Here is a 72,089-nt window from a genome sequence, read left to right on the forward strand (position 1 = left end):
ACCCGACTGTGTACTCCACTATCTCATTGAGGAATTAGACGCACAGTTAGGACAGCTATTTCTTTGTAGCCTCACCTCAGGTAACGTACCCAGGTTGTGTCGCATGGCAACTGTAGTCCCACGTCACAGGGCCAATGCCTCCACTGAGCCTGGTTATTACTGTCCCATTACCATGAGGAGACCTATCTGCAAAGACATGGGGAGGGATCATACTCCGGCTCGTACATGAATGCATAGGCGACATACATACTTTGCATCCAACACGGTTTGTCTTGTTCAGGGCGGTTCATGCCTTTAAAGCATGGTTGACATTTTCGGGACAGTCACCAAGGCCATTGATGGGGGTGTTGCAGTCCATACAGCCTACCTCGACCTGGCAAAGGCCTTCATCACATTACCCCCCTCAGGTATCGTTGATAAACCCATTGGCTGGGATGTGAACACGTACATCACAGAATGTGTTGTAAACTGTCTATGTGACACAACCCACACGGTCATAGTTGCTGGCAGCATGTCAGACCTACTGCCTGTCACAAGTGGTGTCCCATGGGGCCCTTCCCTGGCTCCACTCCTGTCATACATCTACATTTCCATGGTACAGGCACACACAGGGGTGTTATGGGCAACATTGTTTGTAGATGATTGCAAAACAGGTGCCATAGTGGGACGGACATCTGACACAGATATCCTTCGAGGGGCCTCCCAGATATGCATATCTGCTGTCAGGGACATGTCCCACAGCTAAATGCTAAGTAATGCAACACCATACCTGTCGAGAAGTACTAGGTCACCCCTGTCCAGCATATAGGTGGCTGTCCACTGAGCACAGGGTGATTACCAGGATCAGGGGACAGAGTTTGTCGGTCACCATTCGTTCAACACACACGTTGCTATCGTGGTTCTGTGGGACTTCTACATTGCCCACCTGTTTGTGCAGGGATTCACATCTACATCAGGCTAGGTCATTGTCTCCTTGTACCCATTACGTGTTACACCTATGATTTACTACATTGCCCCATTCAGACTGTATCTGACCATACACCTACAGCAGCTGGGAAGGCCTCATAGGTTAATTGTCATACAGATGCGGGATGACATCGATTTGTGTAATGCTGCCCCACTTGTAGGACCCCTGCCCCATTAAGTCACATACCTGTTGATTAGTGTTGACCTGTGCCTGACATACGAGGCCATGTCAACCCATATGTCATGTGTATGCTTCACCTACTGTATCTGCATCCCTCAGAACCACAAGGGCAGGTGACATGAACCTTGTCACGGTCATTAATGGGATGTGTTTGAGTGACACATATATCACCCAGACACTCACAATGCTGTGGATCTACATCACAGTACATGTGAGACAGAGATCCTTCCTAGCCTTGTTCGCGGGTATGTTGTCCATTGGATGGTGAATTGCAGGTATAGGCCAGGGATTACATCATTATCACTGCTTGACTGAGGTACAGCAATATCATGAGTATTTCATCTGAAGCACAGAAGGTTGGCAAAGTCATCCTAACTATGGTGTAGGGTTATGGCTGAACCTGGGACGATGGCCTACCCTGTACCTATGGACGTATGAACCTATATTCATAGTTTGTCACATTTACACTTGTCTATCCCCTATCCTCTTTCTCCAGTGTATATTTCTGTGGCACATGATTGTCCTCTGTATTACTTGCAGGTATGCTGTCTACAGTGCACATACGTCACAGTTGATGACAGTGTATCTGTGTCCCTAACACTGTGATACTGAGGACTACCACACATCCTTCACAACATTACATGCATATGTCCATTCTATTCTTCTTTGGCCTATGGGGGTGTGTTAAGGCAAACATTACACAAGTCTCTGTTTGTGCATGCTTCATGTTGGTGTCTGACCATGCTCCGTTGCAGTCGTGTGTTGGACGGTAGTGTTTCTGTGTGTTTGGCATGTGTTTTTACTGCCGGTACATCTGTGGGAGGTGTGGTTGGCACATGTTCCTCTTTGCAGGGACACCCATCCTGGGGTTTGTGTCATGCATCTGCACTTGGCATGTGCCATATGTCCTGTACTATTCCCACAGTCATGTATGCCTTCATGCACTACTGCTGCGTGTTACTGGCTGTTTGTATGTGGTACACATGGACATTGTGATGGTTGGCTTGACCTATTCCCATGCTAGAACATACACATCTGTCAATTACGTTGTTTAAATCAAACTGTAACACTCATTCGTCTTTTCAAAATGACAGTCAATAACACTGGAAGCTGAGATTAACAACGTTTTACTACTGTGCAGCAGGAGGCAAATAACTATGCAGTACAAGTTTAGAGTTTTGTTATACTCTATACATGTTACAGCTGTATGAGTATTGTGTTTACAATCATCTTTTGCACACATTAATGATGTGGTCAGTCACAGGGCATTTACATCACTATAGTCCACAATATTGTATTCCTACAACAGTGCTAAGGTAATGCTTATTAAATGTTTTCCCATGAGGATAGCACAGCCTTGCGAGCCACATAGTCAATTAGAATGTACTTCGGTAAATTCTGCTCTGTCACGGTTCCAACACTGTTCAGATCCGGTCATCACTTCATTTCCTACTAGGTTCCTTTGTCTCTCTGGTGAGCAGCTGTACTCTGTGTTAGATAGAGCTCACAAGCCCATCCTCCTCAGTGGAAGGATGACAGATATACCTGCACATACATTTATTATTCTCTAACCAAGCAGATGACTGATGCTGAATGACATACACCTGCTGCACTGGTTACTGCCAGGGTCAGGGTTCAATCACACTGCAGCTACACTACAGGCAATTACATGCATGATAGGCTCTACTGCCATATTGTAAGATAGAATAATATGCATTTTACACTATTTGCTTCTAAAGTAGCACGTCATATATATGTTTAAATATGTATTTTGATAACATTCTCCCTCCTTTGATTGCTTCTATTCTATCCAGAAACATATACAACATTATTTCATTCCCTAGCCTCTTCCTCTCTGGAACGTTTAACTAGGCAAGTAATTTGTTGTACATTTCAAGAAGGATTGCATTTTGTATTGACAAATACCACTACAGGTCTTGATACATAGTCTCGGGTACAGATACGCCGACAGAGTCCCTGACTAATACTTACATGCAAAGTATCCCGCAACAGACACATGCTCCCAATATGAGCAGAACAACACAAATGGCAATCATGATATTCAGTATGACTGCACCCCATCCACCAAATGGTTTGTGGAAATGGTTCGTCAGTGGGTTTGGGCCTGGTTCCGCCATGGATGACACCTGCTGTATTACCTCTAGGTGGGCGTTGATTTCGGTCTTTTTATGTGGTACTTGGACACAGCGGTCTTCTTTAATAAGCGCGCACGTACCAATTTTCGCCGCCAGGGTGCAGTCATGCGCTATTACATTTTGTGACACAACAGTTCTCATTGCATCCAGTTCATCAGTCACAAGTTCAAGAGCGGAAAGTCACATTGATCAGTCCTCCGACAGGTTTTGACAACTTCCTCTGTTCCCTGATTGATTTCACTACTCCACAAGCTGGGAGTGTTCCAGCCCAGGTTATGACGCTGTCACTCATGTCCATATGAATCGATATACCTTTATCTCTTGCAGAAGACTGGAGTTTCAGAACAGCTTCCATTTCACCCACTGGATTAGTAGGTTTCTCGACTGTGTTCCCGGTTCTTCTAGCTATATGTGTTATAGTTCGTTTGTACCCAGAGGCAATTGTGCAGTATGTCATGTGACTGGAGCCAGATAACCCAAATAACAACTGCCGGACCAATTCTCAGGTAACCATTGATATGCTTTTATCCCACAAACAACATAACAATATTCTACTTTACTACTGATGCGGGTTACCTCTGCATGTAACATTTTCCTGTCTATAACAGAGGACTGTTTAAACAATTCAGGATGTTTCTGCACATCCTTCCACGTTATTCTCATGAAGCTTCAATACAGATAATGAATGGTGCTACAAGTAGTACTGTGATCTTTGGCTGTTATATGACATTTGTAAGACACAGTTATGTTACAAATACTCCCACCAACTTGAACTGTATCATGTTTATCACAACATACAATTACTTTTTGTGTAACAGGTAGGTACAGTGCAACATTGTCCTGTGATCTCACAGAACCTGTATCAAAGTGTACATATTCACAAGTCTCAATCTATCCCCAAGGGGACAACATACATCGGAAGTCCTCCATATGATGTAGGTATGGCAGTACAAACACAGCAATTTAAAATGTTCATAGTCTGTACATGCACACGCGTCATGCCTAGGTATGTGTTGAAGTGTGGAAGCCACTCTGTGGCCAGTTCATCACGTATCACTATTTGTATCCATGTAGTTATATGCAGGTAAGGTCCCAGCAAATGTAAAGTAAACACAAACATGGTTAATAGGTGTATAATCATTAGGACAGTAAACAAAATGTCTTTGGGGTTGCTTTGTATTGTTATACAGTCTGGCCCGGGTGATTCAGGCTCTATGGTATATCAGCTACAAGATGTAAATCAGACTTGATATCCTTTACCGGTTTGAAAACTGTGAGGTGAACCCAGGACGACCTCTCTGCAAACTTTACTGCAGTAGGCGTTGCCAACAGTAGCTGGTACAGACCTTCACACATTCCACTTGGCAATTATGTTCTTTGGATAACAGTGACATACACACAGGATACTGGTCTCAGCTATGCGTCCGGCTTCGCTTGCTCTTTATCTGTAAAAGACTTTAACTGCAAAACAGTGTTATTGGTTAACAATCCTCTCATGTCACCTGCTAATGAGCCATCGACCTCCGGCTCTGCAGGCATGACAGCTTTCCACTCTGGCACATAATATGCCATTCCACATACTACTTCGAAGTGGGTGCAACACTTTACATTTGGAACTGTTGTCATGCTCAGCAATGATAGAGGTAGACAGCAAATGTAACTCGTCTGGGTTTCACCCACCAACCTCCTCTACTTATTTCTCGGGATCCCATTGTACCGCGTCAGCAGTCATGCTGACTGTGGGTTGTACATGCAATTTACATTCATGGAAATACAAGTTAATCCCCCAGGTTGCGTGATTGTCTGGTTCACTAAATGTATTCTATTGTCACTGTAGCTTCTTTACAATATGCCAGATCTAGGGATACTTTATTTTACTGGCACCTTTGCCACTGCTGCTGCATCCGGATTCATGGTTGGGAATGCTTCTACCCATTTTGATTATATATATGTGTGATCACTAAACAGTATTTCTTCCCTTCACATTTATTCAGATGTATGAACTCCATACAAATAGTACAGAACGGTTATGGTGGTGTAGGTAAACTCACTCCCTTCGGTTTAAATGCTCCCTGTGCATGATGTCTACTGCAAATGTGACACGCTGCTCATGATGTTTGTATGCGGTTCCTAATTCCGTATGTTAGGGGTATTCTGTTAACCAACTGTACCATCCCCCCTGTTGAGACATGGCTCTACCCATGGCTCCACAAAGCCACATATCTGAATACATTAGACGTTAATATTGGCTTTCTCACTGTGGATATGTGCAGTCCGTCTTCAAGGATTGCTCCTCGTCATACCCACGTCGGCTTTTCTGCTTTCGTAGTTGATGTTTGCATTGTTTGTAACATTTCTACATCTAGAATGTCTGAGGATTGTCATTCCTCATTCAAACAGACACTTTCCAACTGTGAGGCTGCTTGTTTTGCAGCTGCATCAGCTCGTGCCTTACCTTTCCTACTGTTATCCTGTTGCTTTCTATAACCTGCACATTTACAATTAGCTACTTTAGTGGGTAACTGAATGGAATCTAATGCATTCAAGATCAATTGTGCATGATTAATCGGTTTACCGGTGGATGTTATCATTCCCCTATTCTTCCACTGCTGCTCATAAACATGCACTGTACAGACAACATACTGACTATCGGTATAAATGTCCACACATCAGTTTTTCACTAGAGTACAAGCACGTGTTAAAGCTATCTATTCTGCTGCTTGAGCAGACACGTTATGCTGCAGGGGTTGGGCGTCTACAATTCCATTATCAATAACTACTGCATAACCTACTTGATTCGTTCCTGTAGGACTCTGTCTACATGATCCGAACACATAAACTGTCACCTCTGCATCATCTAAGGGTATATCAGTGATATCATGTCTGTGTGGAGTTATTTCATCCATTTCATATAGGCAACTGTGTGGTGTGCCATACACAGGTGTCGGACGTGACGTTGATAGGTTTAATGTTGTACAACGTTCAATCACCATATGAGGTTAACTCAGTGGTATGGTCAAACAAGACAAATGTCTAGCACGGGTCAGGAATGCTATCTTCTCTTGCAGCAGAATGATCGCAACTGCATGAGACATTCTCACAGTGAGAGGGTGGAATAATAACATTAAGGCCGGGGCCTGTACTGCCATGGGTGCTACAACAACTGCCTGTACACAATGTGGCACTGACCATGCCACAGTGTCCAACTGCAATGAGTAGTAAGCTATGGAGCGTTGCTTACTTCCATGCTGTTGCATCAAGACTGACGTCATATATCTCCACTTACAATCTACAGTCTGACAACATGTGTTATGACTATTCGGGAGACCTAATACAGATGTTGAAGCTATCAATCGTTTTAGTCTGCAGAAAGCTGTTTCTGCTACTGGAATCCAGTGTAGTATATGTTGTGCTGCCATAGGTGTATTAAAGATTAAGGCAGACAATAGAGCAGATTCCAAAGCATTGTTTGGTAACCAGCTTTGACAAATGTTAGTCGGCCCAGAAAGGACTTCATTCCCTTCTTGGTAGTTGGCTTGGGTGCTTGTGAAATTGCTACCTTCCTATCGTCATGTAATGTTCTACCCTCCTTGGATACCACATGTCACAGGTACTTGACCTGTATTCTCTGTAGTTGCAATTGATGCTTTCTTAATTTATGTCCCTGTTCTGCTGAATATCTCAATAATGCTATTGTATCTTCCATACATTGCTGCTGGGTAGGGGCCGCAAGCAGAATATCATCCACATAAAGTAGAACTTGACTGGCCCCGGGTGGAGTAAACACCGGAATGTAGCTAGCCATCTCCTGTGGGAATGCCGTTGTACTTTCACAGTATCCCTGCGATAGCCGGGTATGGCTGTATCTGTTACCCTGAATGTAAATGCAAAGCAATACGGACTATCTGGATGTATAGGTATTGCAAAGGAAGCATAGCTTATATGTACCACGGTTCGATACTTCTGTGGCGTGTTCATAGCATTCAATATTGTGTGTGGGTCTGGCACCATCAGTACCCTAGGTATTATTACATGATTTACAGCTTGTAAATCCTGTACCATCCGCCATTCCCCCTTTGTTTTCCGATCAGAAGATACAGGGGTATTGCATGGTGAATAGCGATTACTTTGTAGATGGGGAATTCCCTCTGTGACTTTACAGATATCTTCTGGTGTCCACGGTCTATACACTAAGGGAGTTGGGTCCTGGCCTTCCTGTCCTGCATGAGGGTTCGGTACTTCAATTAATTGACATCTATCCTCACTCTGTTCTAGTGACTGTCTTCTTACTCGAGTGTCCCTAGGTATGTTACGAGTTCGGGATGTGGTTTCAATAGCTTCTGTTTCATTTGGTCGTTGTGATACCTCTGTTGCCACAGGGTAACATGGGGGGACTAGCCTGCCCTCCCGCTTCATATCCTGGATGTGGTATCGGAGGTGGTAGGGGGGTGGGGGGGCTGTCGCTACTACTGTATTATGATCTTCTCTGTGTACGTATGATGCTTTCGCATTTTTAGTGTTCTGTTCCCTTCGGTTCACTACCTCAATCCACCTATGTGCTTGACGGATACCCAATTGTCGCTGTTTTGTCGCCTGCACATCTTAGGGCTGCCACCTTTTCAAATGCACAATGTGGGACATTGGTGCTTGGAACGTGTAATTTGCCAGGGAAAAACATACCCACGGCCAGTACATAGGACAGGAATTCACTTTTTGCCAGGAGAGCTACCAATTCTTGTAGCATTTCAGTTACTTATTCTGTTTATTATGATATTGTGTGGTTCCAGATACAAAATTACTGTTTTATGCTACCATTTGAAAAGATATCTGAGAAATGTTTGTCCTGAGATATCAGGACATTTGCCATTTGTTCGGTTTGTTTGCAGGACACGACTGGCCATAGAGGGACTGTCCCTCACAGGGTGGGACAGGTGGTTACCCTAGAACATCTGCATCACATTTTCAGAGATTCCAATGTTTCAGTAACGATATTTTGTGTAATATACCATCAATGACATATTTATTACCCCATTTTGCAGAATATCTCACATTATGTGCTCTCTGCGATTGCATATACTTCACGTCACCCGTCAAACGCGGATCACATGATCTGTTTGTGCACTAATCTCGCATATCCTCTACACGACTGTTACGTACCCTTCTCTCGTACCACGTGATATCTCCTTCCCTGTATCCACTGTAGTGTCTACAATGACTATTTACTCTACTCTGTGTTCCCCTGATCTATGTCCAGATTTAACACTATTTGGATTGGTCTTCGACCTGCTATCACAACTGTTAACAGAAATACAATGTAGTCTGGTCCCTGATCTACAATAGACACAAAGAGACAAACCCTCCTTACCTGAGCCTCCTGTTTATGACCACATGTTTTCTTCTTGGGATCCAGTTTTCCGCTTTTCAGCCACAGATCAGACAGTGGACAGCCTCTTTACACACACAATTCAGTCGGAGGTCTTTTCATTCAAGAAGAACCATTTAGGCAAATTCTCCTGCGCAGATGTCTAACCACCCATGCACTCTGACCTGTAGCTTACCAAGGGAATTCCGGCTAAGAAGGACCACAATGTCAAATAAGTTGTTAAAACCAGACTGTAGTGATCAGTAGGCTTTTCTAAGTGACAGTCAATAACACAGGAAGCTCGGGTTCACAACGTTTTAGTAGTGTACACAGGCAGGCAATATAATATACAGTCCAAGTATGAGAGTTTTGTCTGACTCTATACAGTAAGCAATTTCTTTATATAGTGTTTACAATCAGCTTTTGCCCACCTTACTGACGTGGTCGGTCACAGGGCATTTCCATCACTATGGTCCGCAATAGTCTATACATACGTGGGTGCTGAGGTCGTGCTTTTAAAATGTTTTCCCATGAGAATAACACAGCCTTGCAAGGCACCTGGTCAATTACAGTGTCCTTCTGTGATTGTAGCTGTTTCAAGGACCCTGGACTGTTCCGATACAATAGTCAGTTCATTTCTTACTATGTTCCTTTGTCTCTCTGGTAAGGAGTTGTACTCTTATCTTCGATAGTGCTCACAAGGCCATCATCCTCAGGGGAAGGGGTGATGTTATGCATGTACATACATTCATTTTTCTGTAACCCAGCAGATAATTAATGCTGAGAGACATAAGCCTGCTGTACTGGTTACTGCCAGGGTCAGAATTCGATCACACTACAGCTTAGCTTCACCAATTACATGCATGATCATTTCTACTGCCATATTATGCGGTACAATTCAATGCATTATATAGTATTTTGATTCTAAACTGGCACTTCCTGTGTGTTTCTATATATATTTGTCTAACAACATCCATCCAGCCATATGCATGTTGTTCCGTCCTTTACCTTGACCGTGTGTATTTGGCCGTCCGGCAACGCTACTCTCCACATGTGATGTCCCACCTTTCCCTTCTTTGCCTGTAGCACCCTGTTAGGACGTCCTGTTTGGTAGGCACATGTTCCGCTATATGTGTTTGACTTCTCTGCATAGCTAATCATCGATGCGGTAGTTCAACAACACGACTTGTCCACATGTGTACAGTTATGTGCACCGTGGCGTGTGCAAACCTATATGGTTTGGACGGGTACATACCACATGCGGGATGTACACATTCTGCACACACATTCACATGCAGCCATTTCCATATCTGTACCTGGGGTGGGTTGGTGACATGTGGGGTACGTATTTGCCCGCGTGGCACTGCCTAACACATACTTCTTACCACATTTCAGGTATGCACATTGTGTGTAGGTGTATAGCTGCACAAGGATGCTAGCTGGTTTGGGTGCACAGGTGTACATGGGTGGGACTTACATGCTACAATGAGCCTATTGTGTATTACATCTGCATGCATGGGTTCTGCTTCTGGATATTACACTTAAACATCGCCATCCTGTGTATGCGACAGACACGTTGCTGGGTGTGGGATATGTTGCTATGCACATGTTTGCCTGTGTTTAGGGTATCTTGGTTCCTTCCTGTTGTTGTGTCGACACACCTACCCGGCTATGTACTCTCACTACTGCTTGTGACCATTATGGTTGACACCTTTTCCAATGCCCATAGTGGGACATGTTTTGTGGAAACATCTGATTTTGCAGGACAACACATACCCACGGCAAGTGGAGTTGACAGAACTTCACTTGTTTGCCATACTATATGCTTATTCTGTTAGCATTTGGGTTCCTTATTCAGTTTCTTATGCCATGTATGTGTTTCATATACAAAATATATGTTTTATGCTACTATTACAGGTATATTGCGGGAATATTTTTGGCAGGGAATCTCAGGTCATTTGCCAGTTTTTCGATTTTTGCCGGGACACAACTGTCCAATGAGGGACTGTCCATGGCAAATTGGGACAGCTGGTAACCCTGGTGACCATGCCCATGTCGCTACTGGGGTTGCCACCTTTTCCAGTTGCCAAGGTGGGATATTTTCGGGACTCACATCTGATTTTACAGGCCAACACATACACACGGTCACTATATAGCATAGAACTTCACTTGTTTGCCTAAATAAAAGCTTATTGCTGTGGCAGTTTGGTTGCTTATTCTGTTTCTTGTGACATTAAGGTATTTCAGTTACAGAAATAACCAATTCATGCAACCATTACATTAAATACGGGATATCATTATGTCCTACAATCTTAGCACATTTGCCATTTTTAATATTTTTTATCGGGACACAACTGCCCATAGAGGGACTGCCCCTCGCAAAGTGGGACAGGTGGTAACCTTAGTCGCTACTCCTATGTTGGTGCGGCGCGCTGACATGCTGCGGTACACCTTCTCTGGGTATGACCACTGATGGTGCATTCCGGGACAAACGCGGTCTTAAGCGTATCCTTTGCTCCTTGGACGGGTACACTTAGGGCTTCATGGGTTGTATTTGCTTCTCCGTTTAGTTGGGACGGGTACTATGTTGCATACTCTACGTGCGTTTCATTCTGCACGGGCCCTGGCTGCTGCCATTACTATTATGGGCGGACCGTGGCAGTCAGCACATTAGGTTGCTCACCGCCTGCCGGCTTGGCCACGCCTCCGGACGCATCCTACTTGGGCTCGCTCACGTACACTACGCACGTGTCTGTGGTTGCGGCGCACTCTCATTACTATGCATATGGCGCTACTACGCCAGCTATTCACTGCACCGCCGGTGCAGCCCTTACGCCGGCCTTGCGCCGAGCTTCATGAATCCCGGGGAAAGTTTTTCCTTCAAAGATATTATCCCTCTTCCATAAAACTCTATTAGAAATTCAGTCACAAGCTTTAATACCACCCTATTGGAGATATTCCTTAATCATATCAATCCTAAAAGAAAAGAAATCCCCAAACCTCTGTACCTCATATAGACCTATATCATTATTAAATAATGACTACAAGATATTTATGACAATATTAACTAACAGAATGAAAATACTACTATCCAAAACAATAAATAATGATCAAACTGGATTTTTATATCATAGACATGCACACATGACAATATTAAAAGGATACTTTCTCTTATAGATTATGTTAATAAAAAAATAAAGAAAATACACACTCATAATTGGCTTAGAGAAAGCCTTTGATTCCCTAAATTGGGACTATTTATTCAAAATCCTAATGCTACTTGCATTTCCTGCATCCTTTGTTCATCTCCTAAAGAATATATATATATATATATATATATATATATATATATATATATATATATATATATATATATATATACACACATATATATACAAATAATTTAGCGTATGTCAAGTTAGGTCCTTTTACCTCTGAATCTATACATATAACAAAAGGCACTGAACAAGGATGTCCCATGTCACCGATTCTATTTGCTCTGGCTATTGATATATTGACAGATTCTATTCGTAACAATATAAAAATCAAAGGAATAGATGTTTACGAGCAATACATTTCTAATGTAATGCTATTTGCTGATGACATATTGCTAACATTATCTAATACAAAAGAGACATTAGAAGAATTAGATATGTTAATTGACACATTTCACATGACTTCAGGACTCCTTTCAATAAATCAAAATCAACATTTTTATTTTTAAATAAAAAAAAAAAGAACTGAAGACTAAGAGGGATCACATAATAGGGAAACAAGAACCTACCTTAAAATATCTATGAATTGAGTTATGCAAGGATAATAATGAACTAGTCTCAAAAAACTACAATAATACCATCAAAACAATTAAACTCTGTGTAAAAATGGAACAAAATAATATTAACATTTAAAGATAGACTACAGTTAATAAAATGGTTTTACTGCCCAAAATCCTATATATAGCCTTGGCAATAAAACATTTACCAGAAAGGAATATACTTAAAGAAATAAATTCATGCCTAATAACATTTTTATTGTTTCCCAAAAGAAACAGAATAGCTTTAATACATCATATCTGACCATGGAAACAGGGAGGATTAAACTGTCCTGATAAAGAAACATATATAAAAGCATTAATATCTAAAACAATCTCAGATTGGATAAGACCAAATTACTCTGCAAACTGGAAAGAATTACTAACTGTAATATCAATAGATGAATATGATTTACAAAAAAAAAATTCAAATAGATAAAAATTTGCCATGGCACATATTATATATTAGTATGCAATATAACATAACTAAATACACTAAAACTCGTATGATTAATTATTACATTGACTCATTTAGGAAAATTATTAAAGCAAATATAGATTTAAAATCTGGTTTGATTTTTTTTACACAATTTATAGTCACAAAGATCTTTCCACATAAAATATATAGAGAAATTATTAATTCTTGGGAACAGAAAGGAGTTGTTTGTTGGTTTCAATGTCTCAAAGAACTAAAAGTTTTAGATACGCAAGCAATAAAAACAACATACAAAATTCCACAACAGGACTGGCTACCTTTACAGAGTATTCTGTCATATTTGCAAGATTTAAGTAGAATAATTAACAATTCTTCATTTAAAGAAATACCTACATTTACGAAATACATATATGAAATCATATGTAATGACTTTGATATGGGAAACAGTATTTCAAAATTTTGCAAAATATTGATAAATTATAAAACAACATCCAAAACTTCATATTGGAGATATATTACAAAAGGACACTCAATACAGTTAACTGAATATATTAAAACAAATATCTTATTGTTGATACAATATGCATCCTTTACACAATACTGGAAAGTTTTTAATTGGAAATGCTTGCACAGAGCATTCTTAACCCCAGATAGAATAAGTAAAAGTAGTTCTTCCATAAAAGGAATATGTTAGAGATGTGAGCAAGTACACAATGCAGATTGGAACTAGATTTTCTTTGATCGTGTTAAAATTAAGCCATTTTGGAATGGTATTAATAACTTTCTACAAGCTTTATTTAATGAATCATTTTATTTAACTAAAGCTCTTGTATTATTAAATGTGAATGAAGTTCCTCATTTGAATAAGTCAAACATGTATCTACTATGGACTATATCTGTAATTTCAAGGAAGTGTATAACAAGAAGATGGAATAGAAACACAATACCAGCGTTGGAAGAATTATACAGCCTACTGAAGACCACAGCATTATTGGAAATTAAAATTAAAGAGCTAAGAATTTATCCAAAGCCATTTATCAACAACCCTTAGGGAAAAGTCTTATCGTTGATTGACACTATACAATAATTGATCAGACACTCTGATAATGGATTGGACATATTTATAAAGTAACTGTATACATTAAGATCTGTTATAGTGACATGCTAATGTAAATAGTGTACATAGTTATTTAAGATGTTATGTATAAATACTATGGAATTAATTCAAATGTATTTGAAAAATAAAAATTTTTGAGAAAAAAAGTATACTTCAAGGCTGGTCAAGCAGTATGATGTGCTTCAGCTTCACTATGTCCAAATTACTATAGGCAAAGTCCAATACCATATCCTTTCAAGTTATACGCCCCCCTCTATGACCCAAGAGACCCATAATGCATACTTAAACTTACTAGAGACATGCACCATTCAACAAAATGCCATAGTTATGGGTGACTTTTAACTACCTCTCTATAAATGAATAATACATGACACCAAACTTGCAGCCTCAGACTTTCCTCAACATCATAAACACAAACACCCTGAACCAGGCAGTCCACACACCAATAAGGGACACAAACACACTGGATCTAGTCCTCGCTAACTTGGGAGAGTGCTGCACCCCCCACCCAATAGTACAATGTCTTCTGTGGTATGGTCAGATCATAAAAGGAAAATAAAAATCAGTCAAAAAATGGACTTCTCCTTTTATTATAAAACCACATTAAAACAGAACACATCAAGGATTAAGTGCTTTTGTCCTGTAGAGTAGGACTTCTTCAGAATCAAATCACATCAATCAAAAACACCTTTTATATCATCGATAATTGAGGCATTAAAGTGAATAACATTTCTTAAAGGACCATCATACAATATCACTAGAAGTAAATTGACTTTACATTTATTAAACCAATTGCAAAGCAAAAAACACCACAAAACAAAAAAAAAACTAAAACATTTATAACCTACAATAGTCATACTAATCCACATATTACTATTTAAGAGAGGCTCTAAATTTTAAAATGGGCTGTATGGAAATGTGTTCATTTAAACCTGGAAACTTTAAAGCATGCAACCAAAGTTGCCATTTCATTTCTTTCTCCTCTAGTTTCAGATTAATGGACCCTCCTCTAGAAATAGTAACTACTTGTTCCAAAATACCAAACTTATATTTAGTGAAAGCTGTACAAACAGTGGAATGTTTGTATAGGGCATTATTATAATTCTCCTTTAACATCTGATACTAATGCTCATACATTCTTTTTATAAGACCCCTTTCAGTTTTACCTATATAGTAAGCCGGACAGCCCATGCATTTAGCAAGATAAATAACTGCTTTAGAGTTGCAGGTGCCCCTAATGAACCTTGTATTTGATTTAAATTCATTATCTAGGGTCAATACATCTCCTTCAAATATGTAGGAACATTGGTTGCAAGAAGCAGACTTAAACATACCATACCTACGATTCCCCTTGGAAGGCCCATTATGAGTAGCATTCTCAAATTCAGCCTTAAAATTCTTGGCTGTCTTAAAAATAAATAATGGTTTGGACCCTATAACACTAAACATTTCTGGAGAGCTTTTGAGTATGCGCAAATTGTAATAAAAAATATTCTTAACTTCTCTGACATTTCCATTGAACTTAAGCACTAAAGCCTTCTCATAATTATCTACCTGACTACCCTTATCAGTTTTAACAAATCCAACACCAGGAAGAGGTTTATACTTTCTACCCCACTCAGACTTAACATAGTTCCTTATGTCATCAAGTAAATACTGGCGATACCCTCAAGTTAAAAATATATTGACTGCTGTATCTAATTTTCTAGTCAAATCTTCTTGATGTGATGTCATATGAGCTATTCTAATGCATTGTGCTTTAACTATACTATTTTTCTGACTTAAGGGATGATTACTAGAAAAATCCAAATAGGAATTACTAAAAGTGGATTTTCTGAAACACTGGACTTAAAACCATTACTGTTATGACTAACAAAAGTATCTAGAAAATTAATACCATCTCTGTCATAGTGATGAGTGAACTTCAAAAATTGAGAAGACTTATTAAGATATTCAAGAACTTAATAATCTCTTCTTCTAGTCCCTTCCATAGAATAAAAATGTAATATTGGTACCTGACATATAGGTTGACATATTGATAAAACCTAGAATTAAAAACATGATTACATTCCCAGTTGTACAATTCCAAATTGGCATAAATGAGGGCACATGAGGCACTCATAGTTACCCCTTTAATCAGCTTGTAATAATCCCCCTCAAAAAATATGTAATTGTAGTCTTACATTAATGACATTAGTTCTAAAATCAAACTGACTTTGTCATGTGTAAAGCAGGAGTATCTAACTAAACTATCATGAAAATGTTCCATGCCATGGTCCCTGGGTATAGAGATCTACTACATCTATGGTCAAAAATATGTACTCTTTGTTCCAAATGTAATTTTTTAGCCTTCCAAGAAAATCCCATGAGTCAATAATCAAATGATTAACCAACTGATAAACAAATTTCAGCCATCTGTCAATACTTAGACCTATGGGATAAGTTTTAGAACCTCTCTCTGAAAAAATGGGCCTAAATGGGGGGTTTGCCAAATCTTCATGTATTTTAAGTATACCAAAGATACTGCAATTATTGGGTTTTCTACTTTGAGAAAATTGTACATGTCAGGTGTAATTCTTTGTTCAAGTAAATATTCATCCAAAAACAAATCAGTCTTATTGTGCCCTATATTGACTTCATTTAAGGGAATGCTGACATAATTATTGGTGTCATTCAATAAATTAAACATGGCATTTAAATAATGCATAGAATCATATAACATGATCCTTCCACCCTTATCTGTTTTCATTACCCTAAGGGAGCTGTCATTTTTCAAAGAATTAAATAGTTTCTATTCATTTTTGTTCAAAGTTGAGTTTGTTGAAGGAACTTTTTTAGTTGTTGCTTCATAAGCATAGAGATCTTCAATAATGGCTTTTTCTAAAACTTTTAACAACAAATGAAATGGAGGATTGAAAATACTTCTTTTCTTAACCTCTTTTTGACACACAAACTTATTCCTTTTATCTTGCTCTTCAAACATAATAGCTAAATTCAGTTTCCTAACAAAAAGTTTGGTCTCAATGATTGTGTCCACTATATCAAATTTCCTAGTGGGCACGAACTTTAACACTTTACCAAAAAGTGAAGGATGTTCCTTCTTGATGTTAGTATTTGTAAAGCTGTAAACATGAAAACCCTTACAAGAAAACTCAATATTATTGGTACACACAATTGAAGAATTTAATTTTCCTTTGGCTTTCAATTGTGTATAACTAACTGTGGCCTTTTCTGCTGTCTTGGAGCAAAGTCTTTTTGTTTTGTCATGAACCCCTGTGATGGTTCCAGGGAGTAAAAAAGACTTAGAATTCTCTATACTCTGTTTTTTCAACAACAGATGTGTAATTATTAGATTTATTGCTAATTTGGGTGGTCATAATGGGAAAGGCTTGATTATCAGAATATTGTTTCGAATCTCTAAGTAACTTGTTATTTTTTCTTTTAAGAATCTTCTCACACTTCCTGTCAACAATAGTGAACTGTTTTACAGACAACTTTTCCCATTGTGACAACAATAAATCATTCTTAATATCAAAATTTAACTTTTCAACATCTTTAATTAACTGGCAAATCTTTAAAACATTGAATTTAATGATTTTTTCCACCAATTCAAAACCATGCTTGTTAAACATATCATAAAACTCAGTGTACATTTCTTCATTATAGTTCAAACCAAATGGAAAGTTTACCAAACGGAGTCCTTGTGGTACAATCTTTAAATGCAAACATCTCTGTAAATGAGCATTATCAAGTTGCAAAGACTTGAGTTTGAACAGTTTCTTTTTAAAAAGAATAATCAAGTCTTTGAGCAAACCACATTTCTGGCAGTCAGCTAACAAATCTTGTGTTTTTTTTAAATTGCTAGCATCAACAAAACAATAAGGCTTGCTAATGAATTGCTCAACATTAACGTCTTCATTCTGTTCACATATAGGTTTGAACACTATTTTGTGGTCCACAGAGGCAGTGGCCTTCTGATTAATGGAAGCCTCTGAAGTAAAACAAAAATAAGTTTTTAATGGCACAGTACTTTTCGGGTGACCTCCCAGTACTTCTGCACTAAATAGGTAAGTAGAAGACTCATCTTTGTCGATGGAAATATGAGAAGTATTTGTTTCATCAATTGCTCATAAACCAACTCCAGGTAAAACAAAGTCTTCCTCACAGTATTTTCCATTTGGATCTAACACCGGAGGCTTGAATAGATTCTGGCCACTGCTTGAAGTGCTTTCTGGTTGACTGAACAAGTCAATCAAACGAGTAAGCTCTCCTTTCATGATGATGAGATCTGAATGAATCCTGTTAATTTCATCTCTTTGAATGGGTGAGAAAACTGAAGGAAAATCATTGAAGTCCATTATGACTGCAGCACAAAATGACAGCAAAAATTAGCACAAAAGGTACAAAAAACAACTTGTAAAAAACAAAATAGAAATCAGTAAACAAAATGGAATTCTCCTTTTATTATAAAACCACATTAAAAAGGAACACATCAAGGATTAAGTGCTTTTGTCCTGTAGAGTAGGACTTCTTCAGAATCAAATCACATCAATCAAAAACACCTTTTATATCATCGATAATTGAACCATTAAAGTGGATAACATTTCTTAAAGGAGCATCGTACAATATCACTATAAGTGAATTGACTTTACATAGATTAAACCAACTGCAAAGCAAAAAAACCCACAAAACAACAAAACTAAGACATTTACAACCTACAATAGTCATACTAATCTACCTATTACTATTTAAGAGAAGCTCTAAATTTTAAAATGGGCTGTATGGAAATGTGTTCATTTAAACTTTAAAGCATGCGATTGAAGTTGCCATTTCATTTCTTTCTCCTCTAGTTTCAGATTAATAGACCCTCCTCTAGAATTAGTTACCACTTGTTCCAAAATACCAGACTTATATTTAGTGAAAGCTGGACAAGCAGTGGAATGTTTGTATAGGGCAATATTACATTTCTCCTTCGATATCTGATATTGATGCTCATACCTTCTTTTTCTAAGAGCCCTTTCAGTTTTACCTATATAATAACCCGGAGTGCCCATGCACTTAGCAAGATAAATAACTGCGTTAGAGTGGCAGGTGCCCCAAATTAATCTTATAGTTGATTTAAATTCATTATCTAGGTTCAATACATCTCCTTCAAATATGTAGGAACAGTGGTTGCAAGAAACAGACTTAAACATACCATATTTACGATTCCCCTTGGAAGGCCCATTATGAGTAGCATTCTTGAATTCAGCCTTAAAATTCTGAGCTGTCTTAAAAATAAATAATGTCATGGACCCTATAACATTAAACATTTCTGGAGAGCTTTTGAGTATGCTCCGGTTGTTATAAAAAATATTCTTAACTTCTCTGACATTTCCATTTAACTTAAGCACTAAAGCCCTCTCATAATTATCTACCTGACTACCCTTATCAATTTTAACAAATCCAACACCAGGAAGAGGTTTATACTTTCTACCCCATTCGGACTCGACATAGTTCCTTATGTCATCAAGTGAATACTGGGGATGCCCTCTAGCTAAAAACATATTGACTGATGTATCTAATTCTCTAATCAAATCTTCTTGATGTCTTGCTATACAAGCTATTCTAATGCATTGTGCTTTAACTATACTATTTTTCTGTCTTAAGGGATGATTATTAGAAAAATCCAAATATTAATTACTAAAAGTGGACTTTCTGAAAACAGTGGATTTAAAACCATTACTGGTATGACTAACAAAAGCATCTAGAAAATGAATACCATCTCTGTCACAGTGACAAGTGAACTTCAAAAATTGAGAATACTTATTAAGATATTCTTCTTCTGGTCCCCTCCACAGAATAAAAGTGTCATCTTGGTATCTGACATATAGGTTGACATATTGATAAATCCTAGAATTAAAAACATGATTACATTACCAATCATACAATAATAAACTGACATAATTGGCAGCACAAGGCACCCATAGCTACCCCTTTAATATACTTGTAACACCCCACCTCAAAAAATATGTAATTGTAGTCTAACACAAATGACATTAGTTCTAAAATCTAACTGACTTTGTCATGTGTAAAATGGGAAAATCTAACTAAACTATCATGAAAATGTTCCGTGACCTTTTCCCTGGGTATAGAGATCTACTACATCTCTGGTTAAAAATATGCACTCTTTGTTCCAAATGTAATTTTTAAGCCTTCCAAGAAAATCCCATGAGTCAATAATCAAATGACTGACTGATAAACAAATTTCAGCCATCTATCAATACATAGACCTATGGGATATGTTTTGGAACCTTGCCCTGAAACAATGGGCCTAAAGCAGGGTTTGCCAACTTTTTATGTATTTTAGGTATAACAAAGATAGTGGCTATGATTGCATTTTCTACGTTCAGAAAATTGTACATGTCAGGTGTAATTCTTTGTTCAAGTAAATATTCTTCCAAAAATGAATTAATCTTATTGTGCTCTATACTCACTTAATTTAAAGACACGGTGACATAATTATTGGTATCATTCAATAAATCAAACATGGCTTTTAAATAATTCATAGAATCATATAACATGATCCTCCTGCCCTTATGTGGCTTCATTACCCTAAGGGATCTGTCATTTTTTCAAAGAATTAAATAGTTGCCAGTCTTTTTTGTTCAAATTTGAGTTTGTTAAAGGAACTTTTTAGTTGGCAGTGGATCAGTTCACATACCTGGTTAACAAACAACGATGAATTAATGAATGAAATAATGAAAAAGTAAAATATAGCAGTGCTAAAGGAAATACTTTAGAATATTTGGAAGTAAGTGGGTTACTGGAGCTATGGCAGTACAAATTCACATGTAGTAGGTCTTGTCAAATAAATCTTGCAAAAACACCACTTGGGAAGTACAGAACACCAACAGCACCATTCCAAAAGATTTACACTGAGATCAGGTCTTTTGGAATCTGAACCCCAGAGGAAACGTGTTGAAAGATTCGCCTTACAATGAAATAAATAACATATACTGAGCACAAGCCTTTCCAAATCAGAATAACTTTCATTGAGAACAACTCTTGGAATCTAGCCCTAAAAAAATGGAAATCAGCTAAACATGTTGTTTCATCAGTCTGTATATTTCTTTCCTCAACTGGTCCCTTGGCATAAACCTTTTCAGTTTATTGCCTCACATGAAAAAAAACAAAACAGTTTATACAAAATCCTGAAATCAAACATTTTCCACTAACCTCTGCAGAGAATCAATTGACATCAGAATCATTTGTTGTTGCAGATAAACTCCACTCATTGTAAGAAGACAACACAGTCATTTGACACATTAGGTTTACCTTATGAAATAATATTTATGAAAACTTAATGCAGTTAATTTGCTCTTTCTAAGACAATTCATTATTAAGCACATTGGATACAATGTTTCATACTTTAGATATAAATAGTGTATCTATTTCTGGCCATTTTTTCTTTTCTTTTCATTACTGGTTGCAAACTGCTTTCCATTACGACTTTGTTCATGACAGCCATTATATGTTGTTTATAGTCAATGTTATGACACTGTAAAATTGCTTTGCCTCAGGATTTTGATTTTTAAATTGCTTATTCTAATGTCTCAGAAGTGGTCAAGTACCATTACATTCTAATAGGCAGGAGTGCAGAAGACTCCTGAACAAATCATTGACTTTGTTGACTGTCAAGAGTAGTAAACCTGTTGTCTAAACTTTTTTAATAATTTCCCACTCAAAACCACAAATATTAAACTCATACATAAAATAGCTCTGGCTTTTAATGCTTTTTTTCCTGCTCCCAATTCCTGCTGAATAGTTAGAAAGATTAACATTATATTTCTATGAAGTTTATAGCTGAATACTATGTTAGCTGCTCTGAGGGGGCATTTTAAGGCTAGCCAATAAGATGGAGTCAGAATCAAACCCTGTACTTTGTGACTATGAAGTGAAGAGCTGAATCATTATGCCAAAACCATCTCCCTTATGCCGAATCCACCCCCTCCCCCCACCAAACCCATCCTGGATAACTTGTACAAGAAGTTTATCCTGCTTAACAGAAGTCAGAATTTCTGAACAATATAAACAATCTGTCTAATATATAGGTCATATGCAATAACAAAATATACACTATTTTCAATTTTTTTTTTACTATTCTTCCCCATTTTCTACTTAGGCCTTATGCTCCAGCTACTCTTTGATATAGCTTACCAGTAGTTTCAGAAGAATTCCACAAACGTTTTGTTGTCGTTCACTGAATCTGGGCCAGTATAAAGTCACAATAATAATAATAATAATAATAATAATAATAATAATAATAATAATAATAACAATAATATATTTTATTTATTGATTTCCATTTGTTTACTGGGGAGGTCTGACTGAGCAAACATGCCTATCTTCAGTGAAGGGCCTGGAAGAAAAGTTACACAAGAAATAGTAACAGTACTACATGTACAATATAAAGAATACTTGGGCAACATTTAGCAGCATTACACACAAAGTTCCATTAAAATTATTTACAGTAGTATTATAACAATGTTAAGAATGGTCGGGTAACCATTAGCAGCATTACATATAATGTGATGATAATAAAGCAGATACTTGTAAAATAAGCAAGAATTTTTTTGCAGTAATGTAGTCAGTCAATTAGGTTAGATATATGCATTTTGCCATAAAAAGAAGACAGAAAATAAGAGAGAATAGATAGTCATTAATTTTTATGTGTACACAGGAGAGGTAGTTTAGAAATGATTTATATTGGAGAATAGCAGAGGCATAGCCGGAAGTCAAGCATGAACAGTTTTTAATTTATGTTTGAAGGTATGTATGTTGTTGAGTCTGATTGAAAGGATAAGTGAGTTTTAGAATTTTAAGATACAATTGGAGTAAAAAGCATTTCCAGCTTTGCTGTGAGCTTTGTGAATTGTGAGGAGATGTTTATCAATAGAGCAAAGGACCCTATTTATGGAGTAGAGTTGTAGTATACTGCTAAGGGCAGAGCAGTTTTCAGGGCAAAAGACTAATCTGTCTGCAAATTGAAGTTGGGTGTATTTGAGGAGGTGAGGTAGCTCAAGCCATTTCAAGTGCTTGAGGGCAATACAGTAATGTGTAGAGTATTGCTTACTGGAAGCATATTTGACTATTTTATTAGAACATTGCTCTAGTTTAGTGCACTGGAGGTTGGTGAAAATTGAAGAAACACACAGAAGTGTAAGCAGCAGAGATTTAGATGCTGATGTTGTCAGCCTACTTTCAGTCAGATATTGTTTGGATCTATATAACAGGCCTAACTTATGACATGTTTTTGATTGCTTGTTGCATATGGAGATTGAATGTCATGGTGTCATGTGACCCTCCCATTGCTGCTCAGACAACATACCAGTGGAGACTAAGGTATGTGTAGCACTTAGAATTTTGCTAGAGACCAGTAGGGGACATGCTGGGGCTGTCACAAGCATCAGCATCCAGGATCTTCGCCCATACTTTAGCTATGACCAGAGTCAACAGGCTCTGAAGTCATACTATCCACAATACCATGATCAAGTTTGTTACCCTTCACCTGTCCAGTATCTTAGGGCTCACTGGAATGGGTTTGCATAGGCCTACTGGCTGTGTCCGATCGAATTACAGGGAATGGCTGAATGTCAACCTCAGTGTCAGATTCAACTTATGCACCCCCGACTGTGTCTGTATTTGACCACCACCCCCATCATCATCATCAGAGTCTGCTGATACTCTAACATCAGGTGGTAAGAGTCTTACACTAACACTGTCAGGATCACCTGTAATCAAAAAGCAACAATCACAGGAAAAATGTTAATAGCTACACTACTACAGTTTAACATATGCTAACAAAGTAACACTGGTGCTACTATCACAGACAGTACAGCAACACACACACATAGTCCTGAAATCCACATCACACACACACAGATAAGTGCATATTTCTGTCAAATGCAAACCAGCACTGAAATAAAAATGCTTAGCATACCATGTGCAGATAACTCCTCACTTGCTATGGACTATAGTCCTGGAAGAAGTTAAGCAAAATGTAAGTACACCATTATCACAATAACAATAACACAGGGGGAAAAATGTTGTCATTTATATGTCCATTAACAATACATTTATCAGAAACTTGGATGACATGTCTACCCCATGCCCATGTGTAATGAACCATAATGTGTTGCTAACTGTATCAATCTATAAATAGTTACTCCCCCCCAAAAAAATTACTAAATCAACTTAGCTATTGCTTTCAATACTTTATTACACAAGAAATCTTTAAACATTGACATATGTAAGCTTACCTGGTAGCTCCTCCTGGGACATACCTTTCGTCCCTGAAACAGCAGCACCAATATCAATCACATGGTGTTGTATACTTTCCACTAAGCTCTCTGGATCTCTGACAGTGGACAGAAACTCTTTATTTGGTTTCAGATGTGGCTCTGTAGCAGGCCCCCCAGTAGCCAGCTGCTCATGGGCCACTGCAGATGCTCTCCTCCAGGCTGATGAAATCATGTCAGTGGCCCTATGATGCACCTGCTCATATGTTCTGCTGTGTCCCTCAACAGCACTGACATCATTCACTACCTAGTTACTAATTTGAATTCTTCCAGACACATCCCCACGTTCTCTCTCAAGCAGAAACGCACCATGTTGACAAAAGGGTTGAATGATCACTTTATTCTCTGAGTCACTAAAGGGGGGTTTGCAGGGATTGAGATGCTTGGGTGCCATAGTCCTAGGTAACATAAAACACAGAAGAAGGATGCTATACATAAATATCACATAAATAAATGTCCTGCTTATATATAACACATATTATTAGGTTTTAATTATTGCCCACTGGAGAAACAAAAAAACCTCAGTTATTCAAATATAAAAAAGGGTTATGTGGTTGTAACATATGACAGTCACACACAAGCTAGGTTTGATCCAAAACAAGGACTAACAATAGAAAAGCAAACCTCTGTAAAAACTTTTCGGTTGTGCCATCACAGAAATGGAACTTGCGTCCCCAAGCTCCCCCCCCCAACAACAGGCAAATGACATTTTTGCACCAAACAAGAAATAAAACTTCAGTTAATTGTTATAAGTGTTTTCAAACAACCTGGCCCAAAAACGTGTGCACATTTACCATAGAACAGTCATTTTTATGCAATTGCCAGTAACCTCTACCTGTGCCCAGCAGTCCCCTAGAGGTGTCTGTGGTCTAGCCTAGAAGGCTAACACCCCTGTGTAATTGACAATATAGAACATTTACATTTCAGTGAAATAAGATAGAATGTAAAAAGAAACAGTTGTAACAGTAACACTTGTGATGAAAGTTAATAAGACTGTGCAGCCGAGAAAGCAAAATCCCTAACAAAAAGTAAACTTCTAAGAAGTGCATACAGATAAAAGTTTCTTTTGCTTATATATATATTCTTCTTCTTTCGGCTTTTCCTGGTTAGGGGTTGCCACAGTGGATCATCTGTCTGCTCATGATTGGCAGTGGAGTTTTACTGTGTCAAGTTGCCACAGAAGGGACACACACTCACACCTAAGGGCCAATTTGGAGTGTCCAAGCCACCTACTGCATGTCTTTGGGATGTAGGAGGAAACCAGAGGAAACCCACGCGACCACAGGGAGGATGTGCAGATTCCGTACAGAAGGCCACCCCTTTTTTATATATATATATATATATATATATATATATATATATATATATATGGGGGGCTGTGCCCCCCAACCCTCCTAGCTATATATACTAATACTATGATTGCATTATAGTGGGTAAAAGGGCATATACCTTTTACTTACCTTACAGTAGTCTACACGCTGCCACTACTGTGTTGAAATTTAGCATTGTTAAGGTTTCAGTCAAGTGAATTTTCAGTATTTTGAATTTTCAATGTTATGGTCTCAGTCAAATGAATTTCAGTTAAATGAAATTTTGATCATGTGTAGTAGACCCATATATATATATATATATATATATATATATATATATATATATATATATATATATATATATATATATATATATATATATATATATATATATATATATATATATATGTGTGTATATATATATATATATATGTGTGTGTGTGTGTACACACACACACACACACACACATATATATATATATATATATATATATATATATATATATATGTGTGTGTGTGTGTGTGTGTGTGTGTGTAAATAAATATTTTTCTTACTAACATGATCAAATCCAGTATGTCATTTGTCTTGGCTTACAATTGAAGACGAACAGGCGGGGTAGTTCATTTATATGCTTTATTACATAGAAACACATCAGGATGGATAGCAGCAGTACAAAATATAAATGAACTGATTAACTAACAGACTGCATAGATATGCATGCTTACATCTCAACAGCTTACCACAAAATGGCAGTCAGGCTTGCACGTGTTCAGTATTAATGCAGATACGTAAGCCCATGGGAAGCTTCTTAAAGGTATACATACATACTGATCTATATCCGCCCTCTTTAATGAACTGCCCACAATAAAGTGACATTTGGAAAAGACATGCAATTGTACAGATAATAAGAAATAGACAGAATGCTTATGCCCTTATGTCCAAGTCGTGTTTCTGGAACATGGTCTGGAAATGCAACCTGATCTAGAGATACAGCAATCAGAACTGGGCTTAGCAACAGAAACAGTCATCGGTGGAACAGTTTCTGGACTTTCATGATTATTCTCAGGAATAGGGATATTTAAAGGAATGTCCTCTGGAACTGGAATGCTGGATAACTCACTTTGAGATTTAGAGTATGATACTGCAATACAGGCTCGGACACTGGGATCAAATGTTTCTGATTCCACCTAAATTCTACTCCTTGTGATTTCACAATGTATGATCTTGGCTCTGGACATACACTTTTCATAGCTCCAATCTGATCAGAATGTTTGGACATCTGCATCCTCACTGTCTCCCCTCCTCGTAATGGATTGAACTGTTTGCTGGTCTTATCATAACAGGACTTCTGGGATAACCGCTTCTTTAACAGATGGGCTTTCAGTGATCTGTTGTTCTTGACACATGGAACTAATAGATTACTACTGATTGGTAGGGTGGTTCTGGTTTGTCTTGACAGACGTCTCTGTGCAGGTGAACCAAGATGTTTATCACAAGGAATATTTCTGGGATTTAAGAGACTCAAGAAAACATCGCTATTGTCTCATTTTGACTTCTCCAGTAACTGTTTCACACTTTGAACTGCACATTCTGCCAAACCATTTGACTGTGGATATGCAGGCTACTTATAACATGAGTAAAGTCCCACTATTTAGCAAATGTTTTGAACTGCTGGCTTGTAAACTGTGCACCATTATCAGAAATAACTGTGCAGACTACCATGGACTGCAAAATGACACTTCATCTTAGTAATGACAGTACTGAGATTCTAGATTAGGAAGTGGGTCAATCTCAAACCAATCTGAATAGGAGTCTACTAACACCAAGTAATGTTGACCATTCCATTCAAAAATGTCTTTAGCAACTGTCGACCAAGGTAGTTCAGGAATCTGGTTTAGGTGACATGGTTCTTTCTGTTGATGCAGCTTAGTACTATTACATACAGAACAAGATGAAAGTACTCTTTCAATATCCCTTGACATAGTAGGCCAAAATACTAATTCTCTCGCCCTTCTTTTAGTTGAATCTGCTCCTAGGTGGCCATGATGCAAAATAGTAATATACTCTTTTTGCAAGGATTTTGGAATAATCACTTTTGGACCTTTCATGATGATACCATTGTCAACCAAAATCTCACCGCTGTAAGGAAAATAAGGTTGCAGGTCAACTGGTATGCAAGATTGCTCTGACGGCCATCCTCAGCTGATAAAGTGGTCGAGCTTCTGAATTGGATCTGAGGCTGTATGACTTCTAAACTCATCAAGATGTGTAGAAGAAACTTTCTCACTTCCACAACTTCAAAATCAAGTTTCTCATTGTCATGCTGATCAGTGGTATTTCTGGGTGATATGGATAATATATCAGCAAGATAAAGACATTTGCCTTTTCTGTAGACAAGATTGAAATTATACTTTTACAATTTCAACATCATGTGTTGCAATCCAGCAGGAGCTGTATGCATAGGCTTTCTCAAAATAGTGACTAGAGGTTGGTGATCTGTTTTAATCTGGACAGGTCTACCATAAATATAATCGTGAAACTTTGAGCATACAAACAAAATTGCGAAGAGCTCTTTCTTTATCTGTGCATACTGCATCTCAGTCTGGGTTAGAGTTCTGAATGCAGAGGCTACTGGTCTATCCTCTTGAAGAATGACTGCACCAAGACCAAATTTCAAAGCATCACAAGAAAGGGTAACTGGTTTGTGAACATCATAGTATCTGAGAGTTGGACTGGCAATTCTCTGTTTCAGAACATCAAAGGCTCTTTGCTGTTGCTCTAACCATGATCAAGATACAGCATGTCAACTCTCTGAGCATTGCTGAAAGTTGGCAAAGGTCTGGAATGAACTTACTTAGATACTTAACCATGCCAATAAAATGTTGCAGGGCTTGAGCATTGTCTGGAGCTGACATCTCGAGAATAGTAGTTTGCTTGGAAGGATCTGGTCATAAGTCTGAACTGGTAAATAAATGACCAACATAAGTAACTTCTCATAGTCTGAATTTGTACTTCTAAAGATATAGCTTAAGATTCACTTTGCATGCTCTTTCCAGAACTTCCTTGAGGTTTCTGTCATGCTCAGCTTCACCATTAACTCCTACTAGAATATCATCTACTATAGTAGAGCATGGATACGCAGAAAAAAAATGCTCCATTGCACACTGGAAGACTTCACTGGCAGAATTTATCCTGAATGGCATTCTCAAAAATCTGTACCTGACAAAAGGAGTACTAAAAGTGGTTAGCAATGAAGATTTAAGGTCAAGCAAAATTTGCCAAAATTAGCTCTTTGCATCCAAAACAGAAAAAAACAGTGGCATTTGGCATAAGAGCAGTAACGTTTTCAACTGTACACATTGGATGATGAGGTCTTCATAAGTGCTTTGTTTAAATCTTCTGGATCAATACATATTCTGATATAATCTGAGCTTTTCTTATGAACTACGATCATGGAAGATACCCATTCAGTAGGTTCATCAACTGGTCAAATTTCACCTTGCTGCACCATTTTATCTAGCTCAGCTTTGACTTTGTTCTGCATATAGCTACTGGAACATTCCAGTCTGACAATTGGACTGACCTCTGGGTCTAACTTCATGGAGTATACAACTGGTAGTATGCCTAGTTTGTCTTCTAAAAGATCAGCATAGACAGAGAAAATAGACTGGGTGAAATTAGAATAGTGGTATTTTAAGCTTATATGGTGAACTTCATTATTAAATAAAAGTAGCCCCACTTTCAAACTGTCTCTGAGGCCTGATAATGACTGTACATGCCTTTTGACCACATAAAATTGCAAGTCATGGCTGTTTCCAGCAGAGTAACATGAGAGTACTACTGAACCTTCAGTTTGAATTTCTTCACCACCATAAGCAACAAGCTTCACACACTTTGCCAAATGAAGCTTCTCACCAGCACATACTCTAGCAAATGTTTCTGCTGACATAACATTGTACTTTGAACCTGTGTCAACTTTGAGCTCTGTGGGTTTTCCATTTATCTGAACAGTACAAAATACTTCATTTTTTGCCTATAAATCTATTGCATTGACTGCTTCATTAAGTACAATCACACCATCAACTTAAACAGTAGGGTCATAGCTTTCTAATTGATCAACTTGTTTCTTTGACTGTTCTCTTTTAATAAAAGAATGAGCCTCTTTTGATTTACAAAATCATTGGAAATTATTCCACTTTTTACATCTGTGGCATTGCTGACCAAAAGCTAAGCACTTTTCTCTTTTAGGTTCGTGGTTTCTGCCACATTTACAAGAAATGACTATGAGGCTAGGTGAGGTCACATGCTTTGAGTTTGCTTACTCACCCTTGTGCTTCACTGAGACTGTGTGCACTCTGGAATTTGCCAGAAAGCTACGGGGTTTCCCAGTGACTGGTGCAGAGCTCACAGTTGCTGCCATGTGCTTGGGCCTATTTCTTTAAACCACATGCTGCGTATAATCAACATTGACTTTAGAAGCTACTGGAAGCATGCATTTCTCATATTTGTGTGCTTTTCTGTAAGCTCATGTATCTGACACATCTCACTGGCCTTATTCAAACTTAAATCATTATCACAAAGCAAAATCTTTCTCACAGCATCATTTTTAATAGCACACAAAAGTCTGTCATTTATCAACTCATCCCTTAAATCACCAAATCTGCACATTTTAGTCTTATTTCTCAAGTCAGTTATATATACTGCCAAAGTTTCACCAGGCATTTTATCCCTTGTATAAAATAAGTGCCTTTCCATTGTAATATTCATTTGGGGGTTACACACTTCTCTAAATTGTGTAGCCCCCTAGACTAGGGGTCTTCTCTTGATTCAGCCAGTACCACCGTATGACTTGACAGTTTTTCTCCTCTTCTGCAAATACAGCAGGTGCATGCACACATGAATGCTCTCTTTTTATGGCTTCTGAGCCTTCTATGGATTCTGAGCCAACTAAATTAAGCAGAATAAATGCATTTGTGCATACATCTTTATCAGAAAATGCAACTTGTATGAAAATATTGTACTCTTGCTCAAACACTCTTCAATTCTCTGCAATATTATTATCAAAGACAAGAGGACCTGGTTTTTGAAATCCTTCTGCCATGCCAACAATGTATGCCCAAACACACTGAAAATATGGCCCTTGTAGTTATATATGAACACACACACGCACACACACACACACACACACACACACACACACACACACACGCACACGCACATGCACACGCACACGCACACACACACACACTACTTGTAAGAACATTCAAATGAACAAGAAACTTTTTGAAACATTATATTTTGCAAAATATGCTTTGAAATGTCTGTATTTTGTGAAATAAATATACTGTAATACTGCACAAACTTGCGAACATTTCATACAATTTAGATGTCTTGAACAGCTTTAATTAATCCACAAAAGTAGCACATAGTGAAAAAATGTTGTTGTTTTCCTTATTTTATGCATTTTATGAGATTTGGACATTATTTCAAACATTTTCTTAACTATTTTGAATATTTTTATCAACATGTCACAGTTTTGGACATTTAATTTAACTAGAAATTCTTTTTGAGTGTTCAGAGTGCTTTGTTTTATATTCTCTGAGCAAAAAAATCATTTAAGCATGTTTTAATACCTGGAATTCATTTTTGACCAGTTTTGTGAGTTTCCCATACAATAGGGATGATCCATTCCTCTATATACTTCCAAAATTAACTGAGTGTCTCTTGGTCTTGATTCTGGATCCCATTCTGACACCATGTTGCTCATCTTTGTTTACAATTGAAGATTAACAGGTGGGGTAGTTCATTCATATGCTTTATTACATAGAAACACATCAGGATGGATAGCAGCAGTACAAAATATAAACAAACTGATTAACTGACAGACTACACAGACATGCATGCTTACATCTCAAAAGCTTACAACAAAATGGCAGTCAGGCTCATACATGCTCAGTATTTATATACATGTGCAAGTCCATGGAAAGCTTCTTAAAGTTATACATACATACTGATCTACATAGTATATAAATGAGAAATGCAATCATACCTAATCAAGATCAGTAATCTTTTGTGCAGAGAAATCCAAATTAATAGCAATCTTCTTCTGTGTTTTCTACATACACAACTCTCATCACCTTCAGGTTTCCTAGTTACACGGTTCCCTTTTTATAGTGTAGATTCAGGCCTGTGAGCATGATGAAGATGCAAATGAGGAGTAAACTCATTAGAATTGCTGAATCCCAAATTCTTGGCTCCATGTTGCAGATGTAAACATAGTGTAGACATTCCATCAGTGTTTGTTATAATGGTTTGCAACTGTGAATAATTACTGCTAAGGAGAAGGAAAACACAACAGCAATTCAGATTTCCTTCTCTACAGTGGGTGTGCTAGACAGGTTACACTTACAAAGTGTAGAAGTAATTGTGTCAAGCTTTTAAATGTAAGCAGCATACATTTCTCAGTTTCTATTCTGTAGTATCCAAACTCCCCTGCATTTCTTGAAAACTGAATGTTATTGCCATGTAATATTCTTATACATTTTAAGGACAATGATACAAATTGCCTTACAGACTGCATGTGTCAGATTACTGCCATATAAGAGACGGATGAACACCATACAATGATAAGATGGAGCTGCATTGCTGAAAACAATAGTCATAAATGGTTGTGTGATCAGTCATTGCACTACATCTGAAATTAACACATGTGCAAACAATTTAGAAGTGGACAGGTGCTATATGTCTTGTTAATACTGTGGATGATTTGGGACTTGCTTGTATGCACAATGAATTTCAGTCCTGCTGCAAAGCTGTTTCTGTGGCAAAGAGGGATACGATATCCTTTCTGTGTTTTGTAAGTTCATTGCTGTGAGAGTTCAAATCCAGACATATGTAAAAATCTTTCATGCGTACATTCATTTTGTATGTTGCTTATTTGATACTTTTTAATGCCAGCATTTGCATGGTGCTTTGGCTTAACCTAAACACAGGAAACAGATAAACAGAATATATGTCATGTAATGTACTTCTGTGATAACCAATACATAAACTACATCTGTGAACCATGCATTTGTGCAGCATATCTGCTAAACATGGTGATCCATACAGTATATATCATCTGTAGATCATGGTTACAGTCCCACATTTGTCTTTTAAAGGATGAAACTAATGAACACTGCTCACAAGGATAAAACAAGGTGAGCTTTTCTTGTCATGTTTGTGCATTGCTTACCTTTATACAAGCTTAGAATAATGGCCAACACATGAAGGAGACAGAACACTTGCAGACAGGATGCAGACATTCTAGATTTCAAAAAGGATACATTGCTGCATCTTTTGCTTTACATCATGCAGACCTGCTAAGTGCTGTTTCACAACAGTTAACAACCTTCCCCAACACCTGCAGGTCTAGAACACCTGCATAGAGGAAGCAGACATGAAACAGTTTCAAAAGTGGATACATTCTATCAAGTATGTTTGGCACAGCAAAAATGTGTTAGCAGGGCTGTGCTGCAGTTAACACACAGAAGTTAATAAATATGAAAATATCCAACTATTTTTTAACTATTCATAGGTTCATAGATTAGTAATAGGCTAAATGCCCTTGTGGGCCATTTTAAGCCTAGTCCATTACCTCATGTGAGAAACAAACCCTACTCCTTGTGTCTATAAGGTAAACGCCTTAACCATTATGCCAACCACCCACTATTTTTATGGTAGCGGGTGTAAGTATAGGATTACAATGCAGATGATCTTCAGTTCTAATCCAACAAATTCCAAATATTTTTACTGTTATTCTATTTTACTTTATGTTAAAATTTGCATTAAAAAATGATTACACACTCCATATTTTAATTATAAATAGCAACATTGGAGCTCGGAGCTCATATGAATTATTTGTGTGACTGAGGGTTTACCAACTATTATGTTTCTGTAATTATAATGGTGATCTCTGACCTTGGATGCCTTTCAGACTTCAATAATACTCATGCACACATTAATGTATTAACCAGGACTTTGTCAGGTCACACACACATATATGGTTAACCCCTCAGTCTGTCATCTGTATTTATATAAATCACAGGTATGTCCGAGAAACACTTCTTCTGTGGCAAGGATGAAAAATCACGACTGTGGTTGAAAATGTTTTATCTCTTATGCATTCGTTTGAATCCCACATTGTAAAAATTAATTTTATCTGTCTGTAAAGCTGCACAAAAAATGTGCTGCATTATAAAATTTATGCTCCCAGTACATATCTGCAAAGTTAAATCACCTAACAGTTACAGCAGCAAACAACCCTCAAAATAATGCCAAGTGTTAGATTAACCTTCCAGTTTATAAAAAAACTGCTTTAATCTCTGTTTGGCACTGTTTCTCTCCACGTAACAATTTGCAAACTCCATTGGCATTGGTGTTCAGGTTTGTGTACTACCAGTAAATGCAATAACATGCATTGGTGGAAAATCACTCTTAACTATTTCTGTATTCCCTGGTCGAACATGTCTGGTGGTAGAAGGGAATGCACCCAATTTAAGGTACAGAGGTGGGATGTTGAGGAGTCCAGAATCTTCACTGGACCTTGAGTTTGCCTCCAGTGGATTTAGTTATGTCAGAACTTTTGTTGCTTTGACTTTGCCTAAAAAAGCACTAAGGGGGAGTCAAGTGCATTTGCCAGTATCCAATAGCCTAGAGGACACAAGAGCAGACCATTTCTAGCAAAGCACCATGGCCTGTCAACCATGTCATCCCAGGCTGAGAGATACTGGATCCCCCTGGACTGACACCAGAATCTAAGCCAATTGTTGAAGTAGATATTTTTTTGTTTACATTGTGGCATCATCCTGGGTGAAGGCAGAATGCTGCTTAGGGTTAGGGTCATACCTGCTTGGGACAGATAATCTGAGAGATCAGACATGTGTCTCTTCATATAATCCAGAGAGGTATGTCTCAAGTAATTCACCCCAACATGAACTATGACAGAGTAATAATGGTACTTGTTGAGTGACATGGTATGATACTCTTGTATGCATATTGTTGGTTTATTAGGGCATGTGTTGTAGTAGAGCAGATCAACTATTGACACAATTTACATTTCACCATCACAGTGACAGTTACAGTATGGCACAGGTATACATGTGTCTACATACCATCATTAAATGTTCTGTGACACACATCAAAAAAATTCATATTAATTACATGGTCACAAAAGGTGTCTCATACACAACACTGTATCACATATTTTGATACAATTTCAACCTTGTGGATTTCATTGAATGTGCAGGTGTGTTGCAATAACAAGGATTAGTGAGGTGTTCAGCTGCACCATTCTGTGACTATTAGCATTTGTGTCAGAAAGTGTTTTGCATGAGCCACAAACAATTGATCTGTAATGTGTCCGTATATGGCATCAGGCTGCTCAAACACATACAGGCATATGTTGTGCTGTCATTGTAAGTACATGATATTGGTACAGTTGTATGACTGTGTGCACAAAACCAGTGTGTGAAATGTCATGAATGACCATGGATGTATTTTTAGGTCTTTTCACAAATCACTTATTGCAATATATTTGAACATAACTAAGCACAGATGTGCATGTGGGTGCCACCAGACATACACAACCGGAGTGAATAGACAGTCTGCTAGCTGAGTGTTTGTCTCACATGTCACCCCCTGGGGCCACTGTCCATCAGCCAAAATATACATGTAAACCTTACTCAGTTTCTATGCTAAGGAACATCTGTGCAATCTGTACAACTAATAAGAATGAATCAATGGACTGTGACAACATCACAGATTGCCTATAGCGTGACTCAAAACATGGACCTGCCAGACACTGTTGGATCCATATTTCAACACACCCTCCAGATGGAATATGTTCCCATAGAAGGATGTAAAACAACATGCATCCATCTGGCTGGGGGGGGGGGACATCACCTGATGCATGAAATGTATAGAAACATCCTACCTCTCCTCACCTGTGAGGTAGATCAACATATCGTTATTGACCTTTTCTAAATGAACACTGGTGATATTGTGTCTGTGTGTGAAAGACATGTATGATTTGTTTATGCTACATCCATGTCTATTACATCTATTAGATGTCCTCAAGAAGGTCAACAAGGGCATGCATGATGACAACACTATCATCCTGTGGAACTTGACCAGGCCAAGGCATTTGACACAAATCTACACTGAGGTATTACTGCTACACTGTCACAAAGTAGCCATAAACTCCTATATCACCAAGTGGGTAGACCACTGGATCACATGCAACATATAAGTATGTTGAAGTGTCTGAAGTGATCTGTATCTAGAGGCCAGTGATCAGCTCTGTGTGCTAGGCCCTTTCATGTTCATTATTTAAGTCACAGATGTCAAGAATGCCATATACATCCTTTGTGCAAACAGTTTTCTGGAGGACTGCAGATTGTGGAGAATCATTGAATCCAAGTGTGATAATACTGTAATACAGACAGTATCAACACACACAGACGATTACTGCTACAGCCATGAAGACATATGAGATAAAAAAAAATCATGGGGGGATTTTTTTATGTTAGAAAAGCAAACACACAGCCTAATGATAATGTATACACCACATCCCTATGAGCAGACCAAGTTGTATGTGACCTGTGTACACAGGTAGATGGTTATGTGGAACATCTACCAGCATGTGCCCACAGTGGTGACTACTCCATTGTATGTAACACAACTCCTAAGTATGTTCAGGACATCCACATCAAAGGCCATTATACTTCCATAGCTCACAACCTTCATCACAGCAATAACTGAGTGTAATGCACGCTTTTTTCATTTACTTCCCTACACATTTTCCAGGGATGTGTTACTCAAGAGTACCACATTTGCCACAGTGAGCTCCCACATCTTATTGGCATTATCTAAGTTTTCTTTTTGTTGCATAAACATTACTGTCTGATGGTGCATATTCCCCATCAAGGTATTATACCAGATGCATGTATGATACGTGTCCCTTTGATGCACACAGTACACACATAGCTGATTGACAACATTGATGGCATGGATTACATTTGTAACAGTGTGGATTGTGCCATATATATGCCATGCACACCTGTCAACCAGCCTGGATTAATCATAGTCTCACATATGGGTATAGCAGTGGCCATCCTAACACCTCCAGCAGATGTTAAAGTTTAAGGAAGATGTGCTTGATTCCCCTCATAGATTGCTGACAACTCATAATAGTTGTACAAGTGTGTTTTTGCAGAACCATCTATGATCACTCACAATTACATATGTTATGTCAGAGACATGGAATTACTGGTGGTATTATTCTAATATTTTCCATGATTGCTAATGCTTCTGTCTACTCTTCTCCATGAGCCTGTTACTATGTGTCCCACTGGTTGAGACCTCCGCTGACATTACAGCTATATTCAGGCAAACCTATTTTATATATATATATATATATATATATATATATATATATATATATATATATATATATATATATATCCTCTCCATTATACATGTCAGGAAACTTATATCACAAAGAATCTTATCCATTGTTATGTCACCTTGTGTGACAGTCACATAATATACATTCACTGTGCAGCCCATCCTGTATCATGTCAACATGTAATTAGTGTTCATACTACAACTACTTTCATTGACATGCCCTCATCTGCTGTACATTATCATGTTTCACTTGTCCTCTTTCCCTGTGTTCATTCCTACAATTCAACTGTGTGTCCCTATTCAATAGTCACACTTCCCCTGACTGTTTCTAATGCAGTCTATGTTCCGTTTTGGATCATTTACACAACTTTTGTTCAGAATGCCTGAAACAGGTTTCTACAATGCTTTGCACTGTAAACACTTTCATATAATGTGGTGGGACTATATACGTTGCTTTTTTAATAACCCTGGTAATCATTGTGGCATTCCATGCAAGCACACAGACCTAGTTTGCCTGTAGGTAAACAGGCTTACATGTTTGCTGATCTCCTTGTTGCCTTATATGGTTTCCTGTCTGGCAACACTGCTGCTGGCAACAAAACTACACTTGTTTAAGTTTAAATGCAGTGAGTGCCATGCATATACAATTAGCACTGCTGCTCACTGCAGAAACATGTAAACTCCATGTAGGCTTCATTGAAGCCTACACGGAGTTTAAATCCCTAGGATACTCTATCTTATTTTCTTTTAGACATCGTATTTGCTTTAACTGGCAGTTTTCTTATTCCCAGTCTCCACAAAAAATACTGACACTCTAATGCATGTCTGTATCTTTGCATTCCTGCTTTTATTCCCCTACATTTTTCTCCAGGTAATCCTTTCCAAGGAGACACAGTAATGTTTTCCCATAATATTTTCATATCATACTTTTCTATTTTTCACTATTATTTACATTTATTTTCCAATATGCCTTTTCCTGGTAAATTTTAAATTCTTCATTTAGTTTTTATCTTTTCCTTTTAAATCTCTGCAGTGATTTCCACCATCTACTGTATTTAGATCTTAATAACGTATGCAGTAAACCGTCTTAATCTTCACTCATACATTTCAGAACCCTATAAAATTTAAAGAAGCAGCATATACTATAGGATTAATCAGACCCAAACCTCCCTCTTATTTTTTAACATATAATGTACCTGTCTTCACTGGGTTCAGTCTTGAGTCCCAAATAAATGTAAAAATGATTGTGTTGTTTGTCTTTTCGGCTTTTCCCGGTTAGGGGTTGCCACAGCGGAACTCTGGTCCACTAACGACTGGCAGTCGATTTTTATGGTGCCGAGTTGCCAGCCCGATGCCCAACCTTCAGCGAAGGCACGCCCATTCACGCATGTCTTTCGGAGGCCACTCAACCGCAGGGAGGACATTCAGACTCCACACAGAAGGCACTCCAGCCGAGAATCGAATAGGAGAACCTCTTGCTGTGTGGCAACAACGCTACTGCTGTACCACCGCAGCTGTAAAATTCCTTTTCATATGTTAATGGTAAACCAAACACACTTGCCAAATACACTAGCATCGAGTTTATCAAATGTAGCTTTTTTAAGTGCTAGTTTAAAGGAACTCCAAAATTTACACATTTCTTATCACCTCTAACAACTTTTTCCATTGCACTTCTGTTACCTTCTGTACCTCAAAATATATCCCTAAAACTGTTACCTCATGAAGATCAAACTCAATCTTTGCTATTTCTTTATCATGTCCTAGTCCTTTACTTTTTTCTTTGCTTAAATACAAACTCTTATTCATATTATCCAATATTTTTTCCATTCCTTTCACATCTGTAGACACAATTATAATATCATCCATGTATGATAGCATAACTGGTATTTCAATGCCTTCCTAATTTATATAACATACATCTTTCAGTTCTTGATTTATATGACTCACTATTACATTCATTACCGTTGCAAATATTGTACTGCTCAAATATAAGATATAATTTTTTCTCTCTCTCTTTAACACCTTCTTTCTATTCACTCTCTACTACCTACACTTTCAGAAGTTTCCCTAACAATCTACTTCTTTTACAAGTAGCATCTATTACAATCCATTAAAGAATTTTGAATGTAAAAGAAATTTCCTGAATGTGCTCTACACTTGCCACAAATATTTTACTGTTACAGAACCTTTCTGTTTTGTATTTCTATAACTACAACTTAATTGTGTTTCTCTACAGGGTATGTATGTAGAATTCTGTAATGTAGTCTTTAATCATGTTTAACCTGCTACTTATTTTTTTTATGTATAACGTAACTGTGTTTTATCTCTATGTGGAGCTTTTCTCCCCGGGCCTCTGCTGAAAATGGAAATATATCCAGTCAGACCAGCCAGGTAAACAAATGTAAAATAAAATAAAATAAATAAATACGCATATTTTAAATATTGTTGTTATAAATTTAGAAAGTTGTAAGAATAACAGGTGTTGTGTTAGCATACATTTTCCGAAAGATAAGAAGTCTGAAACTCAAATGTATGCCATTATTTAGTGAATTCAATTCTGAGTGATTTTCCATAAAGTCACTAATTTTATGCAGAAAGGATTAAAATATGAGGCAAAAATCTGGACATTCTGCGAAAATCTGGACAGCTGAGTGGTATGGCCCAGAGCCCACTCCAATGTTGTCTTTATGTGCATTTTTTAATAAAAAAAAAAAGAAAAAGAGTTAACAAACCTCTTCTTGTATAGAGAGCAGTTACTTACTTATAAATGTTTAATTAGCACTTCCCTTGCAGTTAAACATTCCATTCCTCTGGCTGTTGAGACAGGAGGTGGACAGCTCGGGCAACACTGCAGCAATAGTAAGTAATGGCTGACTGCCTCAGTTGCAAGTTGGTCTTGATGCTCGATTGTGCAATGTTGCTTGCTGGGCTGGCTAGCACAGAGCTTTTCTTTTTTTTATTCGAAAGCAGGGCAGACTAGGCAGTTATCAAATGAATAAGTACAACAGCATTACAGGCAATTTTAAAATGGCAGCTGTACTGCACTCCTCTTGCCGAACCAACCAAATGATTGGACTTCTTTGAGACTGTTATTCAGGCTATAGATAAGAGAAAGGAGGTACACATGGCTTACCTTGACCTTGCTAAAGCATTTGACACCATTCCCCATTCAGGTATTATTGATAAACTCACCAACCTGGGCATAAACCCTTACGTCACAAGATGGATCGCAAACTGGCTCTCAGACAGATCCCACAAAGTAAGAGTAGCGGGATCTATGTCTGAATCCAGGCCAGTAATGAGCGGTGTGCCTCAGGGCTCAGGGCTCTGTCCTGGGGCCCCTCCTGTTTGGCATATACTTTTCAGAAGTACAGGCAAGCACTGAAGGGCTGTGGCTGACCAAGTTTGCGGACGACTGCAAACTGGGTGCTATAATAGAGTCTCCGGCCAACATGGATATCCTCCAGAAGGGCCTTAATGAGACTGATGCATGGTGTCAAAACCATGGACTCAAGCTAAATGCTAAAAAATGCGTACCAATCCCATTTAGAAGAAACAGAGTGCCCAAGAACTACCACATAGGAAGTAACCCCCTGAAATCTGAAGAAGTAATAAGGGATCTAGGGACCCAAGTAGATAGCCAGCTTTCCTTTTATAACCATGTTGCCAAGGTGGTTAGAAAATCCTTCTATGTGACCTATCTGATCACGAAAGGGTTCACATCAAGATCTAAGGATGTAGTGGTGCCCCTCTACTCTCCCCTCATCAGACCCATTATTGAGTACAATGCATCAATTGGAATGTACCTGGCCAGGCATCTCCAGCAGCTGGAGAGACCACAGAGGTACATCACTAAGAGGATTACTGACCTCAAACAGTTGCTCTATGCAGCATGATTGAAAAAACTAAGGCTTTTCTCTGTTGCATACCGCCTTCTCAGAGGCGATCTCTGTCTAACATACAGAGCCATGTCCAACCCAGAACTGTTGAACATGCTCAATCTTAGCAAAACCAAATCTACTCTAGCTACATGCTCTAGGGATATAAACCTCAGCACAACAATGAATAGAACATGCTGGAGGGATAGATTCCCTTCGCAAAGACTTCCCTTGCTATGGAGCAAGGTCCCGATCTACATAAGACAGAGCCCCTCACTATCACTTTTCAAGAGGAACCTTGACGAGTGGATGGGTAACAGAAAGTTCACATCAGGGATCATACCAACAGCTCTACTAGATAGGGGCCAAGGGTACTAGCTGCTAGATCAAGGGCCTAGGGAACTAACCAAAGGGGCGGTGAATACCGCACAACGTAGCTGGGCTAATATATGCCTTCAGGCAGATAGCCCAGTACCTACCTATGAACCTATGAACCTAATAAGAAAGGGTAAGTAATTCACACAAATATTTGTAAAACCAGAGAACAGCTAGCCCTGAATGGGTAATCATTATGTTGTTGGCACCAACCAAAAAATCTTTTATATTTGCCAATATGTGATTTTCTAGTAGCAAGCTTTCTTGCCTCCATTAGTACTTGCTGTCTGCCCTCAGTAAATAGATGCCTAAAGGGAATAAGACCCTATTATCCAGGCAGTCAATTGAAGTTGATTTGGGGTCAGGGTGCATCAAATACCCCTGATCTTGTGTGAATAAATCCATGCTATGAGGAAACTTATTGCCCCTGGACATTTCTAACAGAAGGGAAAATCACTGTTTCCTGGGCCAGAAGGGAGTCAGCACAATGATCCCAGGGATTCCTTCTGAATCTTGAGAAGTACCTTGGATATCATTGGAAAGGGTGGAAAAGCATACAAGGACATTCCTGTCCAAGGAAAAGAAAAGGCATCTGTCTTCCAGGCCTTCTTGGATGGAGTCCTGGATCTGAATCTTGCCAACTGATTGTTCAGAGAGGATGTAAATAGGTCTACTTGAGGACCCCCCCTCAACATGGATCAAATCTTGGAAGACTCCCTGATCTAGTTTCCATTCTTGGATGTCTGCAGTGGTTCTTCTCATGTTGTCTGCCACACAGTTTTGATATGACAGAATGTAGGATGCCTGTAGAGTGAAACTGTGCTGTGAAGCTATATCCCAAGATTATATGGCTAGTCTGCAAAGAGTGTTCACCCTTGTTCCCCTTTGCTTGTTGATGTACAACATGGCTGTGGTATTGTCTGTAACAACTTGAAGAGTTCCAGGGGATAGAAGAGGATTAGGAGAGTTGAGCGCTTGATTGGAGCAAACATTTCATTTCTATTTTGTGTGCTTGCATATGTCTTTGATGTCCCACATACATTGCACTTTCCCAAGCAAAATCTGACAAATCTGTGGTTGACTGACTGCTTTAGAGCAGGGAGGGAGAAGGAGAGACCTAGGTTTAGGCAAATTTGCCATCTCCATCAATTGATTTTTCTTCTGATAAACCGCAACACTAGGATTTGAAAAGACAAAGGATGTTGGTGCTGAGACTGAAGAGACTTCAGATACCATTGCATCTTTCTCTTATGGAGTCTTTCCAGTGCATCATGAGAATCATAGTTGCCATGAGACCCACAATGCTGAGATATTCCCTCAAAGTGACTAACTTCTGAGTGTAAAATCTTAGAAACATGTCTAGATAGAGATATACCCTAGGATTCAATAAACCTCCATGCAAGAATAAGTCTATTCTTGCATGGAGTGGATCGTGACTGTGCAGCACAGCAGCGCACCTTGCATATTCATTTAGCACACTGCTGTATAACCTGCTCGGACATGATCTGTGAATGAGTGCACGGGAAGTGTCCGAGCAGTGCTCATAGAGTAAATATACCCTCTGCACTCAGGAAGTGCCGTACGTCACTTTGAAAACCAAAACAGTCTCCACGGACACTGTTGCATACCTCTCAACTGTACAGATTTGTGCAGAATACAGATGTTTGCCTCATATGTTAGGTGTGTTCCTCCTAAAATCTATACTTGTCTGGCAAAGAGCTGAGGATGGAAGTCATTAAATAATGACAAACATTTGAGTCTAAGACTCCACATCCTTCCAAAAAATTCATGCTTATGCAAAACCTATTATTCTATCAACTATCTCTCTAAGTTTGTAAGAGCAATATTTAAAATCTGTCCCTCTTTGTCCCCCCATCATGTTAGGCATTGTCCATATTTTATGCTCTAAGAGGTTGGCAGGTATGACTGTTAGCTATGTGCATATCCCTAAACTAAGACAAATAAAACAAATATTTTTTTCCCATTCCCACTAAAGTTTAAAACGTAGCTGAGTTGGTATGCGCTTTGCACAGCTGTTTTCAGTATAGCTTAAACATCCGAAGGAGCAAAATAGAAATATACAGCCAAAATACCCAAAGTGAGATAGCGTAGTAGTTGCAGTTTTCGCTTAGCATACAGTCATTCACAGTTCAAGCCCCAATGCAGTCCATTCATTTTTATATGTGAAAGCAGCACTAAAATATCTTCTTGTATAAATAGGTGTAGTAAATAATATATATTTGTTAACCAGGGTAGTGTACCAGGTCCAAATGTGAGGTGTCAGTGTAGCACAGATGTGAAACTCCCATATAAACACAAGTGTCCCATACAGAATAGCCACACAAGAATATAATGTAATGAAAGCACATAGGGGGATGTTATGGAAGGTAAACATACATATCATAAGATGTCATTAATAAGGAATAAACCCCACAATCCTGATATTTCATAAAATGAAAGCTGAACAATGCTAAAGTTTGCTCAACTATGCTTAGCCAGTGTAAGCATTACTTGAATCTAAATGCTTAGCAATAATTAGAGTAGTTAAGTGGATTTGTGCACTTACATCTACCCCTTGAAACAATGCTTATCTTAGCTAAACGGGTTTGCATGTCACTTAGCTTAGCTCAGCATATTCAAAATTGGCCAATCATAGCAAAGGGTGGGAATCCAGCCCTATTTAAACCTTGCAGGCTGGAATACAACCATAACCAGTTGTAGCTCATCACTGCAGGCACTATGGCCGGCCTGGGTGAGGGTGTGTGCTTTTAGGGTCAGCGTTGGAACATTCAGGAGTCCAGGGTCATGGTTGGACTCCTCGTAAAAGACCATGAAGGGAGACTGCTGCAGAACCAGTACCATGGCTCCCAGTATAAAGTGGAAGCCTGGGACCATCTCGCATGTGACCTCACCAGTGCTACTGGTATCCCTCGGACTAGTGAGCAGGTCTGGCACCATTATGTTGACCTGAAGCATAGGAAGAGGGATCTCTTGGGCCAGTGGTTCCAAGATGCACAGGCATGGAATGTCCCAGACGTGTGTAAGTATCAGTATCAGTTAATGTTATCAAAGTCCAGCCTGAGTATGTAATCAATAAGTATGCATACATGTTTATTTATCTCCTGTACAGCTGCAGATGAGAGGGCTGCAAATATTGATGCACATGCCAGCAGGTTGCTAAGGCTGCACCAGGAGGCTGGGGTGTAAAAATCTAGTTTGCAGTATTCAAGGTAAATAAATAGAAAGTAGTAGATTGTCAACAACTGCTAGGTAAACTGTATACTGCGTGCAATGAATAAAGGACTGTTAGGTGAATAAAAGTCTCTGTAACATTGAATAAATTAAAAACCCCAGACTGTTGTGTTTACTTTGTCATGTTGTGATAGGAATATAAATGTGTACAGGTTCTGTATAAGTTATGTGTTTCTGGTAGAAAATAACTGTTTTATGCAACTGTTACTGAAAACTAAACACATATCTGTTGTCTGAAAATTGCAGTACAGCTGTCATTACCTAGGGTATTTGTCTAAATACAAAGTCAGATTGTGCAAACCAGAGAGTAGTAGAGAGAAAAAAGTCAAGCATGAGTCAGCAATTTCTCAGTAGCTCATTGTGATGAAACACAGCTGTGGTGTACCTTTTTGCACAAACAGGCACGGTTTGAATCCTAGCAGTGGTAGTACGCTGAATGCGTATTTTCATATAAGAATATGTGAAGATTTGTATAAACAGTCAGGTAGTATTAACATAAATTACCTCCACAGGTCTGTGAGGTAAGGAAATGTTTGTAATAGCTGTATGAAGGGTTTACCAACACACTCTGTGTTCAACATATCCACTATCCAACCCCAAGGCTGCAAATGACAGCAAGATAAGTACATACACCAAGAACTTTGTTCCAATACATTCCCCTCAAGTGTCACTCTGTCACAGCTAATGATCACTGCTGCTAATAACCAGGGAGACAGATAAAAACCCTGGCAGAGTATTAAGTACCACACCCCCTAAGTATGAGTGCTGGGCACTCCTGTCAGTGTCACATATGTAACTGTGAAAATTTGAATATGTGTAGAAACAGTCAAGTAGTGTTAACAGATATTTCTTCAACAGGTCTGCCAGGTAAGGAAATGCGTCTATTAGCTGTAAGAAGGCTTAAGCAATACACTGTGTACAACAATCCCACTGTCCATCCCCAGTCTATAGGTAGATATACAGTGAGGTCAGCCTTGCATAGTAATGAGTAGAGTAATGATCTGTACAGTTGTTGGAAATTGAAGCCTAGAGAGTTGTTACTTGACTATTCTCTCTCTCCACCACCCTATCTGTACCAATACTTCACACACATTAAATGGGTATGTTCATCTCCAAACCTACTGTTGGGACATGTGTCCTATAGTTGTACAAATATTGAACCATTTGAATATTAATGTTCCCTGTTCAAATACTATCATTGGTGGCCTGTTGCTATCAATGTAACTTGCATGCTATTATAATGCCTACTGAGGTTCCATATATGTATATGTTCTGTTTGCTATGCAACTGTTTCAATTCTGTTTTATGGGGCCAATTGGAACACCCATGCATGCTGTTATAACTAATCCTGAAATGTGTTGTTCATGACTAACCAACATTTTTTTTTTAACTGAAACACCATAGTACGTCTGGGAATGCAGATTCTGGTGGATCCAGCTGTCTTGCCTCATCTGGCCATGGCACCGGATCCCAGCACGTCTGGGACTCAACCCAAGCTTTCCTCTTCTGTTAGTCCTGCACCACCTCTGGGTGGAACCACCTCAGGAGATGTGGCTCATCTCCCCCCGGGCGTGGGCACAGAGAGGAGACCCTCACTCACAGTCAGGTCCGGGGATTGGTGTGCAGCATCCTCTGTTCAGAGTACAGTGATCAGCTGCACCAGCTGGAGGACCACCTGGTGCATCTTGAGGGTCAGCCTGCTTCTCCTGCAAAGCCCCCAGCACAGCCACCTTCGGGGCCGTGAAGGTGCAGTGGTGACTGCTCATAAGTGGGGACCTCAGCCGCACTGTAACCATATGGGGGCTCATGTGCATCTTATTCCCAACCACCCTCCCCATCCATGGTGTTTACCACCTACCTGTGTCATATACTGCCCTTGTTAGCTGTCTTGTCTGTCTTCCTACTCAACTTACCTCCCCAAATGAACCTACTATCCTTCCCCAACATTCCACTCTCACCTTATTAAAAAAAAAAAAAAAAAAAGACAATCTGTTTCCCCAAAAAAATGTTGCCTCATACATAGTTGTCCATTTCACACATGTGTCCACCGGACACATGCAAGCTGGTCTAATTGGTTTAACAACACATTACTGTTGTCCTCACCCCTTTCTCAGAGGTTTGATTGTCCAAATTCACCTCCAAATTCTATACAAATGCACAGCTGTTGCTCTATCAGAAATGGACAGCTATGGACCTTCCCTACACCCATCCTGCACATCCCTAGCTATCTTTCATATTGTTTTCCCTCTGCGTTCCCCATTTTCCACCACTTTCCTATCACCCCTTTTTCTTTTCTTTTAAAGAAATTAGCGCAGGGGTAAGTGGGAGTAAGCGGGAGTAAGTGTGTTTGCGTGATGCTAAGCAAAGCCCAAATGGAGTAAGCAGCTGTACGTTTAACCATATGTAAGCATCGCTTAGCTTCATGCAAATCCATGCAAACCCACTTACAACTGCTTAAAAGTGCCTTAATCACTCTGTATCAATCAGCCACTGTTCTGCCCAGCAACAAAATAATCAGCCCTGCCAAGTGTCAAACCGAGGACCCCGTACAACATAGTCAGAGAAATGTACCACTGCTTTTTCAAATATATCATTCAGTACAGGTATAGAATAGTAGGGAATAAACACTGTGGAATCAGTCATGTTTAGTATATATAAATATACACAAATAGATGTGGTGATAGATAAATATGAAAAAGTATATACATCAGATATATGGAGCTATACATATACAGCAAAGGCTGTCAAAATGGGGGGACAATGGGCCAAGACTAGCGACATAATGTATGTACTGCAGCTATAAATGTAGAATGTGCTATAGTAACAGGGTTTGTGTTAGCATGCATGTTTGGAAGGATGTGTGTTCTGAAACTGAAATGTATGTCATCATTTACTGACAGAAATCCTCACATCATCACAGTGATTTACCACAGAAGTGAAAATAGTGATTCTGTGGAATAGATCAGAAATATGAGCAATAAACCTGGACAGTCTGAAACAATCTGGCCAGGTAGAGAGGTATGCTCAGAACCCCTTAGTGCAACAAATCTGCACCAAGCCTGACAAAGGAAGGGTAAAGCCATGAAACTAGGAACGCATCCCAAATACTGGAGTAGATAAGTTGACAAAGTTGATGCAGCAACACTCTCCTGTCTGTTCTAATATATATTGACTGGAATAGCCCAAGTCCAAAATCAAATTACTCCCCACTAGTTACTGACATAAATCCTCACATCATCCCACTGATGTGTCAGAAATACACAACACTTATAGGGACAAGGCAACAGTACATCTGATAAATATCTGGACATAACATCAGAGCAGGGAAACTACACTGAGCTGCTAGGCATGTCACTAAGCACTGTCTAAACTACAGGCAGACTGATACAGCACTAACCCAATTTTGCTATGGGGAATACACATGTAATTGCAAATATATCAGGTACTACAGGGATGTAACAGCTATGACAAACAGACCCCAGTGTGAAAGTGCATACCCATAACCAATCTCAGAACATTCAAAGTGACATACTGGTAAGCCACATGAACAGTAGAGTATATGGACTGCATGAACAAAATCATCATCATGTTTCCCACTCACACACTACCCCTACATATACTGGCCCAATTCACAGTGTAATCTGATGCCTGACTGTGGTATGGGACATGTGTCAGTCTGCCCCTACAAACATATACAGCTGATAAAGCACCAGAAACTGGAGAATTATGTAAAGTCAGGTAGAAAATGACCCATAACTCTTACATCTACCCACCCAACATATGTCAAATAACACATTCACAATACACTGCTACACATTCCTGACAGTCTGTCAACACTCACCAGAAATACACAGTCCTCTCAACTGCAGAGTCCCACAGAATGTCCAGGCTTTGTCCTCATATATAAGGCATCCTACACATAAAATGTCTGCCAGTCTGATACATCACTGGGATGATATCAGGAATGAAGTCACTATATAATGATATACTATACCTATCCACCTTTTACTGCATGACATATGGACAAAGCTTGACATGCTTGGGGGGCAGATGCCCAAACACAGGGCCATTATTGACATATTTTTGTTATAAACTGAGAAAGTTGCTGGTGTAACACGGTTGTTGTAACATACCTGTTCTGAGGGATATGAAGTCAGAAACACGCACATAGATGTTACCATTTACTGACTGCAATCCTCAGAGTATGCTACTGAATTTCCAAGGGCAAAATATGTGTGAGTAACACACCAAATATAAGAGTCCAAATTCTGGCCAGTCTGCAGATAGCCCTACAGTTGAGAGTTATGTTAACCACATAACACTGTCAGACATAAATTCACATAGAGCAGTCATATCCACACAAACCCTGTCAAACTAGCATTACTTCAACTGTATAACAGTAATACTTACATTCTGTCCCTATGCCTGGAACATTCTCCCCTAGTTTGCTGGACTGTCTCCACTGTGTTTGTTGTAAGAGATATTTCCAACTACTCTCTGTGATGCTGTTTGTCACACACCTCCATGAAGTCCTCCTCATAGGCAAGGAAAAGGGGCAATACCCACATGAAGTACTCAGTTATAGGAGTGTGTTTCCATGCTATTGGATATAGGGAAGATACCACAGCTGTTCTACATGCAATTAACAAGTGGGGGACTCCAGTTGGTGCACAGGCCATCAGCTGCTCATAAGCATTACCTACAAAAGGCAAGCGGCTGCCTATACAAAACAGATGTATATCCTATATTTGTCTCAGAGCGAGAGAGAGAGAGAGACAAACAAACAGACAGATAGTCACTGAAACTGATGGATTCTACTAACTGAAACAAAAAAAAAATACACAGGTATCTCAAACAATTAACCATGTAATGGAATGTAGTAGGGGGTATGTAAACTTGGAAAATAGGAAGTTCAAAAATATAATGTCTCCACAACACATGCTGTACTGATATATTGCCGAACAGAACCTATGGCCATAGCATCAGTGTCTGTCTGCAGTGACACAGAACACAACTCAGGGCCCTGAGTCACCCCAGGAAAGGATGGGTCACATATGACCACTACTGGAGTGTGTGTTGAACAATACTGACTGTGACACTGCCAGGTCAGCTACTGGGATGTCACAGATATTGATATGTTAATTGTGAATACAAATATGATATATATGTTTGTCTCAGACATGTGATGGACCTATAGAGGGTATTTGCATACTGAAATACTGTCGCAGCTGTGTGTGTTGAACTGCATGTGATATACTGAGCTCATGCCATTCAACTATTCAGTGTTATGCACACTGACCATATGTGTGCCTCATATTTGTAGTTATGTCATCAAGAGTTGTGTTATGTCTGGCAAATAATTGTAAACCTGTGAACACTGACATTACAACATCACCTTCTCTTTCTTTTGGCTGTAACCGTTAGGGGTTGCCACAGCAGATCATCTCTCTGCATGTCTTCCAGTCGTCTGCCTCTTGCTCTGTCACACCAACCACCTGCATGTCCACTATCACTACATACATACACCTTATCTCAGGCCTTCCTCTTTTCCTCTTACCTGGCAGCCTCATCCTTTCCCAAATATACTCAGCATCCCTCTTTATCACACGTCCAAACCAACATAATCCTGCCACTCTCCAGCTTTGTCCCCAAGCTGTCAAACCTGGGCTGACCCCCTAACATACATATTCCTAATCCTGTCCACCCTTGTCATACCCAGTGCAAATCTTAACATCATTAACTCTGCTATGTCCAGCTCTGACTTGTGCCTTTTTTTCAGTGCCAATGTCTCCAACCCTTATAACATAGCTGGTCTCACTACCCTCTTGTAGACCTTCTCTATCACTCTTAATGGTGCTCGTCAGTCAGAAATCACTCCTGACACTCTTCAACACCACCCACATCCTGCCTGTACTCTCTTCTTTACTTCTCCCCCACACTCGCCATTACTCTGAACTGTTGCTCCCAAGTATTTACACCTATCCACCTTTGCAAACTGTACTCCCAGGTGGGGTTATCAGCGGCTGAATCTGTGCCATCAGTTGTCAACCCCATCCCCGCACACAGTCACAATGCCCACACATACCCCGTCAACAGTGGCCAAAGATAAGGGACAGTTGGTGGGTGGTGGCATGGAACAGGCTAGTCTGGTGGCTATGGCAATTGAGGGTGCAGGCACTAGCCATAGCCAGAGTGCTGCCGAGGTCCCACACAGGCAGATGGGCAAGGGTGCTCAGAGGGGGATTGCAGCCTCTCATGCCCCTGTTGGAAGTGCCACAGCAGCCATCACCAGACGCATGTTTCAGGCCATCATGGAGGCACAGACATGTAATGAAAGTAACACCAGACATATACACAGGGTCATGGATGAGCACATCCCTGGTGTCCATGGGGATATTTGTGAACTCACTGCGGCCACATGTGAGTGTACTGAGGTCATGGATAGACGTGGGGGGAGACCTTGGCACTCCTCAACTGTGGAATATCTGTGCCTGAGCATTTGGTGGTGGGATGGCCAGCAACCACATGGATGTAGGGCAGCACCACAATCAGCTGAGGATCTACATGGCCATGCACCATCACGTTCCCATACTGGCAGTACCACCAGTACCACTGAAGGAAGTGTGCTGTCCATGTCACTATGCAGCAGGCCATGGGCACGTGGCCCTGGCTGGTCCCAACAGGGATGCAGAATCTAGCAGACAACAGTCACCATCAGGGAGTAGTACTGCATCCAGACTTGGCCCTGGTGGTGCCAATAAGACTGCTTGCAGGACCAGCTCCCATGTTTGTGGCTAGAGATGGTGTACTGTACACCCTGCCATGTACGGCCCACAGCTGTCCAAACTACCCCTGTGTAGGGTGGCCACATAGCATGACTGTGTGCATACAAACACACACACATCACCATCAGACAAGTCACCTCCACACACACACACACACACACACACACACACACACACACACACACACACACACACACACACGCACGCACGCACACACACACATACACACACACACACACACACACACACACACACACACACACACACACACACACACCACCCCTGTACAGCCCATTTAATGAACATACTATAAACACACACACATGATGTCAACCATATGGCCCAGCCTAGGCCTCCGGAAAACCCACACAACACGCTGTGCATATGATGATACCTGTGCCACATCCCTGCCATCCATACCATTGATGCAGGGACATGTAATATGGGTCTGATGCACAAGCGACCTTAATACAGTGTAGCTATTTAATGTTGTGTAAGCTGCTGTCATCTGGCATTTGTAATGGGTACACATCAGAGTGTGTGTGTACCTTTTCAGCCATGATGCATTATTGGTGTTAGTAATGCTATGTTAATGTGTTCTCACATGCTGTATTCTGTTTGTGTTCCAGGTGTCATTGTGTCAGCAGGATGTGGCCCTGCAGACATCACCAACGAGAGTTACGGCAGTGTGGTAACACATCAACCATGTCATAGCCAAGGTACAGCTGTATCTGCACACATTTCCCAGGTCTCTGTAACAGTTATTGCATGTGCCTCACAGCTTGTAGGGCTGGGGGTGTATATAAGTCTATCGTGGTTGACATCAGTTCTTGTAGAATGGACAATGGTACGTGGAGTGTGTGGAGCACACCTCAGATTGCTAAAACCCACATCCACAGAGGATATTATCTCAACCACACACACATAGAATACTGTTCCCACACAAACACACATGCATGCACAGGATCACAGTTGCCAGTGTTGTGTTTGGAACCCCTATCCATCAAGTTGTGGTACCACACTGTTATGCGGTTATTGCAGGTGGCACAGGACTACTAGTATGATGCATGTTACAAGGTACCTGTAAGGTGAATAACATCACTTGGCCTTGTGAGGTATGGCAATGGTGGGTGTACTGGGTGTGAGAGTACTCATAATAGTGTCACATACAAGTCTACATAGTCACAACCACTGATATACACACCATTGCACACACACACACACACACACACACACACACACACACACACACACACACACACACACACACACACACACACTTGCCAATACTGACATTAGCAGCCCTACCAATCTTGTTATGTGTACCAAACTGTTCAAAACTGTTGCGCGGGGCTGATAGGGCTGAAGGGTGCCTAGAGATTCCACTGAGATTGATGTAAACAGTGAACCTCATACAGTGAAAGTAGGAATGGGGACAGGGAGTACCATAGCATAAAATATTAAACCATTGCCATCCAATGGATCTAGCTCTCACACAAACACAAGATACTCTTCTTTCACACACATTTTCCAAGACTGAGATTAGAACCCCTACCTACCTATGTATTGTTACTACAGTGGTATGTATTTATCACACATACCACAAAGCGTACAGTGTGAAAAGTGGCCCAAGGTACATGTAAGGTGAGCAACATCACCAGGCCTTGCAAAGTATGGCAATGGGAGATGTACTGGGTGAGAATGTACTCAATATACCTTATCCTACAATTATACACATTTACACACAGAAGTACAGTCATACACACATTTAGAGCACTGAGATTAGCAGGTCTGCCTATCTTGTTAGTCAGTCCATATTGTCACATAGTTCCTGCATGTGGCATGGGCCTTATTGGGCAGAAGAATGTCAACAGATATCTGTATGGTGGATGAAGACAGCGGGTCTTGTAAAGTGGACCTTGGGACGTGTACTCAGAGTACCATGACCTAAAATTGTAAAACCCACCCACCTGATATAGTTCTTACTCAAACAGAGGAGACAGTTCACACACACACACACACACACACACACACACACACACACACACACACACACACACACACACACACACACACACACACACACACACACACACACACACACACACACACACACACACACACACTTGTCAGGACTCAGATTAGAACCCCTACCTATGTAGTTATTGGTATTATTGTGTTATGTAATTATTGTGTTATGCAGTTACCACACGCACCACAGAGCTTACAGGGTGAAGAGTGTCCCAAGGTACGTATATAGTGAATAACATCAGCAGCACTTGTAAGGTATGGCAATGGTAGTTGCACTGGGTGAGACAGGTCTCAAACTACTTTCATTCACATGTTTACACACTCACACACACTTTTATACACACTAGTACACACACACACATATTTCCCAGGACTGAGATCCATAGATTCATACCTTCATAGTTGTGTACTAGGCAAATGCCCATGGAGGCTTTACAAGGCTAGCCCATGGGAATACCCTGGCATAATGCCACCTGATAATACTCCCCAGTGTGTCTACTGAGTATATTAATTGGAGTGATCCCCTGATTGGGTATTCTATTCTCCATGCACTCTTGTAGATTTATCTTGCAGAGGGCCAGTGATGTGCTCTGCTTGATATGTACATAACATCTATTCCGTAGCATGGCCAGTCTCTGTGTTGTGAACCTGTCCCTCCAGCATGTCCTGTTGATTGTGAGGACGGGGAGGTCTCTTGGGCATGTGGTGTGGACAGAATGGATTCTTCAGATGTAGCATTCTAACAGGGTTGGGTCAGACATTGGCTGTGTAATTCAGGCAGAGAGATCACACCTAAGTAGCCAATATGGGACAGAAATTCATTGGAGTTATTGCAGTCTGTCCATATAGGGCAAGTGTATAAGACCTAAGATCCTCTTTGTGGGGTACTTTTGCAGCCTCTCCTGTTGTTGCAGGTGTCCAGTGGGGTACATGACAAATGGGCCATTGTACATATTGATTGGCCTACTGAGCGGAGAGTACAGGAAGACACTGTCCTTTTACTTCCTGGATTCAACACCCTTAGTCAGGAGACATGACACATAGATGGACTTTCTGAAGACAGTGGCACTGTGTTGGTCAACAGAGAGCTCACTGTCAACCTATGTTCTCAGTTCTCTTATAACAAAGTCAGTGTTCAGTGGATGACCATGAATGTATTACTTTATGGGAACCATGTTGTACCCAAAGGGGATGGCAGAACATCATCTGGCATTGAGCTAATGTCTAGGGTTCTGACAACAGTCAGAGAGGCCTTTGTTAAAGAGGTCAACATCCAGGGAATAGTAATGATAGTACCCACTTTGCAGTCATCTGCAAACATTGTCAGCCAGGGTGTCTTCACATTGGGCTGGTCCTCAGAGGTGTGGATCCTGAATATGAGGGGACCCAGGTCCAAACCCTGTGGGACTCCACTCATGACTGGTCAGTAGTCTGACATGGTATCCACTTGTTTAACACTGTGGGTTCTATCTGTGAGCACCTATTGATATAGGGGTTGATGCCTAGCTGAGTGTGTTTGTGGATGATTCCAGAGTGGAGAGTGGTATCCAAGGATTAAATGGGCTGCATTTCTTGTTATTTATTTCATACTGTCACATAGTTATTGCACATGTCACAATGCTTATAGGGCTGCAGAGTGTCTACAGGTCCCTGTACAGTGGATGACAACTGTAGGCCTTGTAATGTGGACACTGGGACATGTACTAGGTGGGCAACAGCAGAAAGTAGCAAAACGAACACCTCAATGGATATGGTTCTCACACAAACACAACCCCCCCACACAGAAAGGATACTGTTCTTGGACACACACATGTGCCAGGACTGAGATTAGAACCCCTACTTATCTATTTATTATGCATTCATCACATGCACCACGAAGCTTATAGGGTGAAGGCTGTCCAAAGGTACTTCTAAGTTGAGGAACATCACCAGCCCTTGTAAAGTATGGCAATGGGTGATGTACTGCGTGAGAGAGGCCACAAAATACTTTAAACTACACATATACACACTTACAAATGCACATTTGGCAGAACTCCTACCTAATTAGTTGCTTATAACTATAGTGTTATGCAGTTATTGCAAGCACCACAGAGCTTATAGGGCTGAGACTTGATGAAAGTGACTTCTACAGTGACTGATATCTGCAGGACTGCTAAAGTAGAGCAATGAGGAATGTACTGGGTTTGAATGGTCTCAAAATCTTTAACTTATAAAAACAAAAAAAAAAAAAAACAAGTAATCTCTGTGGTATCCCAAAGTCTCAAAACAACCCACTATACAAGTGTAGTGGGTCCAAAAACAAAACAGTGTAAGAAACTTCTCTGTGTGGAAGATTTTCAGTCCATATATCTCCAGTTAATCACTGTATATTAATCAAATCAAACAATAGTAGTAGAAGTAGCGAACTTAAACTCGTGCTAAGTAAAAAAAATAATAATAATAATGATAAAAAATATGTAATTGTATACATAATTACTAAGTATTCAAAAGTAGCCCAAGCAAGGCAGGCAGTCTGTAAAGGATTTTCGACTAGAAACAGACTGCCTGCCTTGCTTGAAGCAAACAACATGAAAAGCACAACAGCAAGTAAACAGATAACACACTGAACAGCCAGTACTTCTCCAGCAATAATCTCCTTTATTTTCAAAGACCTGGTACCTCGGCAATTCGCCTTCAAAGGATCACAACTCAATGCAGCACAATGGCAATTTTTATATATGCATTAATTGAATCAATCAATTAATTAATTATATAATTAATTCCAAAAAAGGAGGGAAAAACTTGTGTACATATTTAAAGTGATCTCACAATAATTTCTGAATAAATATTCATATAAATTATATATATTACATTATTAAACATACCAATTATATTATTTTATTAATAAATTCATATATAAATATAAACATATTATTCTACTTCTTAATTTGATTGCCAAATGTATTTGATAATATAATATATAATTCATCAAATATCTAATTCTAAATTAAGACCAAAAGGTCAAAATCTTCCTGGTTTCCAGCTCCAACAATCTATCACAAATATTATCACCTCTGCAACAAAAAGGCTTACCCAAAATGCTGAATTTTAAACTATCCGATTTCCCCTCATGAGCTTCAAAGAAGTGTTTGGCAACTGGACTAGATAAATTTAAATTCCGAATGTCCCTTAAATGCTCCAAAATTCTAACTCTGACCATTCTTTTGGTTTGTCCAATATACCATATGTTATTACAACTGCAAGTAAGTGTATATACAACACCAATAGATTTACAATTGAAATAATGCTTGGGGTTATGGTTAACATTATTAATAGACCTGACATTAATTATTCTATCACATAAACTGCAAGAGCCACATCTAAATGATCCCACATTGATAGTATAAGAGGTTCCAGGTCTTTGAAAATAAAGGAGATTATTGCTGGAGAAGTACTGGCTGCCTGCCTTGCTTGGATTACTTTTGAATACTTAGTAATTCTGTACAATTATATATTTTTTATTATTATTATTTTTTTGACTTAAGATGAGTTTAAATTTGTTACTTCTGCTACTATTGTCTGATCTGATTAATATACAGTGATTAATTAGAGATATATGGACTGAAAATCTTCCACATAGAGACGTTTCTTACACTGTTTTGTTTAGCGTAAAAAAACACACACACACACACACACACACACACACACACACACACACACACACACACACACACACACACGTACACACACACACACATGTACACACACACACACACACACACACACACACACACACACACACACACTTTTACATTTACCAGTACAGAGACTAGGACTCCTACCTAGCTAGTTATTTATACTATAGTGTTACACAGTTATCACATGCACCACAAAGTTTATAGGGCTGAGGCCTGGTGAAAGGGACTTCTAAGGTGACTGATATCTGCAGATCTGCTAACGTAGGGCAATGGGAAGTGCACTAGGTTTGAATGGTTCCAAAATCTTTAACTTATAAACACACACACACACACACACACACACACACACACACACACACACACACACACACACACACACACACACACACGCATACACATGCATACACACACACACACACACACACACACACACACACACACACACACACACACACACATACACACATTTGTATTTGTGAGGACTGAGATTAGAACTCCTACCTAGCTAGTTATTTGTACTATAGTGTTACGCAGTTATCATACATGCCACAGAACTGATAGGGCTGAAACCTGACAAAAGGTACTTCTATGGTGACAGACATCTTCAGGACTGCTAAAGTAGGGCAATGGGAAGTGCACTGGGTGAGAAAGGCCTGTTAATTCCTAGATCCTACTGACAATTATCTGTGTATGAGCATGCTCAGTGTGACCTTCTATAGTAAATGTGGGACTCCATTCCAGGGATTGTTGTAATCTAGTCTGGTTTGTTTTGAGCTATACCTCTCAACCTGTTGGTGCAGGATATCTGGAGATAGCCTATCAAAATGGGGAGACAATCGGCCATATGGTGAGTGTGACTATTTATCTTAGTAAGGTATGGGTTGCTAGGGTTACAGGGTTTGTTTTAGCAGACATCTGACATATATGACATTTGACACTGTCATGTATTGTTTCAGTACCTCGTGACATACCTCCTCAGATCATCACAGTGAATTACCAGAGGAATACAGGATGGATGATGCACACACCAATATTATGGGCCAAATGCTAGGCATTCTTGCACGACTGAGCCTGTTGAGAGGTGTGCTTACAACCAATTGACTGCTGGAGCTGTGGAAACAGTCCAGCACCTTGGTGATATATTACAATGGTGGAATCTCTGAGCATTTCTGTTCTGGCATGGTTTGATTTCCACTCCACGGTTGGGTAATATAAGTCAGGCAGGATCAGTGTGACAGGCAGACTCCAGATAGATTTGTAGGGGATAAGATATGTGGGGGGGGTGTCCTGCATCAGATATGTTGGCCTATAGCTACCAGTACTTTGCATGGGGGTCTTCTCAAAGGTTAACAGCACTTGGAGGATTTTGTGTGTGTCAGACTGTTTGACTGGCTTGGAGGGGTGTGTGTGTGTCTCACATATACATATGGCCCACCTCATTTGGCTTGGATGGCCATATTTTGGGGTCAGGATTTTGCATAGGATGAGTGATCAGGGAAGTGTCTATTACTCCCCATGACTGTGGCCCAGGGTTCTGTGGGTGCAGACATGTCACCATCTTCCAGGGTTAGGACTGCCTGCAATAAGTGCATTCCCATGTTTAGACTCCTAGCCCTGCCTGTCGACTGTACAGAGTTTCACAGAATGTCCAGATTCATGACTCATATATCTGGTTGGTTACCCAAATGAGTGTGGTTTTCAAGAAAAAGTGTTTTGCAAATCATTCAGGGTTGAAGTCAGATATTACTGACAGCTGATATTGCGGTTTCAGGCTTCATACCCTTCAGACATTCCATGCTAGTACAATCATTCCATTAACTTTCTAAAAGTATTAGAGCAGTATTTCAAAGGTGTCCTTCTCTCTGGACCTTTATCATCCCATTATTCATGGCTTTGTCCAGATTTCTGGCTCTCTGAGGCTGGCAGATTTGATCCTAGAAGTTATCAGCATGGCCTTTCTTTGCATTTTGTAGACTGTGTTATGTTGGTATTAAGGGCCCCATGACACTCCCTAACAGGGCACTGTGCCCATGCCTCACACTGTGGGTGAGTCATGGGCATTTGCCAGAGGCCTGTAGGCCAGGTTTGACAGATGCAGGCCATCTGCAGCAAGGCAGTGCATTCTGATGATCATATGTTTCCAGGCTGCCAGGCAGTGGACACCCCTGGGATGGCACCAGTAGGTTGACTGTGTGTTATTGACAATTGCTTTCTGTTCATGTTGAGCCATTACTCTAGTTGACAGCTGGATGCTGCTTAAGGCTAGGGACATGTTACTGCATTTCTATGGGTCTATGGGTGGGGAGGGTAACACATATGTACAAAATACACATTTGCACAGACTGTGCTGATGTTTGCTTAATGTTTTGGTCCCATTTAGCATAGTGATGTGCCCTATCTTTGAGACTACAGGCATAACAGTATTGACCACAAATCAGATTGTTCTGGCATAAACATTTTTAGTTTCAGACTTCTTACCTTTCAGAGCCATACTGCCACTGCTAGACCTGCTGTGATATCACTGTGTAAGTCTGTAGGTGGGAATTTCATGGATGTCTCCATGTGGGGGCCTTTGCCAGACATTTCTGTATGGTTTTCTACAGCTAATCTGCTGGGTGAGACTGGCAGTGAGTATGGGACCCGAACTTTGACATCCATGCATGTGACCTATGATCTCCCCCCAGTTATTTGGCTCACCACATATACTGCAGTGGTATTTGTCAACTAGGGTGTTACTGCATAGTGTGGGTAATCCAGTACTGGGCATGCACTTCCTGCTGTCCCACATAACTGTCAGTTGTCTGCTGCTATCCCAGTAAGCCACCCCATTCCCTTGCATGCTTGCAACAATACCATAGATATGCTAACAGAACATTCTACTCCATTCATTTATTGTTAGGAAGACTGACTTACCTTGTGTCTGAGGCAGTTGTGAGGATGGTGCTTGAGGGCTGACTATGTTGGATGCACAGTATACTGCCTATACATGATAAGGTATAGGTGGTGTGATGTTTGGCATCCATTTTACTGTGTGTGTGAGTCAGAGCGAGATATCAGTCCCTCTGGCCCTACAGTGTTAGTGTGTGCTATGCTTTGCCTCTTTGCCAAAGCCAGGGCATACTGGTCATGCCTCTGTCTGCCTGCAGGACAGGATCAGGATGTTCCTCCTCTGAGTCCCTCTGTGCCTGTGAAGACCTTGGAAATGGTGGTGGGGGGGGGGGTTGTGGCCCTTCCCTGTTTTGTTCCTGCTGCAGATGTTTCTGGAGGATCATATTGTGTAGCATGGCACATACTACAAAAATGTAAGTACATGTGGCTGGAGAGTACTGTAAGGCTCCACCAGATATGTCAAAGCAGTTGAACTGTGACTTGAACATCCCAAACACACACGCAATAATGATCCTGGCTTGTGCGTGTGCCTCATTATGGCATTCTTGTGTGGGTGTGTGTGCATTTCTGATGGGTGTCATCAGCCACGGTTCCAGTGCGTATCTAGCATCCCCCACCAGATGGCCATATGGGATGTCCCCACTGGCAAATGCCTGGTACAGCTGTGATGAATGCCAGATATGGGCGCCATAATAGCTTCCAGGGCTGCCAGCACACACATTCATGATAATGACCTGGGCATCACACACAACCTGGCAGTTGATTGAGTGGAACCCCTGGTGGTTTAGGTAGACCCTGACCTAGTCACCGGGTGGTACTTTGATGTGGATGTGCGTGGAGTCTATGACACCCAGTATCTCCAGGTAGTCTGCTACATAGTGGAAGAGACGCATATTGCTGGTCCTCTCCTCATGGGTGCTGGGGAAGCAAATGTGCTCACCGGCATGTGGTAGCATGGCATCCAAGAACTGGTGGAGTACCCTGGATGCAGATGCCTGTGAGACCCCCCCCCCCATCATGTCCCCATTAGGTCTTTGGAAAGTATCTGTAGCTATAATTCTTAAGGCTACACATACCGGATGGGTTCCCCTCTGTTGGCTCTGGGTCTGAGGCAGGGCTGGCACAGCCCGATGATTTGCTGAAGTATGTCTCTGTCCACCCTGTAGTGCTCTACTATTTCCAGATCATGTAGCCTCTGGTAGGTTACCCTGGGTCTGAACACTCTTCTCCTCTTCCTCCTTGGTCTGAGGCGGTCATCATCATAATCCTCCTCACCTCCCTCAGCCTCTAGCACATACTGATAGATCAATGCAACAGCAGCCCCTAACATTTTTTGTTAGTTTTGTCAGTTAAAATTTCCCTGCATGTGTACACCTATGGTGCAGAGTTTGTGGGAAAAGACAGACTGAAAGGCATTTGCACAATTTATAGTGGTGTGCTGCAGATGCTGCCTGTGTGATTGGTTGAGTATGATACATTCCACCTGCCAGCTATATTACTTGCATTTAACTGGCTATATTCTGCTATTTGCCTTTGTTTTATTTTCTTGTTCCACTTGACATTTACTCCCTTTTTAAGGACCTAGGTGTGCCACGCAAATGCAGTGCCCAAATGTCAACAGCGCTGCCATTTCCTTTTTTTTTTTTTTTTAAGTCCCAGTGCACACTGTGCAAACCTGTTTAGGCAAGGTAAACAAGGGTATGCAGCCTTGTACAAATCCCCTCACTAAGTTGTGCTAATGCCTACAGATTATAATACATGCTTTTATTTGAGCTGTCATGCTTCCATTTTGTTATTTGCAGAAATGTATTTGGTTAGTAACCGAACACATTTCTGCAACTAACACTGTTCTTGCATGGATACCTGCCTGCTTGCTAAATCGCTAATTCACCTCATTTGCATGGTGTTTATGAGCAGACAAGGTAATTAGCATTCTGCATGACTCTCAGTGCAAGAACAGTGTAGGCAGGCTTGTGCAAGGCAGTTTCAGAGTTTACTGGATCGCTCGGTGGCCATATTCTATGCAGAAGCGGCTACACTGTTCCTGCACAGAATAAAAAGGTTATTGAGTCCTGGGGATAGTTTTCCTGTTGGGGAAAAGCGCTTTGAACTGAGGTGACTAACTGACACCCCAGGAACACAATCCTGTGTGATAGAGTTAAAGAAGACTTTGGAATGTTTTCTTGGAATCACAGCTTGTGTGAGAGATCTCTCACCCTAGTGAGAGATTCCTAACAGTTTGAAAAAGACTCTGCAAAGATATGCATGTCAACTAAATATGTAAATATGTGGATACCCTGAGCCTGCAATGAGCTATAACTAGAGTTAGAATCTTTGTGAAAAGTCTTGTGTGGTGCAAAGTCCAGAGATGAAGGCACATAACTAATAGTGCGACCCAAACACACAAAGCCTTAATAAACAACTGGGTGGATGAATAGGGATGTGAGGATAAACTTCTTTTAAATCTAGTGTTCTAAGAAGCCTAAATGAGGAGGAAGAGATAAGAGACTTTGAAGTGATTTTGAATATAGGCACAATCACAGATTTAGTAAAGAAAGATTCAGAACTGGTCTCCAAGCATCTTCTTTCTTTGGCACTAAAAACCTTTCCCAACCTGGAATGTTTAAATGGGTTCTAACACTCCATGAAGCAGCAAGTGGTGAAGGACAGAGGAAAATGGAGGAATCTAGTCTGGTAGTTGAAGAGTTACCCCTGGAAAGGAGGGATTTCCTCCCACTGCTATCTATGACTCTGATGAATGATTTTCAGAAATGATCTGTTGCCAAAGAGAAAAGTGGAGGTTCAGACTTTCTGTAAGGGAAAAGGGACTGCCAGGTTGGGAAGGAGAAACAACGTCCCTTAATGAGTTATTCTGACTTGCTGGACTGCCCTTGGTTTTTGGGGTTCCTGAACTCTTTTTGGAGCCCTCCCCTTGCCACCTCTTCTTAAAGTCTGTTTACCTGCGTTTTGGTGAGACTGTTTAATTTTTTTTGCTGAAATTGGATGAAGGGTTGGAGAATCAACTAGAACATTTAGAAAAAGAGGGCTGAAAAATCTTAGAGATGCCTTGTAGTAACGTACCCCTTTCATCAAACGTTTTGATAACCTCTGCAGCAGAGGACCCAACAACTAAATCTTTAGCCAAAGGAATATTTAGAATCTCAAAATTTCATGTCATCTGGGGAGAAGTTGAGAATACAGTCCAGCAAATCTTCTCAAAACAGTATCAGTGGCCATAGCCTTGAAAGAAGTATCAACTGAGTCAAATACACACTGTAAACAATGTGTTGAGACCTGTGAATTGGAGTAAACTAAATTATTTAAAGCAGATTTTCCTCACAAGAGGAAACTGCAGAAAAGTATCCCTCATACTTTCCCAGAGGGTCAGAATAAACTTTTAGCATATGAACCTGACAATTCAAAATTCTGAAAATCAAATTTGGAGAAACATACCCTTTTTACTTATCAGTAATCTTCCCATCCTTGTTAGAAAGTGTAGGTTTGGAATTAACCAAATGTTTAGCAGCAGTAGGATAAACTAAAGCTATAGCTGCTGGTTCAGGTTTTGAATAAAAGACTGAGGGACTTTATTCATTCTGTCTGCTTTTTTAGGAGGAGCAGGCTGGCAGTAAAGGAAATTTAAGACAGTGACACACACACACACACACACACACACACACACACACACACACACACACACACACACACACACACACACATATCCTCCAGACCTGACAGAACTGCAGGAATGGGTGCAGGTACTGGAAATTCCTGCTGTAATCTCATAGTGTTTCCTGAGAGACTTGAGAAATTCCCACTGAAAATACTGGCACATTCAGGAAATAGTCTCAGAGAAGGATAAACCTCCACAGGAAGAATCAGAAACTTATTTCTCTTATTTCTGAGACTGAAACAAGACAATTGAGGAGAAAACCTTGCATCTGTCCCTTCATCTTCCTGTCCAGATTCAGAATCTTGAATCTCTTCAGGAAACATAGTATTTCTTTCTTTTACAGGAAACCATTTTATAAGAAGGACCAATAGTTGAAATTAAACCCTGAGCTAGACCGAGTAAACTACTCCTATGTAAGGAAATTTGAGGAGGAGTAGATACATGTTTAGTTTTTTGTTTGTTTTTGACAGAAAAAAGGTGCCAACAATGTTATTAATGGCAGCAGTAGCTTCTCCAGGGTTGCGCAGAGCATTCTGACCAAACCGAGAAGTCTTCACTCTTCCAGGACCAACAAGAGTGTCTCTCTCTCTTGTACACTGAGGGGACCTGAACAAACACAGATGATGTGGATAACCCCTGATACATAGTTGCTGTAGGTGCTACACCAGAGGGATGTTGGGAAAAAATGAGTTGCCTGAGGAACAAGCTATGGTCACAGCAGAGTCAAATATCTGCAACTGAAGCAAATTGCTAGCCTGCTGTGGTGCAATTGTTATTTGTTTAACTTTTTCTTTTTGTGGCTGGAAGAAGGATCAACCATGGGATCAGTAGCACATCAGCAAGTCAAATGGCATCAGAAATACTTGGTCTAGGGATCTGAACCTCTTCTGCAGCATCAATAGAATGGATTGGAGGGATAGGTATATTTCACATAGGATACTTCTCTGCTGCTTTGGCACGGACCACCCATCCACATAAAACAAAGTTTATTCCTACCCATTTCAAGCACAACTTGGCTCTATGGATGGGAAATAGAAAATTATCCCAGGACTGCCCCCTGTACTACTAACGGACAGATGCAACTCCTAACTGCTTTGTTCCATGCACAGGAACCTCAAATTATCTACTATATGATCACAGTTATTCTTATTAGGGGTAATATATAATTATTGACCATGGAATGGGTAAGGCCAATCTATATCCAAATTGGATTGGTTACTTTGAGCACAAAAAGAGAAACTGGTTAGGCTTAAAATGGCCCACAAGGCCAGGTGGCCTAGTACTTACTTATGAACCTATGGAAGTAAGTAGTTGTTCCATGGTCAAACTGGAAACTGAGCCTCCTTCCGAGGGAAATCAAATAGCAAGACACAGTAAAGTCTCAGAAGTCACTTTTCTCACTGAAAAATACAGTAAGAAGCACTTTGAAACACTTTGTAAGCCCAAGAAGTAAAACAAACAATTTCTCCACAGAAAAATGTTTTTCAATTACTTTAAATAACTTTTAAACTGACTGGAAAAAAGTGCGCGTCCATTTAAAAGTTAAGTTTTGTGGTAGTCCATTAAAACACAAACTCCTACCTTGAAAATAACTTTCCTTAACATGAAAGTACAATAAAACAAACAATATTTTAAATGTGGAAGATTTGTCCACAAAGGGGATTTATCTACCCAGCAAAGAAACAACACAAACTGACCATCAAACAGCAAAATCCTGCAGCACTCTCTTTAACAGCAGGAAAACATTGAAGGGCTCAGTGCCTAAACCTGTCTTTTTAGTCAGCTCAGCTCAATTTGACTGATGGCTGTTTACATAAAAGGTGCCCTAAAGCTTTGGAAGCTGGCTGGATGTTATATCCCTGGCAGGATATAACCCATGTAGCTAAGGCTACTGCAGCAGCATGATAAACATCTTTGTTTTTGGCTTTTGCAGCCACCAGTACAGCATTATTTTGTGCTTACAGAAACAGAGCCAGTTCATGCAAACAACTTTCAGTTTTTAGATAATGCTTATTTAGATGTATAACAAAAAGTGCTTTTAGCAGCAAAATAGAGAGATTAACAGAAAATAATCCAATCCATTCACAACACTCTTTCCAGAAAGCGGTTCACAGCTGCAGTATTCCATTTGTTTTTCTTTCTCTCTTTTTCTTTATATCTTACCTCTTTCCACTATAACCCTTAACTTCAATACCTAACAGTCTAGCTGGCAGACAGACTAAATTTCACACTAAATACATTTATTCCCACTATATACCCTATGGTGAAAAATAGGCTGATCTCTCTACATTCCTTTTACCACTAAAGGTGTCCTTTAGGGACCAGCTGGGCTATGACCCTTAGCTCACAATACTTTTAGTCTAGATATTAGTTGACTGAATTTGTCATAGGTTCATAGGTTCATAGGTAGGTACTAGGCTATCGGTCCAAGGGCCTACATAAACCTAGCCAACAAGGTTCCCTGGCTTACGCCACCCAAGAAAGTTATTTCCCTGTGCCACTGTCGAGCAGAGACACAGAAGTGATCCCCGGGGTGTATTTCCTATTTCCCATCCACTCATCAAAATTTTTCTTGAAGAGTGCTAATGAAGAACTTTGCTTGACATAGATGGGTAGCCTGTTCCAGAGTATGGGAAGTCTCTGGGACAAGAATCTATTCCTCCAGCATGTCCTGTTTATTGTGGTGACAAGGTTTAGGTCACTAGAGCGTGTAACTTGGAGGGATTAGGATTTCTTTAGGTGTAGCATGTCCAACAGCTCTGGGTTTGACATAGCTTTATATGTTAGGCAGAGATCACCTTGGAGTAGGCGATATGCTACAGAGTAAAGCTGGAGTTTTTTGAGGCGGTCAGTGTAGGGCATTTATTTGAGGCCAGTAATCCTCTTTGTGAGGTACTTCTGTGGCCTTTCCAGCTGCTGCAGATGTCTTGTGAGGTCCATTTCAAAAGGGGCGTCGTACTCTATAATGGGGCTAATGAGTGTCGAGTAGAGGGGAACAATGACCTCTTTTTTCCTGGATGAGAACCCTTTTACGATGAGGTGTGCCACATAGAAGGACTTCCTGACTACTGTGGCGATGTGACTATCAAAGGAGAGACTACTGTCCACCTGAGTCCCAAGGTCTCTTATCACACATTCGGTGTTAAGTATATTGCTGCCTATGTGGTAGTTCATGGGTACAGAGTTTTTACCAAAGGGGATGACACTGTACTTTTTGGCACTGAGCTTGAGGCCATGGCTCTGACATCAGGCATCTGTCTCAGCGAGGTCTTTCTGTAGGATGTCCACATCATTTGGGGACTTGACTATGGCTCCTAGTTTGCAGTCATCTGAAAACTTCGTTAGCCAGAGGCCTTCTGTGTTAGCCTGTACTTCTGGTCAACAGGGTCCTTCCTGGTGTTTTCTGTCAACTTGTTAGTAGTTTGGATTGGTGTCTTCCTTGTACTTCAGAGAAGTCGATACCAAACAGAAGAGGTCCCAGGACGGAATCCTGTGGTACTCCACTTGTCACTACTTTGAGGTCAAATTTGCAGTCTGCAACTTTTACAGTGTGGCTTCTGTCAGTGAGCCAGTTGGCAACCCATCTTGTGACGTAGGGATTTATACCTAGTTTAGTGAGTTTATCTATAATTCCAGAATGGGGGATGGTGTCGAAAGCCTTGGTGAGGTCAAGGTAGGCTGTGTGAACCACCTTACCCTCATCTACGGCTTTGGTGACTGCCTCAAAGAAGTTGATCAGGTTCAGGAGGCATGGTCTGCCTTTCACAAATCCAAACTGGGTGGGATCCAGAGTTTGGAGGTTACCAATGTCTTTGTTTATGAGTTCCATGATGATACGTTCCATGGCCTTGCAGACCAGGCTCATCAGGCTAATAGGTCGATACTTCCCGGGATCAGTGGTGGCTCCCCCTTTGTAGAGTGGGATAACTGTTGCTGTGCACCATTCAGTGGGCACAAAGCCTGATGTGAGTCTATTATTGAACATGGTGCTTAAGTGGGGAGCCAGTTTGTTCTGAAGTTCGTGTCAAATGCAGCCTGGGATGTTGTCTGGTCCCATGGATGCTGTGTTTTTGGCTTTAGAGTGCAGCTTTTACCTGTGTAGTTGTGATTACAGGGACTCTGCATTCTTCCTGTATAGATATGGGCCTTTTAGGGGGTGGTGGTGGGGTAAAGTTAGCACTGAACCTATCTGCCAGGATGTTGGCAATATCAGTTGATTCTGTAATTTCCGTGCGTTGTGCTGTAACTCAAAGCAGATCTGGGTGTTGCCATCGAGATTCTTGACATAGCTATAGAATGCTTTGTGGTTGTCCTTAGAATTAGTGGCAATTTTGTTTTCGTAGCTAGCTTTGGAGGATCTTATAAGGGATCTCAGCTTCTTATTGAGGCTGACCAGGGAGCTCCTCCACTCATGGGATTTTACTGTCTTTTGCAACAGTTTCTTCCTTCTGTTGTACAGTTTGTTTATAGCAGGGGATCACCAGATTGGGTTCCTTTTTTTTTTTGGAGTATAGCATCTTGGTTCTGTTTGGGATAGCATGATCCATGCACTCGTGTAAGTGCTTATAGAGTGCATTTGTGTAGGATTCAGCAGTTGTAACTGTATTGTCCATCTGCATGGGTGTCATGAAGTTCACCACTTCTTTCTTAAGAAGCGTGAAGTTGGCTTTGGAGAAAATTTTTACCGTGGTTTTCTTAATGGGGGGTGGGGACGAGATGTGGATATCAAGGGTGATTAGCTTATGGTTGGATCGGACCAACGAGGAGTTGACTTTAGGTGTGGAACACCAGTCACTCATGTTGGTAATGACTAGGTCTAGGATATTGTTGCCCCTGGTGGGGGTGTGGATAAGTTGATCCAGGGCATTGGAATTTACGAATTTCAGAAAGCGTTGAGCTAAGGAGTTGGTACACAAGTAGTTTTCCAAGTTAATGGTGAAGTAGTTGAAGTCACCCATTATTAGGGTGTTTGGTTGAACCCAAATATTTTCCAGTACATCAAGAAAAGAGGAGTGGAAATCCTGGGGCATGGTGGGGGATCTGTAGCAAGCTACAATTTGGATTGCAGTTTTGCCCAGAGTTAGTTGCACTTGGATAACCTCGGATGCATTATGCTGAGCAACTAGTTTACTCATTAGCTACTTATAACTTATAACTCCTTACTTATACTTACTTACTTAGTTACTTATATTTCCATAACAGTCTAATAGGTAAATAGAATGCCTTCACTCCTTTTCTTTAATTTCTTCATAACAGCCTACTTAACAGAGAGGTTGCACCCACTGACTTTCTGCTTTACCTCTTACTTCTTCCTATAACAAACAAGGTGGCTGATAGATGGATCTCCTATCTTCCTTCTGCCACAGAAAGTCTCCTAACTTAGGTAGCTACTGTGCTATGACCTTTAACTTTCAATGCCTCTCAATCTAGGTGGCAGTTAAACTGAATTTCTCACTAAGTACTTACATTCCACTACAGAGTCTAGTTGCCATACAGATTGGTCTCACATTTTTTCTTTCATTCCTTCATAACAGCCTATGTACAGCTGGCTGCACCTATGACCTTCCTGTTGCTACAGTTTTCTATTACAAAAGGTCTCCTAAGTTAGGTAGCATCTAGGCTAGTCACTTCTCCTCACTATGACACAAGGTTTATATTACTCTTTACTAAATCTACCTGTTTCCTCACTTAGCCTTTAGTTCTCTTACCACACTTTCCCTGCTCACCAACCCTTAACTCTAATTCACCTTCTTAAACCACATCACTCCATTACAATGTCACAGCCTTACTTCCACAAATATGAATGTCAGTTTACATTATAACTAATAAAAATCTCCTAACTAGCAGTGCATGTATACAAATACTATCACACTTCACTATCCTAAAACGATAAAGCATCAACTCTAACCATGCTCACTGTTCTCAAAGAAGGATCAAATTTATACTCTTAGAATATAATAGCAAACTGACTTACATTCCACTTCTCATAAATAACAACCAAACTAAAATCCTACTGCAGAGACATTGTAGTTCTGTTGTCACCTGCTCCACACTTTACCCTAACATCTTACAGTTTGCTGCTGAGAAGATATTAAACCACTTGCTCACATATTCAACATTTCCTTAACCTTCACATCTGTCCCTACTGCATTCAAACATGTATTCATTATTTCAAACATTTATTCATTATTGCACTACAAAAAGTATCTCCTTCCAAATAGCGGAATGGCTACAAGCCCATATCTAATCTCTGCCCTAGTACAAAAATATTATCACTTAGAAAGTGTTAATCTCCAAACATGAATATGGACTCCCTTTCCTAGTCTTACAGCTGCATACAATACCAAGAAAATAAAACAGCTGAGAGCAAAATCTGCGTATTTATCCTCCTGGCTGATCCCTTACAGCTTCACAGCACTGTGCTTAAAAATTCCCAATGGGTCTCAGTGACAGATAAGAGTTACTTTTCTCTTAAGGACACTAATTTACAAATTCATAAAGCAAGGCTACTGCCCACCACTAAAAAGAAAACGTTATATTCTAGACAGCTCATATGAACTGAGCAACTCACAGGATAACTCTCTTACCTTGGTATACCCAAGACTCAAAACTGCAAAAGGTGAAAGATTTCTCTAGATTGAAACCTGCTACCTGGAATCACTTGCCCATGAATTCAAAAATCAGGGATCCATAACAAACTTTTCCTGTCTGAATCCGTTCGCAGTTGCTTTAGAGACAATGGTTAACAACCAGTATTCTATTGCATGTTTACCTCGGCCATAAAATTATACTATTCATTTCAATGGTGAAAGTATTTGTCAAACTGATGAGATGAAAATAATGTACTGTTGTAGTACTGATAAACTGTTGTACTGTTGTAAATACTGATGGAATTATATGTGTTTTTACAACAAAATATAATTTTAACAGTGAGCCCAGGTTGTGAATGAAAACAGTCAACTGACCATTTCACTCACCTGGTCATGAAATAGTATAAAATAAATAAAAATTTCCGTGATTTTGCAGAATGTTTCTGTTGCCATATAGTTTTTCTCTGGCCTTTGTAATACTCTTGATTTCCTGGTATATCATTCTGGATTACTGCCAGTCAATAGTGTCATAAATTAGAGTTTCACAGTTCTTTTATTGCTCAGAAATACACACTGATGCAAACTTTATTGCTCTATTAACTTTTTAAGTCAATTTGAGTATTATTTAGAAGTTTAACTGATTCTGGACCTTTTTTCCTACATTATTTTTGAATTAGTCCAGAAACCTTGAGTGAAGACGTTGTATGCACCAAATACATGCCACATGATACTGTGCTCAAAGTCAGGTTCATTAAAATGAAGGTATGTTTTTTCAAAATAAATGTGATGTTAGGTTCAGTGTTATAACCCATTCAGATTATATAGAATATTTGATATCAGATATTCTGTTCAGAGTTAGTGTTGTTTTGTACTATACTGCTACATCATTATTGCATGTGCCACAGAGCTTATTATTATACTGAATATATATATATATATATATATATATATATGTGTGTGTGTGTGTGTGTGTGTGTGTGTGTGTGTGTATATATATTTGATTTGAAGTAGACCCATACATACATACATATATATATATATATATATGAGTCTACTTCAATAAATCAAAATACCAGAATGCCGAATCCCAGTACATTGAGATGACTTTGCTGAAAGACAACATCAAACGTACAGAACATGGAACCCAGAACATCTAAACCAACTCCCCGAGCAACTCTGTCCAATCTAAAACTGAAAAACTCTGATAAAACATCAACAAAAACCTCCCAGCAAACAGCATAAATAAATAACTCACCTTACACCGCACTTTGAAAGACCAGAACCTCCTGCATCATTAATGCTACACCACCTTAAAGGAACACAACTCCTAAAAATAGCTAAACTAAAGTCATAACTAGTGTCTCCGTATTTGCATATGGGGGCTCTGCTCCGAAACTCACCATAATTTAAATATACCAACTCCAAGATCGCCCTACCATGAAGAAAAGGGCATCTTTACAGGTACGTTAACCTTACTGCTACTGACTACACATCAGTAGCCTGTATTCGATGTTCTGTACATTCGATGTTATGATCTTTCAGCCAAGTTGTCTCGATGTACTGGGATTCGACATTATGGTGCTTTGATTATTTGAAGTAGACCCATACATACATACATACATACACACACACACATATATATATATATATATATATATATATATATATATATATATATATATGTATATCTATATATATATATATATATATATATATATATATATATGTGTGTGTGTGTGTGTGTGTGTGTGTGTGTGTAGCTCACATCTCGGAGACAGGCTCACTATGATACTCTCCTTTACAAACATTTATTA

Source organism: Protopterus annectens, chromosome 3.part0 (genome assembly GCF_019279795.1).
Source record: "Protopterus annectens isolate FY-2018-M chromosome 3.part0, PAN1.0, whole genome shotgun sequence".
In the NCBI taxonomy this organism is placed as follows: domain Eukaryota; kingdom Metazoa; phylum Chordata; order Ceratodontiformes; family Protopteridae; genus Protopterus; species Protopterus annectens.